Source organism: Chenopodium album, chromosome 27 (genome assembly GCF_948465745.1).
Source record: "Chenopodium album chromosome 27, dcCheAlbu1.1, whole genome shotgun sequence".
NCBI lineage: Eukaryota > Viridiplantae > Streptophyta > Magnoliopsida > Caryophyllales > Amaranthaceae > Chenopodium > Chenopodium album.
In genome coordinates this window covers 11,516,687-11,588,775 of record NC_137860.1, presented here as the reverse complement: position 1 = coordinate 11,588,775, position 72,089 = coordinate 11,516,687, and the positions used below count along the sequence as shown (strand labels likewise).

Sequence of the window (72,089 nt, the reverse complement as noted above, 5' to 3'; positions counted from 1 at the left end):
GAAACTATCTATACTAAAATAGAGTGTAGGTCTTCTAATGGTTGTCTCCTAGCAAAGGTTATGGATCAAGAGGAAGAGAATGAAGACACAAATTGGAAGAGAATCAAGAAAGAGAAAAAAGAATAGAGCATTACTTTTCCTTTGATTTATTAGACAAAGTTAATTTGTTTTAGTTAATTTTTCAGCTTTTATTTCATCAATAATGTAATTTCTTTATTAATTAATAAAATTTCAGCTTTTATTTTAATTAACTTTTCAATTAAAGCAATGAAAACAATTACAATATTTATTTTTCGGAGAATTAATTCGAGTACGGAAGTCGAATAAATTTCCAGAATATGCGAAACTGGCCCAGACACTCGCAGAAACCTGGCGCTGCTATCTGATTCACTGTCGCTGACAATTTGGCTCTGTCGCCTGGCGACAGAATCTATCTTCTGGCGCCAGTCTTAAAATTTTGCAGACGTGTATTTTTTTACTTCGAGGATACAGAATTTGAAGAGATTAAAGTGGCAGCACCCCGTCTGGGTTGCCTACGTATCCTTTATTTAAGGAATCAGGCCAAACGTAGCTCTCTTGAGTATTTCACTCAAGTACTTATGGGTAGTATTTCTTAAGTTGGTCAAGGTTTGTCATGTTTGCAAATTCATTGCCATCCATGTCAGTTAATTTAGCCGCGCCTCCTGACAGGATTGTTTTGACAATATATGGTCCGGACCAATTAGGCCTAAATTTGCCTCTTGGATCTAAACATTTTTTCTTAATGCTTTTAATACCAAGTCCTCAACCTTGATATTTCTAGTCTTGACCTTTTTATTGAAATGTCTAGCCATGCGGGTTTGATAACATTGAGTATGATGTAGAGCCTCTAGTCGCTTTTCATCGAGTGGGATTAGCTCTTCATATCGTGCTCTAGTCCATTCGACTTCATCGAGTTTACTTTCTAACGCAATGAGTAGAGAAGGTATTTCTAACTCTACAGGTTGTAGGGCATCCATTCCATATACTAAGTTGAATGGCGTATTTCATGTTGATGTTCGGATTGACGTGCGATAACCCCACAGTGCGAAGTGAAGTTTGTCAGGCCTGTCCTTATAATTTTCAGTCATTTTTTCAATGATTGTTTCTAAATTTTTATTAGCGGCCTCAACTGCTCCATTTGCTTGAGGTCTATAAGGGGAAGAATGGTGATGTTGAATACCATATTTTTGTAGTAATTCTTCACATTCGGCTTGAAAGTGAGTTCCATTGTCACTTATCATTTCATGTGGGACTCCGTATCGACAAATTATGTTCCTTTCGATAAAGAGTGCTACATGTTTGGCGGTGAGTTTGGCATATGATTGTGCTTCCGCCCACTTTGTGAAGTAATCTATTGCAACTAAGATGTATTCGTGACCTCCTGTTCCGGGAGGTGTGATCTTTCCAATTATGTCTATTCCCCATGTAGAGAAAGGCCATGGTGAAGTGTAGGTGTAGAGAAGAGAAGGTGGGATATGTTGCAAATTTGCGTAAATTTGACATTTTGGGCATCTTTTTACATATTGATGACAATCTTTATTCATGGTAGTCCAGTAATATCCTTCTCGCATTATTTTTTGGACTAGCATTTTGCCATTAACATGTGTTCCACATATACCTTCATGGATTACTCTCATGGCTCTTTGAGCATCCTTTTTGCCTACACACAATAGAGCTCGACCCTTAGGCACCCTTTTGTGTAGTTCATTTCCTATGAGTACAAACTGGGAAGTTAAAAGTCTTAATGCTCTTTTCGCTCTTTTGTCAGCATGAGGAGGATATTCTCCTTTGGTGACGTAATTTAATATATCTGTGAACCATGGTTCTTCTTCTTGAATCACTTCATCATCTTCTATAGCTTGAGTATATGCTGGTTTATGCCTTTTTTTTATGGTTAAAGGCATTTGCTCAATTTCCTTAGGTATTCTAACCATTGAGGCTAGTCTTGCCAAGGCATCGGCGAATTGGTTTTCCTCTCTAGGTAGGTAAGTGTATTCCACTTTTTCCAGTTGATCGGTGAGAGTTTCCAAATATGTTTGGTAAGGAGCTAAGCTTTCACTCCTAACCTTCCATCTTTTGGAAATTTGATTAATGATTAGGGAGGAATCTCCAAATATCCGGAGTTTCTTTACGCCTAAGGCTAAAGCGGTTTCGAGGCCTACCACACATGGTTCATATTCGGCTGCGTTGTTGGTGACGTCGAAATCTAATTTAATGGATAGAGGGACATGTTCTTCTTTAGGTGATACTAGTAAGACTCCTACGCTGCATCCCTTTTGGTTTGAGGCTCCATCAAAATATAGAGTCCATGTATCGTCCTCCGTCATCATTAAACTTTCATCTACGAATTCATTCTCTTCTAAGGGTGTCGAATCTTCTATTGGGAAATCTGCTAGAAAATCCGAGACCACTGATCCTTTAATCGCCTTTTGAGGCATAAACCTTATACCAAACTGGGCCAAATTTACTATCCATCTTGAGATACGCCCGTTAAGTGTAGATCTTTCGAATATGTATTTAAGGGGGTCCATTCGTGAGACTACGTAAACGGTATGCACGAGCATGTAATGTCTTAATTTAGTTGTGGCCCACACCAACGCGAGGCACAGCTTTTCCAATGGTGTGTAGCGTGTCTCATACTCGAGCATTTTCTTACTTAGGTAGTAAATGCATTTTCTTTACTTTCTACCTCTTGTGCAAGCATAGCTCCCATTGTTTCCTTTGTGACGGTTAGGTATAATCTTAAGGGTATTCCAGGGAGTGCTGGAGCTAATACAAGAGGATTCGAGAGATAGGCTTTGATCTTTTCAAAGGCTTTTTGACACTCATCGTCCCATATAATTGGTATATTTTTCTTAAGCTTCTTGAATATTGGTTCGCATATCGTGGTTAACTTGGATATGAACCTACTTATATATTGCAACCGGCCAATAAATCCTCGAATTTGCTTTTCGGTTTTGGGCGGTGGCATGGACATGATTGCTTTGATTTTGGTGGGATCTATCTCTATTCCTCTAGAGCTTATGACATATCCCAAGAGTTTCCCTGAGGTAACTCCAAAAGCACATTTGGAGGGGTTTAATCTCATGTTGTATTTTCTTAGTCTTTCAAAGAACTTTTTTAAGGCTATTGGGTGTCCTTGGCAGTCTTTTGATTTTACAATCATGTCATCCACATAGACCTCCACTTCTTTATGCATCATATCATGGAGTAGGGCAGTTGCTGCTCGTTGGTAAGTGGCACCCGCGTTTTTTAACCCGAATGGCATTACCGTGTAGCAATAAGTACCCCAAGGTGTTATGAATGTTGTCTTTTCCATATCTTCTTCAGCCATGAGGATTTGATTGTATCCTGCGTACCCATCCATAAACGAGAGAAGTGCATGATTTTCTGTGTTATCTACCAAAATATTGATGTGTGGTAAAGGGAAGTCGTCCTTTGGACTTGCCTTATTTAGATCTCTATAGTCGACACACATTCGAACTCTACCATCTTTTTTCGGAACCGGGACAACATTGGCGACCCATTCGGGGTATTTGGATACCCTGATAAAACCTGCAGTTATTTGTTTTTGTACTTCTTCTTTTATCTTAAGAGCCACGTCGGGTTTCATTCGACGTAACTTTTGTTTTACAGGTTTCATTCCTGGAATTAATGGTATTGTGTGTTGAGCTATCTCTCTATTAATGCCTGGCATATCTTCGTATGACCAAGCAAATACATCGATAAATTCTTTAAGTAGATTAATTAAATTGGTTCTTTCTTCTTTATTTAGTGTTAGTCCGATTTTAACTTCTCTTTTAATGGTTGGATCTTTTGAGATATCAACCGTTTCTGTATCCTCAATTATTGGTGTGTTATTTTCAAGCGTTTCCATTGCTTTAATTATTTCTTTATCATTTTCATCATTAGTTAAGCAATGCTCATCATCTTTAGATAAAGAAAAACAAGAAGAATACGGGGAAGAAGACATATTATTAAATTCAGAAAACATTACATCAAATAAAGAAATGTCCGTTGGGACTTGATTGCTAACTATCCTAGGAGTAGAAATGGAAGATGAGGGTGCTACAACTAAAGACTTAGAAGACTTGATAGGGGAAGACTCTAACTCAGACTCTGACTCAGACGATTCTTCGAACATTGGTCCTTGTCCTGTAGTTACTGAAATCTTCTTTCCATTTGTAGTGGTTATCTTTACCGTCTTGCGCCATCCACGCTCTTGATCTTCTATTGGAGTGATAAATTCGGAAAGGATCAAAGCCTTCACTTTGGAGAACCGTTTGGATAAGTGAAGAATCATCCTCCGTATATCTTGATTCATTCTTTTCTCTTCCAAAGAGGAGTCCCATGACATTAAAGTCGAAACAGGAAGGTACCTTCTCCTTATAAATTGGAGCTGGGATCTCGTCTAGGAAGCAACAATCCAGAAAGATTTCGAACCCAGGTTGTCTTATACCGTTTACGACGAAGGGTTCAGGAAATTCATGACAAGGGTAATCCTCTCCTTCTCTTATAAATTGTCCATTTAAAGTGAGAGGATATTGGTCCATGGGTATCTCCTTTTTTTGTGTGCGGGCATTTCTTCGTGCTCTTGATTTTTCCTGGGCCCACTTAAGGTCTTCGCGAGTTGGTTCAAAACCAAGTCCGAAAGTATCCAATTTAGGGAGGCCAGGTAAGCCCATATGTTTAGCTATTCCTTTCTTCTTTCCTAGAGTCATTCCAGGAAAATTTCCTTGCTTTCTTAGGATAGCATTCGCTGTCATGTTTGAGTGGAGGTCGTAATGAAGAGGGGTCCTTTCATCTTCCTCTATTAAGGAGACCTCTTCGCTAAAGCCCCACAAATCCTCATAATTTTCATCATGTTCCACATTAATTAGTGGATTTTATACTGTTTTAATCCTCATAAATGAAGCATCAATGGTAATTGGAATTCCTCCAACTATGGCCTTTACTTGTTGATGAAGAGATGAAGGGACGGCCTTTAAATCATGAAGCCAAGGGCGTCCCAATAGCAAGTTAAAAGATGCCTTGATATCCACTACTTGAAATGTGGTGGAATGCTCAATTGCACCCGCCGTTATATTCATGGTAATTGTCCCTAGTGCTTGACGGCGTGAGTTATCATAAGCTCTTATGCCTTGGGTTGATGGGGATAAATCCTCATCTCTTATTCCCAACATTCTTGCGGTTCTAAGTGGGCACACATTAATTGCTGAACTATTATCCACAAGAGTCATGGGAACGTTCATTCTTTTGCATATGACTGTGAGGTTTAGAGCTTTATTGTGTTTGTCACCTTCCGGTGGTAGATCTTTATCCGAAAAGGTGACTAAATTGATTGCACTTGGAAGGTCACTCGTGAGGAAGTTAGCAAGTCCCTCGGGAGTAGTGTCCGAATCTATGCCTACTTTAGCCAACGCATCCATGACTGCAACTCTATGTTCTCGAGATGTGGCTAAAAGTTTCCATACGTTCATTTCCACTTTAGTCTTTTTTAACTGTTTGACAACATCATTGTCTTCTATAATAGGCACGGGAGTTTGCTGAATAGAAGGTATAGGTTGTGTTGAAATGGGAGGTTGTACTCTCCCGGACCTAGTGAGGACATTTATGGGTGAGTCCTCCTCGTCCCAAATGTCACTTACTGGGTATATTGTCGATAGAGGAGTTTCTTCAATGTCTTTAAGGTAAACATCCTCATCATCACTGTCCCATACTCCGTTAATCGTGGCATCTTGTGGAAGTTGAACTAGTTTCTTTTCATCAATCAAACGTTGAACCAAGTCCTTAAACTTGAAGCAGTGCTCTATTGTATGTCCCCCTGATTGATGATATGAACAATAGTATTTTTCTATTCTTTTCAGTGATTCAATGGTCTTGGTTCGAAAGGTTGAATTTTTCCATTCTCAGAGAGCATTTTGAACATGTTTGTATATGACGTCCCAATTGGAGTATATTTTCTATTATTCTTTTTGGGAGTGTCAATTACTTGGAGAGAAAAAGGTTTCTTTTGTTTAGGTGGAGGTCTACTTTTAAGTAACTCATTTTTCTCTTTTATAGCCTCAAAGGTTTGTGAGATCAACTTTTTCAATTCTGTCAATATTGATGTCAACGCCAATACTTCTTGCTTAGTTGCAGGTTCCTGGCCATGGAATTCTAGAGCATCTTCGAAGATTTCTTCTTCAATGGTCTCGATAGGCTCTATGAGGCTAGATGGATCCACTTGATTTTCTTCATCGGAAATAGCCAAAGAATCTGATAGCGGTGCGGTATTGATACTTGGTTTCTTACTTGCAGGAGGCAATGGGAGCTTGTTACTATCGATCAAGTCTTGAATGGCTTCCTTTAGCCTCCAACAATTTTCTGTAGGATGACCCCTACTTGGTGATATTTGCAATGTGCATTTGGGTTCCAGCTAGCCGTTCTCCTTTCGACAGGTGGGTCCCCAAATGGTCCAATAGTAGTTATAAGACCTTTTGCGTGTAAACGGTCAAATGCGGTGTCATAACTCATACCAATAGGAGTATAATTATTCCTAAATGGTTTCTTTTGTCCTTGATTATTATTCATTGCCAAAACTTCGTTTAGATTAAAGGCGCTAACATTATTTGAGTGGGTGGATTTGGATGAAGAAGGATTGTCGTTCTTCTTATTTTTCCAGCCACTACTTGAGTTATTATTAGCAGCTTTTTTTTAGCAAGGTCATCTTCAATATTAATTCCAATATCATATACAGCTTTGAAGGTGTTTAAGTTGCTTTGGTACCTAAGGTGCTTAGAGTATTTTTCTTGGAGGTTCTTAATGAACATCCTAACAGATTCTTTCTCACTAGGTACTTCAACCATTTTCGCAGTAGTTTCCCTCCATTTATTAAAGAAGGAGGTGAAACCTTCATTTTCTTTTTGTTTTAGCATTTCTAGTTCTCTATGATCGGTTTCAACTTGTATATTGCATTTATACCTTTCAATGAAAGCGCTCACAATAGATTCCCAACTAGAGGTCTTTTCTTTATCAAGTGAAAAGTACCACTGTTGACATACAGCTTCTAAGGATAATGAAAATACAGAATGAAATGCTTTTCTATCTATCCCCTTAATACTCATTACAGTTTCAAAAGCTCTTAAATGAAAATAAGGATTGTCCATAGCCTTAAACTTAGGGATGTCATTGGGATTGAACTTTTGTGGGAGAAGGTCCTTATCCACCGAGACCCCTTGGGAGCTAATCTCTTGAAATCTAAAGTCGTTGGACAGTTTGCCCAAACTTTCCTGGATTAGGTCCATTTGTTTCTGTTTTTCAGGGTTACTTATTTGCAACAATAGGTTTTGCAACATTTCAGCCAAGTTGGCTACCTGTCCCTTGACTTCATTAAGTTCTTCTTGACTAGCCATTGCCTTCTTAGCTTTCCTTTTCCTACCGATTGGTTTGTCAAAAAGTAAGACTTGAACAAAAGTGTTATCCTTGATTAAACGCCCTTCCTTTCTTGACCACGTGCTGTAATTTAAACCATATTTGTTTTAATACTCGACTCTAATTGACTTGACTTTATGGTTCAAAAATTAAAAAAGAGAAGAAAAAGAAAAAAGTGGGGTATATATTTTAAGGAAATTCTTTAAAAATTGGAGGATTAATATCCGACTTACCCCCCTAAAAAAAAGACGGAAAACACGCATTCAAGACTCTCTAGACATGGTCATAATGTGACAAACATGTTATGTGTGTGTTTTATGTGTATGTGAGTGACATGCTTTGACTGCTAGTGTATGACCATTGGCCTTTAAGTGCCTAAACTCAATTTAAGACTTAAACATGGTTTGTACCATTAATAAACTGATTAATCCGATTAGTAGACTGCTAATTAGACTCGTCGTGATGACTCGAGCAAGAAAACTGGACTGTCGCTAAAACAACAGGACTGTCGCCACTGTTTAGAGCCTGTCGCCAGACGACAAAATTGTCACCAGGCGACAGACACTAAACTGCAGCGCCACAGTCCAAATTCCTGTGCCATTGCTGGAACATTAATCTGGACTGTTTCTAGTAATTTTACTCTAAATGGACATGCCTAAAGTCGTACTAAGTCGAATTGATTAATTTATTAGCCTTTAATTAATTAATTAATTAATTAGACAAAGTCCTTTTAGTCATTAGTCAATTTTATTTAGTCTTTAACACAAGTCAAACAAACGGTTAACACACATATAATATATACAAACAAGGGTGCAAGTAGTTCACATAGTCACAATATGATGAGTTTGCAACCTAACTATGGCTCTAGTTCTCTAAAATTCGAGAATATGGGTTAAGTCAAAAAGGTCCATGGTTAAGAATCCATATGCATTGCACACAAGCCTACCGTGAGGGTTGGAGCGAATGGACAGGATTCCGCGAGTTCGTGATGAAATCGAACTCGACTCCATGGTTTGGTGGATTCACAAACATTACAAGTACCCAAATCTGAACTTTGCACATGATAGTGGAATATTCCATTGGGCAGGTGAAGTAGGAACCCCCAGAGGGTTATTTCCATATGTAGAACACATATGGGTTCAGATTAGTGAGAAAAGGACTCAATCAATAAGCAAAATCGAGCCAACAATGCTAGAAATGGTCAAAGCAAGAAGGCAGACCCCTAGCTCGGTATTGGAAGAACTTGGTGCCAGACTACAGGGACTGTCGCCACAAAAAAGCTCCTGTCGCCAAGCGACAGAACTGTCGCCAAGCGACAGGAACTTTTTACGGGCGACAAACCCTGTTTTCTAGACGCTAGTTCCTATATGCCTTGGCAAGTTTCTGTGTTCTTCGAATTTTCCAGATTTCGCATCATCTTTTCGATTCTAGTCATGAAAGATATTTCTCAAATTTCCTACGTATAAAATTCCTATGGATTGACTCATGGGGTGCTCCCATGAGGACCTTTTAATGCATATGACAATAATGATAATCAAATCACGCACATGAAATACTTAGAATTTTTCGAGTCTCATCCGCTCATTCTAAATAATTGCCAAAATTAAATAAATTTCAGGAATATAAATAGAAATCCTCCCCAGTGGAGTCGCCAAAAACTGTAAGGAATATTTCAAGCATTATGACCCCAAACTTGAACCCCACTGTGATCATACACTAAAGTACGGTGGCGTTCCAAAGGGAAAGACAAAGAGGAAAAAGAGTCGCCAACAAGCTTTAGGAACTTGTAAACCCAAAAGACAATCCAAAAGGACCATCAACTACTCCATAAGGTCTTGAACCAAACAGGGTTCGGGGATGAGGGTACGAATCCAATCTACAAAAGAAAGGACCCGCCCTATAAAATAGGCCTCTACTTTGTTCTGCTCGTATTCATGTGCGTTTTTCGAATAACATACAAACATTATATTAAACCTACCCTGTTTATCTATGTTGGTTGAAATTTAATGCACAAATAAGACTATTATTGGCGATCACTTGAATTAAAATCACATTAACCTAACAAAATTATTAATTATCTTATTAAGCGTGATTTCAAGTACAAATTCCCTTTAAACCTGCATAAAAGGCGTGATCAAGCAATAACAATAAAATATATCAAGCAACATAGTAATAAACAATAATAACAATGATGATAGCATGATAAGGCATAATAAAGCTTGATAATGATAGCAAGATCCTAGGCATGATACTAACAAGATTAATAACCAATCCTAGCATGTCACTAAACAATAAAGATCAAAGCTTTAAACCAAACATGGTACTAACATGATATTAGAAAGGATTAAAGGCATCCTAAACATGATACTAGAAAGCATAAAATAACATCCTAACATGATACTAGGAATTAAACAATAATAAGCATGCAATCTACATTGTGAAAGAAATAGAGAGTAAGCTAATCTACTTACTTTGAAGCCTCGTACCTCTTTCTAATAACAAAATACACAAGTTAGTAAACTTCAATGAAAATAATAAACAATAACTAAAGAATCAAATTGAAATCAAATTAAATAAAGTTTTGACTAGTTTTGGACCAAACCCTCAGAAAATATCAACCTTGCACGTCTAGGGCGAAGGCAACTTCGAACTTGGCTAAGAGATTCTAAGTCTTGTGAATCCGGAATATTGTATGTAAAAAGCTAGTTTAGAAAGAGAGAGAAAGAAAGCATATATTGCTCAAGAGAGAAAAGAGAGAATTAAGAAAGAATGAATGAGAATTGATGATTCTGAAAACAGGGATTCGGACTCTATTTATAATGAAAATAGTCCGGAAAAATCATAGAATTTGATAAGGAATAAAACTACACGCTGTCGCCAGGAATCAACTCTGTCGCGCGGCGACAGACTTGTCGTTTGGCGACAACCTGTATTAGCGCGTTTTTCTTCACGCGGAATCCGATCTTTAATCAACTTGATCTACGGAATCCGTACAGAAGATAAAAAATATATATTTAAGATTATAAAACGATATTTTACTCCAAATAAAAATCTATTTTAAAATAATTAATTATTAAATCTAATAATATTAGAATTAAAAAGAACTTTCTAGAAACTTCTAGAAAACTATAATTAATCCTAATAATTTTAGGAATAATAATTAACATTGGGCCCTCCTCTAGATCATTGGGCCGTATTTAAATAATTAACCGGGCCCAGTTTAGTATTTTGGCCATAACTTCCTCAATATTCATCGGAATTGGGCTTATAATATATCGTTGGAAAGGTCTTTTCGAGCCCCATCCATCTACACTATTATTGGACCTTAATTATGGACCAAACTAAACTAGTTCGGCTATTTTCAAATAAATAAAGTCATTTTCAAAAAAACAGAGAGAAGAGAACTTTAATTAAAACTAAACCGCAACACTTGACTTTCAACCACTTTCACCTAATCCGATAATGGTGCAACGTGAAAGGCATTCATCACTGGGTTTGGTTTTGGGGAGACACAAATGGGTGTCTACAATTTGTTATTAGAAAAAGGTACGAGGCATCAAAGTATGTAATCTTAGTGCTCTATTCTTGTAGAAAGCATGTTTATTATTTATTAATTACTAGTATCATGTTAGGATGTTATTAATGCTTTCTAGTATCATGTTTAGGGTGCTTCCTATGCTTTCTAATATCATATCAATAGCATTTTAGTACTTTGTTAGGTTTAAAGCTTTGATCTTTATTGTTTAGTAACATGCTAGGATTTGTTATTAATCTGGTTAGTGTCATGCCTATGATCTTGCTATTGTTATCAAGCTTTATTATGCTTTATTATGATTATGATTATGTTATGATGATTATTGTTATTATTATGTTGCTAAAGATTTATATTATTGTTATTGAATTGCTTGATCATGCCTTTTATGCATGTTTAAAGGGAATTTGTACTTGATCAAAATCACGCCTAATAAGATAATTAATAATTTGGTTTTAGGCTAATATGATTTTAATTCAAGTGATCGCCAATAATAGATTTTTATGTGCATTGATATTCAACCAACATAGATAAACAGGTTTAAGGTTAACCTAATGATTGCATGTTAGTAAGAAAGCGCACGTGAATACGAGTAGAATAAAGTAGAGGCCTATTATAGGGCGGGTTTCTTCTATTTTAGATTGGATTCGTACCCTCATCCCCGAACACCAGTCTTGGTCCTAGACCTATTGGAGTCGATGATCTCCTGGATCGTTAAGGGGTGTAACTTTCACCTCGTGAATGGTATACAAGTTCCTATAACTTTTTGGCGACTCTTTTGCTCTTGCTTCCTCCCCTTTGGACGCCACCATACTTAAGTGTATGATCACAATGAGGTTCAAGTTTGGTGTAATGCTTGAAATATTTCTTACACCCTATAAATAGGGGTTTAATATGAAGCTTAACCACACAGAAATTAACCCGAAAAACAGGCAGAAACTTTGTGAACTTGTGTACTACCAACCCTCTTGTCCTAAATACTCACCCCTCTTATTACTTGTCCTTATGATGGAGGTTCCCGACAAGGAGTCCATAAGTGTTCTAAACGAAGATCTAGCAAAGAAAAGTGGTTAGTTTCCTGAGCACTTACATAAATCACCTTCTTTTTATTGTTTAAATAACTTTAATCAATTATTTAGTGTTGTTTGATCACTTTAAATAAACTTCTAATTAATTAATTTCACATAGTATCTTTTGTTAATTAAAGACTAGAATTGAATAATAAATTATTGTTTTATCACCTAGTCAGTCTTTGGTAGGCTACATAGATCTTTAGGATTTGTTGAAGTCTAGAATTACTCGTAGAGTCGTAGTAACGATAAATACATACTCCTTACTATATACATAGTATGAAGTTAGACAAACTAAATAATGTGGGGAAGATGAAGAAAAAATAGTTTGAGTTTGAATACTTTTTTTTATCCCTCCAAAATTGCGGGAAATGATTTTGGCACATCATAAGTTGATTTTTGCACACCGCTATGTGAGAGCACAGTTTTTAATGCTCCTCTCATGTAAAGTGTGCCAATATCACTAAAGGGTGTGCCAAAATCAATTTCCCAAAATTGCGTGTATTATAAAAGTTGGTAAGTTGGTGAGAAAGACAGTGAGGTGAAGTGTAATTAGTACTCGTATTTTAATTGCATATTGTACAATTTCTCTTCTACCAGTACTGTAGTAATTATAATTCAGAGGAAAAATTAGAAATAATAATCCTAACTTTGTCCGATTTTTGTAGAATAATCCCAACTTTCGTTAATACTGGAATAATCCGAACTTTGGAGGGTCTTCTTTTTCTTCAATCCCAAATACCGGTATTTGGTTGAACGGGTTAATTTTTTATTTTTGTTAAAGTGACACGTGTCACAAATTTATTGGCTAAAAATATTTATATAAAAAAAAAGCACCAGCCAACTCGGCAACCCGCCCAGCCACCTAGCCACCTCCCTCTCCGGACCTCCAGCCTTACCCCACCCCTAAAGTCGCAGCTCCGAGCCAAACCACCATCCCAGGCCACCAGTCAAACCCCTAGAACCACCAGCCCCTATATTCGAAACTCGCAAAAGCCACCAACTTCACTCTCGAAAATCCCTCAAAGCCACCAGTCCACTCCCGAAAACTACCAAAACACTCCTCCTCCACCATTGAAAACCGTAGATGCTAGGGTTTCGGGGTGGGAGAGGAGTGTTTTGCGGTTTCGTGGTTGCAAATTGGGGTTACGGTGGTTTTTGGGGTTGGTAATTTCGGTGGTTGCGTGGGGTTTCGGGGAGAGGGGAAAACGGCTACTAAAAGGGCAAGGAACATGCGGTGGCCTGGCCGTGGTTGTGGAGGTTTGGGTGGATCGGTGGGGCGGCGGGCTAGGCTTTCGTGGTGGTCAGGTGCATGCTTCGGTGGTGGAAGGGGATGCTGGGTGGTTTTTTTATTTTTTGTTTTTGTTTTTTTTTTTAAATTTTTTTTAAAAAAATTTAGACTAATCAGGACTTGACACATGTCAAGTGACCTGATATAATAGGTCATTGACTTTGGTTGACCGGTTTGGGATTGAGGAATAAGAAGACCCGCAAAATTTGGATTATTCTAGTATTAACGAAATTTGGGATTATTCTAAATAAATCAGACAAAATTGGGATTATTTTTTCTAATTTTTTTCATAATTCAGACTACTCGAGCAATGAAAAGACAATCTATCTTCTGCTCTTCTTCCCACAATCCCACCATCCTTTATCAGTCTCTTTAGTCTTTACTATGCCGAGACTAGACATGTTCATGAACTCTCTCGATAAGAAGATTATGGACACTAATCTTGGTTTACTGGCTTACTGCCATATAATTTGTTTGTTAAGTTTCGGATATTGTACTCAATATTTACATATTGGCTTTGGTTTATAAATAAGACATATTTCTTTAGATTTTATCCTTTTGGCTATTTTTATACTCCATATTTCTTTGTTGTACTTTATACTAGCTTTTATCTTTGTGGTGGTTTTTCTTTAAGTCTCTGTTTTTAGGATAATTTTACATGCTTCTTGCACATTATTGCATATGAAGTTCTCTTTGATCAGTTTATTTAAGATGTCAAATCTTATGGTTGTATCTAGTAATCTTATTATAGTGCTATTCTTGCATTCTACTCAGAAATTATTTATCTTTCATATGAATTGTGTATTAATGGTATACCTTTGTCACATATATATTTATACTACTAATGTCATCATAAAAAGTGAGTATTACGCTAATCCTACTCTACTGGGAATAGCAATATGCTTTGCCCGCATCATTCGATGCTTGCTCGGACAATTATTGTCCCCGAAAATCTTTCTAAATTTGATGCTCAATTATTGTCCTATTATTATGAGAATTATTTTGCGTACAAGCTTCTGTACAATTATTTTTTCCAGAATATTTGGTTTGTATGTATGGCCTTCTTTTACAAAATTGATAGAATGAAGATTATAAGTTGGAATATAAGGGGCGCTAAAAGATCCCAAGCCATCAGTGAATTGATTTATTTGCGGAAAAAAATAAATCCTGACATTTTATTTGTAATTGAAACAATGGTCTCACCTTCTACTAGCAATCGATTGTCTAAAACTTTAGGCTATGAAAATGTCAAATTTGTAGATCCTATTGGCCATTGCGGTGGTATGTGGATTTGTTGGAATCAATCTCACATTGATGTTCAAATTGTATCTCTTCAACACAGGATTGTACATTTGTTTGTGACAGATAAAAAGACTAATACATGCTTTTCTCTTATTGGTCTTTATGCCCCTGCTCAAGAAGGGGAAAAATTGGAATTTTGGAACAATTTTAGCTCACTAATTCGTAATAATTGTTCTTTCCCTTGGTGTATTATCGGAGATTTTAATGAATTATTATGTATGGCTGATAAAAGAGGAGGTACTTTTCCTACCTTAAATCGATGTTTGAAATTACAACGTTTTGCTCACTTACATAATGCAATAGATATTCCTCCTAGAGGAATAGCCTTCTCATGGAAAAAACAAATAAATAATCATATTGTCTATGAACGTTTAGATAGATGTTTAGTAAGTACTTCGTGGTTACAAAATTACCCGTATGCAACTTTATCTTACGAATATTTCTCTTGTTCAGATCATAGCCCTATTTGCCTATATGTGGACAATTCTAGTACACATCAGCTATCTTCTTTTCGTTTCCAAAATGCTTGGACATTGGACCCTGAGGCCAAGAATTTGACTATTAAGAATTGGAAACAAAAATATTCAGGATCTGGTTTTTACTGTATCATGCAGAAATTATCACGGCTAAAAATTGATTTAAAACATTGGAATTTCCGTAAGTATGGGAACATTCAAAATAAATTGACTATTAACCAAGAAAAATTACAAAATGTGGAACTACAACTTCAACAATTTCCCGAAAATCATCATATTGAACAACATCTAAATCGTCTAATTAAACAACGTGAAAAACTACTCCTTTTTGGCCAAAAATACTGGGGTAAATATGCTAGAAAAAATTGGTTAACACAAGGTGATCGAAATACAAGATTTTTTCACGAAACAATGAAAATAAGAAAAAGAAAAACTTAAATTTTTAGGCTATGTAATGAACTTGATCAATGGGTTGAGAACCCAACAGATATTACTCGTTTATTTTTTAAGGAATTTTCAAATAAATTCAACTCAGATCATACATGCTCTCGTAATATTTCCATTCCTTGGATACAACCATGTATTACTAGTGAAGACAATCTAACCTTGACACAACCTTTTTTAGATGAAGAAATCAAACAAGTCTTCTTCGATATGTCTCCGTATAAAGCTCCAGGTTCAGATGGTTTTGGGCCTTAATTTTTCCAATATTATTGGCCTATCATTGGAATGGATATTTGTAAAGCAATAAAAGGTTTTTTTCATAATGGTATTTTATTAAGACAACTTAATCATACGATTATTACACTAATTCCAAAAACCGACAATCCAAATAAGGCACATCAATTTCGCCCTATTAGTCTTTGTACTACAATTTATAAAGCAATAGCTAAACTTCTAGTAAATAGAATTAAACCATTCTTAAAGAAAGTTATAGGACCATATCAAAATGCTTTTTCCCCGGAAAGAGCAATCCAAGATAAAGTTTTGTTAGTCCAAGAAATCTTAAATATGTTTAATAAGTCCAAAAATAAGTCAGGATGGTTAGCCTTGAAATTAGATATGGAAAAAGCCTATGATCGGGTTGAATGGGATTTCCTATAGGCTACTTTAAAAGCTTATGGTTTTAATGAAACTTTGATTACAATGGATTAAGTCTTATGTTACTATGGTTTCTTACTCGATTTCTGTAAATAACAACTCTACAGAATTAATCACTCCTACTCGAGGTCTACGTCAGGGGATCCTTTGTCCCCAGTTCTCTTTGTTATTTGTATGGAAGTTATTGCTCGAAAATTACTTCATCAATCATTAGATAAATCTTTTGGCATTGGTCTCAAAGTTACCCCATCTTCTCCGATCATCCCTTGTTTACTGTTTGCAGACGATAGTTTATTATTTTGTCAGGCCAAATCTAGAGTATGTGCTAATCTTAGGGATATCCTTAATGAATTTTCTTTAATGTCCGGCCAATTGATCAATTTCCATAAGTCCTCTATCGTCTTTTCAAAGCTAGTAAATAACTCTAGAAAAGTTAATTTAGCACGTTATTTCAATATGACTCCTAAATCATTCCTTGGCCGTTATTTAGGGGTCCTTTTTAATTCCTCGTCTTTTACTAAGCAGAATTTTTATCACCTTTTAGCAAAAGCAGAAAACAAATTGAATAACTGGTCTGTCAACTCAGTTTCTAAGGCAGGTAAAACTGTTTTAATTCAAAGTCATTTGGAAGCTCTTCCTTCTTATGCTATGACTACTACGCGTCTTCCTAAAACAATCACTAAATCTTTGGATCAAATTAACCGTAATTTTTTTGGAAACAATCTCCGGATAAGAATGGCCTCCCCATGATTTCTTGGGACAAAATTTGTCAACCCAAAAGTCAAGGAGGTTTAGGTTTAAGGAAAACAGAAGCAATCAACTATGCTCTCCTTGCCAAATTAGGTTGGAAATTAATCTTGGATCATAATAATTTATGGGTTCGTAGTATTCGGGCTAAATATTTAAAACATAGCTCTTTTTTTGAATGTAAACCCCACGCTAAGGACTCCTGGATTTGGAGAAAAATTTTACAAGTTCGCCCTCTTCTTCTTAAGGGACTGAGATGGAAAGTTGGTTCGGGCTCTAATATTCTTTTTTGGCTAGATAATTGGTGTTCTTCTACAAATTTAATTACTTTATTAGATTTAAATATTTCTGATATTCAAAATCTAGACCTTACAGTTGATCAATTTATTACTGAAGATCATTCTTGGGATATTGCAGCTTTATCTTTAGTGGTACCTCCTCACATAGTTCAGACCATTAAAGGTATTCCTTTGCCAGTTAATGATACTTTTGATGAACCCTGTTGGGGTTTTTCTTGTAATGGAGAGTTTACGGTAAAGTCAGCAACCTGGTTAGCTCATAACTTTAATTCTCCTGCAAAATGGGAATTTTCTTGGATTTGGAAACTTGATGTTGCTCCAAAACTAAAGATATTTATTTGGCAACTGCTACTTAATGGTCTTCCAACTAGAAATAATTTGATTTACCGTAATATTAATGTCCCTCATATTTGCCCCTTTTGTAATTCACATGCTGAAACACAGGATCATCTGTTTCTAAATTGTCCATTTATTAGACAGTATTGGGATGCAGATATCGTTAGTCATTGGATGGGAACTCAAGTTAATACCCCGAATCTCCTTACTCTTTTTCGGGACATTCGTCATAATGTTAACCTTCCTGTAAAAAAGATTATTGTTTCTTTATGGAGTATATGGAAAGGTCGTAATGCTCTTATTTTTAGTCATATCCCCTCTACTAATATGAGTATTTATTCTAGAGCTTTCAAAATATTTACAAAATGGAATATTCGTTCTCATCTTGATTCTTTTAATGACATTGTTCCCAAGACCCACTCTCCTCTTTACCATAAAACCATCCAAGTAGCTTGGTCCCCTCCTGCCCCTGGTGTTTTCAAAATTAATTTTGATGGTTCTGTTTGTAATAACTTTGGGTCAGCCGGAGTTGTTATTAGAGATTATACAGGAAATAATGTTGTTAGTCGTGCTTATAATCTTGGTACCTCGACTCCTATAATTGCAGAAGCTACAGCCCTGCGTAACAGTCTTCTCTTAGCTATTGAACATAATATACGAAAACTTTTTATTGAAGGTGATAACCTTTTAATTATAAATATTTTGCAGGATAAAACACGCTGTCCTTGGAAAATTCAATTGCTAATGAATGACATTAAGAAGTTGTTGGCTCACCTTGAGGTTGTTTCTTCTTGCCATGTGTATCGAGAAGCTAATCGTGCAACAGATTATGTTGCAACTATAGGTCATCAAATTTCAGACTATGTAAACATTGACCCTAATGTAGATGCTAATTTTTCTTATTTTATTTCTTTAGATAAGTTAGGGTATAGTATTTTTTTTTTTTTTTGAAGGGAAGCTCCAAAGGAGCAACTAGCTTTCATTCATAGGGATATCGTTGTTTAAAAGTGAAACAATACAAGACGGGAAATCCGTCAACCAAACACTACTACCCACCTCCCACGGCAAGCAATGAGCTAAACCATGAGCGACCTTATTACCTTCCCTACGAACGAACTTCCAAACCACACTATCTAAAAAAGAGCATAAATGATGAATATCATCAAATATCAAATGGAGACAGCTTCTCCCTCTTTCGCGAGACACAATTGCGTTGATGACGGCTAAGCAATCCCCCTCCACCTCGACCCGAGTATACCCAGCATCAATAGCAGCCCGAAGCCCCAAGTAAACTGCCTTCGCTTCAGCAATACAAGGCACCTACCTCTCCTCTGTCCTCCAGGCAGCGGCGAGTAGAGGAACGCCACACGAATCCCTCACAACAGCACCAGCACTCACACCCAATCCTTCACACACACCCCCGTCAACGTTCAACTTCACCCAGCCAACACGTGGAGCATGCCAGCGCTGCTTCACCCCTCTTCCCACCTGCACCCCCGGCTGCTCCTCCCCTTGAACTTCTTGTAAAATTTTCTTAACATACTCCATAGAACGCTTCGGTTCACAGGGCTCTCTGTCAAAAATCCATTTATTCCTGGCAGTCCAAATTGCCCAACAAACTGACATAAAAAGGGCATACTCCCTCGCAGGCAAGAACTCAAAACACGACCTTACCCATTCCCCAAAATCATTGAAGCAACCTTCAACAACCTCCCCAATTCCACTCTCCTCCTACATGAGTTTAGCAGTGATACAATCCCTTAGAGCGTGCAGTTCAGTTTCATCAGCACTCCCACACAACGAGCAAGTGATCACTCTTCCAGGAATACGTTTCCCATATCCCACCAGAGTAGGCAGAGCCCCTCTAGACGCCCTCCAGAAGAAGGTTTTCACCCTTGGGATAGTATCTACACTCCAAATTTTTGACCAGAAATGAGCAGCAGCATTAGACGAGGAAGCCTCATGCACCAAACCATCACCATGAATAGCCCTATACGCTGACCGAACTGAATACTCCCCACTCTTCTCCAAATCCCAACAAATAGAATCATCTGGTAAACGTTGGCTAATTGGAATACTCAAGATACGATCCCACTCAAACGGAAGAAACACTTCCTTCACCCTAGCAACATTCCAAGAAGCTGTTGGAAGGTGGATTAAGTCACACACTCTCAAGTCTGCAGCAGCATCACCTCTAGGAGATAACACCTTTCGAGATTGTGTACCCGGGATCCATAAACTGTCCCAAACTGAAATTCTCAATCCATCTCCAATCCTCCACCTTAACCCACGCTGAACCACCCATTTCACACCCCATATCCCTCGCCAAGAATAACTCGGACAGTTGCCAAGATCAGCGCTTAAAAACTCTCCATTTGGGTAATATCGAGCCTTTAAAACCTGTGCCACCAAAGAGTCCGGAAACTGAACTAATCGCCAAGCCTGTTTCCCTAAGAGGGCCGAATTAAAGGCCTTAAAATCACGAAAACCCAACCCTCCTGCAGCCTTAGGTTCGCAAAATTTCTTCCAAGCTATCCAATGTATTTTACGCTCACCCTTCCTTTGACCCCACCAAAAATTAGCCACCAACGAACGCAACTCATCACAAAAAGAAGAGGGAAATTTAAATACACTCATCGCGTAGGTTGGGATTGATTGAGCCACAGCTTTTATCAAAACTTCCCGACCCGCCTTAGATAAAAAAAACTCCCCTTCCATCCTTGAAGTCTACTCCAAAGTTTCTCTCGAATGCCCTTAGTAAGCACCCGCTTTGACCTCCCTATCACCGTAGGTAAGCCAAGATACTTGTCATGCACTTCGACAATATTCACCCTAAATAAATTTGCCAACTCTTCTCTCCTATCCACCGGAACACCCTTACTAAACGTCACCGTAGTCTTCCCAAAATTCACCATTTGCCCTGAAGCTACCTCATACTTATGCAAAATATCACGAATAGTATTAACTTCCTCCACCTTGGCCTTAGAAAAAATAATACTGTCATCAGCAAAGAACAAATGTGATATGGACGGAGCCGACGGTGCAACCCGAACCCCATGAAGGTGACCATCTTCAACCGCCTTAGTAAGCAAACCAGACAAAGCCTCCGCACACAAGATAAACAAATATGGGGAAAGAGGATCACCTTGACGTAAACCCCTAGATGAAGTGAACTCCCCCGAAGGTGCCCCATTTATAAGAACCGAAAATGAGACCGTCGAAACACAATGCATTACCCGATCAACCCAGCTCTCTACAAACCCCAACTTGTGCATTACCGCTCTAAGAAAACCCCATTCCACCTTGTCATATGCCTTAGCCATATCAAGCTTAAGTGCTAGCGAACCACTCTCACTTCCTGAATTTTTCATATGGTGAAACAGTTCAAACGCAACCAGAATATTGTCCGTGATCAGTCTACCCGGAACAAAAGCACTCTGATTAATCGACGTAATATCAGAAAGGAAAGTTTTCAGACGATTTGCTAACACTTTGGTAACCAATTTATACACCACATTGCACAGGCTTATAGGTCTAAATTCGGTCATTTTGTCCGGCTCCTTCTTCTTCGGATAAGCACAATAAAAGTTTTATTAATTAAATCCAATGTCATCTCACCCTTAAGCACCCCAATGACCAAATTAGAAACAGCAGGACCCACAATATGCCAATATGTCTGAAAAAATAAAGGGCACATACCATCCGGACCCGGAGCTTTCAAAGGATGCATCTGTTTCAAGGCTTGAAAAATCTCCTCCCCAGAATACGGAGCCTCTAATCTTGCATTCATCTCATCAGTTACTCGTCGCTCAATCCCCGCCAAGGCATCATCAAAATGTAGGGGGTTAGAAGACGTGAAGAGGGTCTTAAAATAATCGGTGGCAACAACTTCTATCTCCTCCCCTCCCACGTGTTCCACACCATCATCGGTCACAAGAGAAGTGATGTGATTTTTACTTCGTCGCTGGGAAGCTTTCCTGTGAAAAAAGTTGGAATTACGATCACCCTCCTTGAGCCATAGAGCTCTCGATCTCTGTCTCCAATAAACCTCCTCTTGGTGAAGTAAATTATTTATGTCCTTTACTACCTTCCTTCTCTCATTCACTTGAGCCTCCGAACGCCCTCCCCTATTCAACACTCCTAGCCTTTTTCTTTTCCTCCGTATCTCCTTAAAAATTTTACCAAACTCTCTATCACTCCAAAATCGCAGCTCCTCCGCACACACCGCAAGTTTGTGCTCCACCGAACCTCCCCCAAGCTGCCACGCACTCTCCACCACTCCCTCGCACCCCTCATGCTCGGTCCAAAGCTATTCAAACCTGAAAATTTTCGCTCCCAGCTTATTTGCCGCTTCCCCTTCCTCATCCACACTACAAGAAAAATGGGTTTGGGCGACGAGTCATATTAACATGGGCGACTAAATTTTTTTTCGAAGCCCAATATTGATGAAATGGGCTTCTAGTTCAGTTTCGTTGTCCAAATCTGTGTTTTGGGCGACGGCATATACACTCGTAGCCTAAAATAGGTTTTGTGCAACGAGTTGAATTATATGGGCTACTAATTAGTTTTTCCTTGCCCCAGACCTGATAAGGCGACGAAATATTAAAATTTTATCGTTGCCCAAAATCTAAAAAAAAGGCGGAAATTTTGTTTTTATTTTGCAAAATTCCCACGTTTAGATTAGTACTAGTAGGGTTATCTCGCGGTTTCTTTTTAAAAAAAGAACTCTAATTCAGTTTTCTACTCCCACCCCACCTCATATTCCTTCTTCCCCTCAAATACTCAATTATTAAAATCAATTTTTTTAATCTATTAAACCTTCTCACGAATCTTACCCCTTACATCTGCCATCAAAGGCCCCCTGTACTTTTGCGATGACGGTGATCACTCCGACTGGGTTCTTTCCGGAAGCCTCAAGCGTCTTATACTAGTAGTAGCGACGGCAGCGTCACCTTCTTTTTCCTAGGTAATTCGACCCTTTTATCTTTTATTTTATTTTTTAATTTTTTTTTTTGTTAAATTTGGTCTTACTGCTTCACAAATTCAATTGATGGTAGTTTGGAACATATTATTTTGTTTGAATTGAATTGATTGATCCCAATTCAATTGTTGGTTGATAATTTAATTGGAGTTTGATTTTATGTTAATCGATACTTACTAATTTGAGGCATTTGATTTATATTAAATCAATTACTGATTGGTATTTTGGAGCAATTAAAGGTAGTATATGATTTTATTTGTTGGTAATTTAGAGTGTTTGGCCTGTTTTAATTGGGAAATTGAGAATCAGAGTGTCGTAGAACCATTTAATTATATGGTCTCACTGTTAATGTACGAAGTATATGTTTTTCAGAAAGAATTTTTCAATACATCTTTGCATGCATGTATGATATCTTGCAATGTAATATGATATAGAAGGCTATTTTTTCATGTCAGTCATTGTGCCAACAAAAAATACAATACAGAGTAGCAGTTGTATATTGTCGTTGTCAGGGATAATCATAAATAAGAGCTTAGATTTAAGGATATGCATAACCTTTATTTAAAATAAGTAACTTTTTGTTAGCTTAGTTTTGATCTAGATTCTTAACTGATGACAAGTAACTTTTTGTTTTGTTTGATAAAAGAGCTTAATCAAATAATGTCAGCTACAACATCCCACGAGATTAGTACCAAGGAATCTACATCTTATTATTGACAATTTAGTTTTAAAATATTGAAGCATAGCAATTAAGTGGTAAAAATTTCTTTCTAGTACCAATTCCATCCTTCTTTTTATCTTATACAATATATCTATATTGTTATTTAATTAGTTTACCCATCTAAATTTATTCCTTAAATTAGAAAATCTAGAATTGAAATCACGTTAATCTGCTTACTTTCTTTTAAACTAATTCTACATGTATAGGATACCATGTAACTGTAGTTTATACAGAAATAACATAATTTTGTTATATGTAAAATAGTTCATTCTCCTCCGTACTTTTTTCATTTTCCCGCTTTCAATTCTTTTTTAATTTAATACATCATATATAAATTCATATTTACACATAAATCTGCTAAATAAATCATTATAATTTTCTTATTTGTAACATTTTCTTTTATTGTGTTTAAGAATGAATATGGATCGAAGTTGGATGAATCATAATGGTGTAAAGGATAGACAAAAACCGGAGTACATAGCTGGTGTTAATGAATTTCTACAATATGCTTTTAGGGGGAAAAATAGCGAAATAATGCTGAAATGTCCTTGACTTAACTGTCGGTTGGTTTTGTCTCAAAATCGTAAAAATATGCAATGTCACTTACTAGTATATGGCATCGATCATACTTACAACCCATGGGTGAGTCACGGAGAGAGTGTAGAGCAAATTGATAATAATGAAGAACAATATACAGGGCAGGTTTCAGATAATGAGAATGATGAAATGCCTTTTGATGACATGGCCCCGTTTGTTTTTGATGCAACAAATGCGTGGAATTCTATAAACTCTACATCTATTAATGAAAATGAGAGAACTACAAATTTAGAATCAAATAATGGCACTAGTGAAACACCTATGTTGCTCCAAAAATTAATGGAGGATATGGAGGCTGATTTGTATCCGGGGTGTAAAACATATAAGAGATTGGAGTTTATTATATCATTGTTGCACATTAAAGTTAGTAACAATTGGAGTGACAAGTCTTTTTCAATGTTATTGAATGCGTTACATAGGGCATTTAATTATGATAATAATTTGCCTTCAAGCTCCTATGAAGCAAAAAAATATACAAAAGTGCTAGGCTTAGACTATGTTAAGATTGATGCATGTGTCAACCATTGTGTTTTATTTCGAAAAGAGTATGCAAATGAAGTTAATTGTCCTAAGTGCTCAGCACCTAGATGGAAGCAGGATGTATGTGAAGATGATGAGAATTCAGATGAGGTTGAGGGTGTCAAGAGAAAAACACGAGTACCTCAATTAGTATTACGTCATTTTCCACTTATTCCAAGGCTCCAAAGGATGTTCATGTGCTCCAAGCTAGCAATGCATATGAAGTGGCATAAGAAAGAACATCCGGGTGATGATGACGACGACATTATGAGACACCCTAGAGATTCGAAATCGTGGAAGTCTTTAGATGAGCTATATCCTGAATTTTCTGTTGATGCACGTAATGTACGCTTGGCTTTAGCTAGTGATGGGTTTAATCCAGGGGCAAACATGAGTAGTAGATATAGCATATGGCCTGTGATGTTAGTACCTTATAATTTACCTCCCTGGATGTGCATGAAAAGTGACAACATGATCTTGTCATTATTAATTCCTGGTCCTAAATCTCCTGGTATGACATAGATGTATTTCTACAACCTTTAATAGATGAGTTGAAGGAATTATGGGAGAGTGGGGTAAAAACTTTTGATGCACACACTAAGGAAACATTTAATATGCGAGCTGTGTTAATGTGGACAATTAGTGATTTTCCGGCATATGCTAATCTGTCTGGCTAGAGCACTAAAGGGGCCATGGCTTGCCCTAATTTCCACAAAGACACGAATTCTGAATGGTTGAAAAATGGCCACAAATGGTGTTATATGTGTCATCGTGTGTTTTTAGAACCAGATCATAAATGGAGACTTAATAAGAGGCTTTTTGGTAAAAAATTTGAAAGGCGTCCACCACCTAATCCATTATCGGGGAACGATGCTTTGGAGCAGCTACATGGATACCCTAATGTGGAGTTTGGGAAAGACGATAAAGGAAAACGTAAAAGAGGCGAAAGATATATTGTTCACCAGTGGAAAAAAATAAGTGTTTTTTTTCCAATTGCCATATTGGAGACATCTGCTAGTTCGTCATAACTTGGATGTAATGCATGTGGAAAAAAAATGTTTGTGAAAATATATTAGGCACATTGCTTAACTTACCTGGAAAGAACAAAGACTCCTTAAATGCTTGGTTGGATTTAGAAGCCATAAAAATGCATGATGATCTTCGACCAAAGAGTGTAGGGGACAAATATAAAATTCCACGAGCCCCTTTCAACCTGACCTTAAATGAAAGGAGGAAAATAGTCACATTTTTATCAAAATTGGCATTCCCGGATGGTTATTCATCTAATATTTCTCGATGTGCTTCTTTGCATGATGGAAAAATCATAGGAATGAAAACTCATGATTTTCACGTTTTCATGCAAGATTTGCTTACCCCGGCCTTTCAAGGTGTCTTAGATGAAAAGGTTTTAGAACCTTTAAGAGAGCTTAGTTTGTTTTTCAAGCAACTATGTGCCAAGACCTTAAAAGTAGTCGACTTAGAACGAATGGAAGCAAACATAGCAATCACATTATGCAAGTTGGAACGTATCTTTGTTCTAGCTTTCTTTGATGTCATGATTCATCTTCCCATACATTTAGCTACAGAAGCAAAATTGGCTGGGCCTGTGCATTATCGTTGGATGTATAGATTTGAAAGGTAAAGTATACTTTTTTTTTTCTCAATATGTAAATGTAAAAGTGATTGTTATTAAACTAATTATAATCTTCATTTTTAGAGCAATGCGGACATTTAAGTCATTTGTAAGAAACAAAGCTCACCCAGAAGGATCAATTGCTGAAGGGTATGTTCAGAAAGAATTCTTGGCATTTTGTGCTAGATATCTTTCTAAGATTGAGACACAATTCAATCGTTTGGATCGAAATGAGGACATAAACTATCCACGACTTCATAGTCTTTCAGTGTTTTATACCACTGGCAAGCCACTAGGAAAGCCAAATTTAAAGCAATTAAGTATTGAAGACCAGAGAAAAGCTCAATTATATGTTTTGCAGAACTGTGATGAAGCACAACCTTTCTTTGAGTAAGTTTGTGAAATTATAAATGTATAATTAAGCAAACAAAATGTTTCTAAACAACTTTTGTTTTTTTTATAGTGAATATGAGAACAGTGTAGGTCATCAAGACGTTGAATTCTGCCAGTGGTTTGAGAATAGAGTAAGATAGTGTGTTATTCATATATTTATGATGTGTAATACATCAAATTTTAGCATGCACATTTATTTTTTCTTTCTTATTTACATTGAAAAATAGATTACACAACTTTGGGATGTTAAGGATGATAGAGTTACAGAAGAATTGTTGTGCCTAGCACGAGGACCAATGAAGAGTATTGTGACTTTTGATGGATATGTTATTAATGGGTTTAGATTTCACACTAAAAAGCGGCAAAGACATCGTAAAACTCAAAATAGTGGCGTTATTGTGAAAGGGGATGCAGAGAGTGGAGGGAAGGACTTTTACGGGAATTTGGAAGAGGTTATTGTGCTAGAGTATGATGCCTTAGAAAACCGAACAAGTCCTAAAGTGGTATTGTTCAAGTGTAAGTGGTTTGATGTATTTAGTGAAGGAAGGGGGATTAAAAAGGACAAATTTGGGTCTATACTTGTCAATGTTTCTCGTACATTGCAAACAAATGAGCCTTTTGCATTAGCTTCTCAGATTGAACAAGTTTTCTATGTCTCTTCTCATGATGAAAGACATTGGAAATTTGTAATTAAAGCTAATCCTCGTAACTTTTTTGATTTCCCAAATGATGAAGACACTGAACAAGATGAATCTCTATGGAATATTGTTGAAGAAGGAGCAACTAACCTTGAAGAGTTCGCTGCATTGAGTGATGAGGAAATCAATATGGTTAGAGATGATTTTGAACCAGAGTTGGTTGACGCAGAGGTCATCTTAGAAGCTACTAATAATGCTGACATGGATAATGACGATGAGCAGGATGAAGAAAGTGAAGAGGATGATGAAGATGATCTGGACACAAGCTATAGTATACATGAGTTAGATGAGGATCTTGATGATGTAGAATATGACAGCGATAGTTCTACAGATTTTCCCTCTTAGTTCTTGGTAATTGGTGTTATCTAAACTAAAAGGAGTAAATGTGGCACTTGACCTTATGTTTGTCTATTTTAATAAATTTATTGTTTTAATATCATTGTAGGCATCAAGCAGCCGCGGAGATAGTGGCATTTTTAGGCGCTATTTTGATGTATTTATAAAATAAGGGTTATCACATATATTAGTTTCTTGATTGATTTTATTTTATATATAGATTGTTGATTATTATTGTATTCATAAAGTGTTAATGCTAATAAGCAAACTGCTGTTATTTTATCAGCAATTCTCTAATGCTTATTTCAATTTACTAATATCATGGAAAAGAAATTATTACAGTGAAATGGCAATTCAGCAAGTACAACAGCATGCATCGCAGTTGCGTAAGACAAGGCAATTGTCAAATGCAGGGAAACAACTGAATGAGCAGCAGGTGGATGATGTGAAACAACAACATCAGAATACAGAGCGACAACATCAACCGAATGTGCAACAGCAACAAGAACAAAGTGAACAACAACAACAGATTGTGGGGCAGCAACAACAATAAAATGTGCAGTATCAACAACAAACAAATGAGGAGCAGCATCATGATGCAGAAGCAACAACTAGTGAGCAAACTAGAGAGACTAGGTTGACATATCGAGAGAAACGAAGGCTTGAACAAGCTGAACATCGACTAAAATTTCCTGATCGTAAGAGGCGTGGGCCAACTAGGGGTAAGAAATATGTTACTAGAATGTGGAATCCTAAGTCTGAAGAAAAGATTAAAATAAATTTCATGGATGAGCTTCGACGCGTGGTTGGTGAAAAGGCAGATGAATTCATATGTGATTGTAGCAATTGGGTGAAAGAATTTTGTCCCCTCAAGTCATTGTATGTGCTATAACTTATAAGTTTTTCTAATATATGCTGCAAAAGTTATGTTTATGACTTTGACTTTACTTCATTCTTGACAGGAATTGGGCTAAGATGGATTCAGATTCAAAAGAGAGGTTGTATAAAAAGATTCGGGTAAGTTTTTATGTATTTGAGACCATTTAAAATGTCTGAATGTGTTTAGCATGGATGGATATTTATTATGATTTACGTTGGCAGGGTAAATATGATTTACCTGATAAAGTTGTTGGTGTTGATGTTAAAGAAGAGTTGAGCTTTCAGTGCTCTATGTTGTATAAACATTGGAGATTCAGGCTTAAAGAGCAATACTTTAGAAAAAAGTCCATTGCAGATGCAATAAACAGCAAACCAGATAATATTGATGCTAACCAATGGACATGGCTAGTATGTGAGTATTGGAATGATGAAAAGCAAAAGGTAAAATTCCCTCTAACTCTTTTCTTTTTTTTACCTGACCATTAATTGAAGTTATATTTCGATAATCTGCTATGGCCTTGTTTATTATTGCTTGTAGCGTATTAGTAAAGTTAACACGGAAAATAAGCTTAAGCAAATTGAAACTCCTGCAAATGGTGCAAGGTCTACCACAAGAATTTTCCATGAACTGGTACGACCTCTATATTTTTGCAATGATCTACATTATAATTTGTTTCAAGTGGTGCATGTCTGCTTTAGGAGAATCTTAAAAAATGTTTATAAACTAATTTATGCTTAAAGGCGAATGAATTATTTCATGGTAGATCAGTTCTGCTAGCTTTTGAACTGTTACTATTATGTTAGCACTGATCACATTTCATTGTATAATTTGGCATTGCTTATCATGAATGCAGATGAATGTGCAACAAACTCAAGGAAGTCAAGAACATGAAGGATCATAAGATAATCCTCTTGAAACTCAACAGGATCCTCTGTACATCACCTTATTTGAAAGAACTAAAAAGTACTCAATGTTCCCTTGGTGGATTTTTTTTATTATCTTTTTATATAAGTTTTTTTTTTTAAAAAATTTTAAAAATTATTGAACTAAGTTGTTTATTGTTGTGCTTGATTTAATATGCTAGGCATAAAGACAGGGGATTTGAACCTAATGCTGAAAAAGACTATGAAGCGCTTAGAAACCTTCATGAAAAAGAAGTGGAGGAGCATGGTGAGGATACACTAAGTGTCAAAGCAGCATACATGGAGGTTTTCAAACCAAAGTCTGGATATGTCAAGGGACTTGGTCCTGGAGCTCGTCCACCAAAGAAAAGAAGAGTTGAAGGAGAAACTAATGAAGTTAGAGTGGAATTATCGGCTGAGATTCAACAATTAAAAGAGGATGCCGCAACATGTGAGGGTGTACTTGTATCTCAAATTGAAACCCTGAAGGAATCTAATGAAGAGCTTAGAACCTCAAATGAAGAGCTTATAGCATCAAATGATGAACTTAAAGCGGTCGTATCTAGAATCAACATAGAAGCTCAAAAACGTGAAAAGAAGCTCAGAGATGATATGATGAAAATGTTTGAACAACTTAGGTATGACACTTTCTCATCTTCAAAATGAGATATATATTTTAGCTATTATCAAAACAATATGTTGCTGCGTGTTGTTGCTGTCATGGTTCCTTTTAGTGTCTATTAGCTATTTCTTTTCAACCAGTTGCACTAAAGATTAGAATTGACAATGACAAGTCACTATTGAACATCAGAATTAAATTAGGACTGGAATTTAGAAATAAATGAATATTTGAATAGAATATCAAAATTATATATGGATGAGGTTAGGTGACCTTAACTATTGAACTTAATAAGCTTAAGCAAACTGAATGCTTGGATGGAGTATGCAGTCAAATAGAATTGATATACACTGATGATAACATATACTCTATTGGTCATGTAAAGCTATAGTATATTGTTCTAAAACTCCCCACTATGGCTTCTTCGTATTCACCCAGGAAGCTTATAGGATCAGTCCATCAGAAGCAACTACCACCTGAGAATATGAGAATATACTTGAGGCATTAAATCATCCTTTTGTTTTATATAAAGTGTGACTATGATTAGCTTGGTGTAAGGCTTCAAAATTAGGGGTTTGAATTGCTAGCATTTTATTTTATACTGTTATCATAGTCTTGTGACTACTGACTAGTGTGTGGTGACTTTTTTCCACCCCATTTTCTTAAGTTTAAAGATCCAAGTGATTTGTTTTTGCGTAGTAGTTCATGACTAATAACTTAATAAGACTCCTGTAAAAAAAAAAAAAAAAACAAAAAAAACAAAAAAACCGTAATAAGACAAGATAAGGTAATTGAAATTCTGTCGAGAACACTACCTGCTAGTACGCTATTATTCTAAAACTCCCCACTATGGCTTATATATATACTCTTTTCTCTTCTAACACATTTTTTTTATTTCACTCTATAAATTGTTCATAGTACAGAAATTGAAATGGTTCATAGTACATAAACTGAAATTGTTTCTGATGGGTTTTTTCGTATTATGAATGTACTTAGTTTTGTCAAATTGTTAGTTGTTTTCAAACAAAAATTTGCAGTAGTATGAGGGAAAATGACCAGTATATATTTTTGGATGCATCAGTTTTAATACTTTTGTGTAATAAAGTCTATATGAAGTTTGTATTTGTGAAAATTTAGGATGCTCTCAATAATTATTTTGATGTTACTAACTTATGTTTCACTTACATAGGAATAACATGGGCTAGCAATGAAAGATGGATGAACGCAACTATTGAAGGTGAAATATATGAGCAGCATTGAGAAGGGGCCGATTGAATTAAGTCTGTAAATAGTGTTATGTTTCTGTTATTTAATTTTTAAAGGATCATGTACCTTGTTGAAAGTTGACAAAGTGGGATTATCTTATAATTTGCACATTTCTTAGTATGTTATTTATAAAATAAACTATTTCATTTAGTCATTATTCAGATATGACTTCCTTTGCATTTACATACGTTTTTTTTTAAATTTTATTTTATTATTATTATTATTCTACTAACTACTCGTACATTATACTAGAAAATAAATTAACTATTGAATGCCTGATTAATCGAAGCTGATTTAGAATACTAACTATATCGAGTGTTATAGCTAACAATTAGCTAAATAGCCGTAAAATAACTAACAAACAACTCAATGACGGTAATAATTAGTTACATAACTGAAAAATTTCAAACTAACTATCAGCTATAAATCCAACTGTCATAACAGTACGTATTAGATAACTAACAATTTATTTCAATTTTTCTCCAACTAGAGATCACAACCTGACTGAATTTGTTGAATACATCCGAGTGTACAGTTCACCAAATAACCCATGGTTATTGTTTATTGTGAATGGCGGTAATGCGATCGAAACCTGACTGACTGGAATTGGTTTTTCAAAATTAAAACTTACTCTGTTTCACGATTCAAGAACGAAAAAACCCTTGATATTCTCTCTCCTCTTTTCCTTCCTTCCTCCCGTCTATTAAGCGTGAATTTTACCTTCAAATTCTCAATTTTTTCTCTCTCTTTCTTTGGCTTTCTCTCTCCTCCTTTTGGCGGGACCTTTTGAATTCCTTCCCCTAAATTTGTTTCTATATTTACACTAAATTTTTTAACAATGTTCTCTCTTTGTCTCTCATCAATATACGTTCATGAACCCTAATTCCTAACCCCTTTATATTTTCTAAAAATCGAAATTGAATTAGTTTCGTAGTAATGGGAGATAAAGGTGAGAATGGGGTTGTTGCTGAACCTAAATTAGAAGAAAATTTAGAGGGAGAAGATGTTGCTGAACCTAAATTGGAAGTAAATTTAAAGAAAAAAGATGGTGATAATAATTATAAAGAGGAAGAAATTCCGATTAAAGAAAGATGTGAGAGAAGTGACGGAAAAAAATGGCGGTGTAAGAGTCGCAAATTGGATGAACACAACTTGTGTCAGAAACACTTTGATCAGAAGAATAAGGGTAAAAAGGGTTCTTCTAAAAAGGGTTGTTCTAAAAAGGGTTCTTCAAAAATCAATGTGAAAGTTGACCCAGATGAAGGTGAAGAGAAAAGCGTCGAGAAAGTTGCTGAAAAAGTAATGGAAGAAGTGGAAGCAGAAACTAAAGTTCCTAAGAAAAGGGGTCGTAAGAGGATTATAAAAGTTGCAGAAGAAATTCCTGAGACAACCCCAGAAAAATCGGAGGAAAGCCCAGATAATTCAGAGAAAAACCAAGTAAAATTGGAGCAAGATAGAAAAGGGGATAGAGAAGCTGAAGTTTTGAAGAAAAGGGTTCGAGATGATGCGGAGAAAGGCCATTACAGTGAAGTAATTGTTAGTGATGACAATGGTTTGGCTAGGAGGAGTACGCGTAAGAGTAATTATGTAGAAGATGATGCAATGCGCGTGTATAAACGGCGAAAGGGTGGGAGGAAACCGATGGGCAATGAGGCTGTTGTTAAGGATGTTGAAGAAGAAGAAGAGGAGAATAATGGTACAGAGGTTGACACTAAGCCAATTAATGGGAAGAGGAAAAGGGCAGAGAAGAGCACACCAGGTGTTTGTGAAAATGGTGATGAGAAGCATGGAGACGGGGATGATGGCGAGGCGGTTGTAAGTAAGCAAAGCCATGGAAAGAAGGGAAAGAAGAAAGTGATGGAGAAAGGCACTCCAAGTGTTTGTAAAAATGTCGTTGAAGAAAAAGAGGTGGAGAAAGACACAACTAGAGCGGGAAGGCAAACTAGGGCTTGTAGGAACAAGCCTCTTGTTTCAATTCCGGAGAAAAAATCCAAGCCAGAGGCTTATGATAAGAATGTAACATAATTTTACTACCAAGTTCCTTTTTTTATTTTCGAGTGGTCGATTCTTATTGATACTATTTTGATTTGTTTGTGTGTTTTGTTTGTCAGGGAATCAAGATCGATTCGGATATGTGTCATCAGTGCCAGAGGAATGACAAGGGAAGAGTTGTGAGGTGCACCAACTGCAAGACCAAACGGTTTTGCATTCCCTGCATAGGAAATTGGTTTGTGCTCTTTGTTTCGATGTTGTGCTTTTCTGATTGCTGCTCTGCAGCTTATGCATATATGTCTTCCTAATGAGCATTGCTTAACGAGTCATCTTGAAAGCCATTCTTAGTGTTTATGTTGTGACTAATGATTTTTTTTTTTTTTTTTTTCTGTAAAACCCTTAGTTTTCTATTACAACATTTACGAGTATGTAATATCCATCTCCTTTTCTGTAACATGGATAAATGTGGTGTTTTTACTAATTTTAAAGTTCTAGTTCTTGCCTGTTTTTGTTGTCTACCATCTGCTGTAGTTTGTTTATGTTACTAAAAGGTAATTTCTTTACCAAGGACTCAATGAGAGGGATACACTCTTCTACAGACTATCAATTTTGCGATTATTTTGTTATTATTTTTATTGCCATGCTTCCACTTCAGTGATTTGTTGTTTAGGCTGTTTTCATTACGACTGCTTTGACCTGTTGTTCCTAGTTAGACAAGTTGATATCACCCAGCAAGATTATGGAATAGTCTGCTTATTATTTCTGTGATAATGTCCAATAAGAATCATAAAACTAAATTCTGCCGTTTAAGTTTTTTCATGAATTCCTGAGGCCTTGGGTTCCTCAACAACATTCATGCTATGCTTGTTGGTTCTTTGACAAACATTTACAAAATGTCCAGCATGAATAGAGGATATTGGAACAATTCTGATGCTGGTTATGTGAACCAGGTATCCACGAATGACAGAGGAGCAAATTGCTCAGTCTTGCCCAGTCTGCCTTCATAACTGCAACTGCAAAACGTGCTTGCGGATGGAGGGACCTATTAAGGTGTCTTTTCTATCATTAACTCTGTGAAAGGTTGCTTTCCTGTTAATAATACATATTTTAAATTTACATCTTGATTACTTTGCAGAATCAAATGCAAGATACCTTTGGAGTTGGAGATAAAGAAATGTTTGATCATTCCATGAACACATTGATAACTATACTTCCATATCTGAAGGAAATAAACCATGAACAGATGACAGAAAAGGAAATAGAGGCCAAAATTCAGGGTATCACATCTTTTTGTCTCGTAAAACTGGTTGGCATAGTTGCCTCCATAACTCCAATTTTTTTGTTAGTAATTTGTCATTTTCGTGTGATTATATGAACAATATTTCTGAGCAGTTATTAGAAGCAACTTTGTGAGTATTTAACTCCAGGGTTACTTTATTAGCTGACAGATTATTGTTTCAGGAGTTTTTTATTTTTTATTTTTTATTTATTTAGTTTTATTTTTTTTTGCTTTTTCATTTGATATATTTTTTATGTGCCTTTAATTTCTGGAAGTTTCTTATTTAGGTCTTACCCTTACTGCATTGTATCACTCATTGTCTTGTTTATACAGTAACTAGCAAACTCTAAAGCTCTGGCTCATGTCCTGATTCTTGGGTGGAGATAAATTTTAATATTAAAAAATTTTACTCTGTATTTGGTCCTAGCTACTTTGGTTGTCGGTGATTTTGGGTTGGTACAATTTCCCTGAGAATGTATTTAATCAGTACTTCAAAGATGGGTGATGTTCAAATTCTTCAATAATGTGTTTCATATTTGGCTCTTTCCACCTAAAATTTTGTGTTGAAAGGGAAGAATGGAAGTCATATTGATTGAATTCATGGCTTTTGGCTTTGAAGGCTTCTGTCTCCTTGACAATTTACGTAGATTTTACTAGCTTGAATTTTCAAAACTATGTTATGTAAAGTATTATTTATTTGTCAGGCCTTATTCGGAAGAGCAATGTTTGGCTTTTATCTTTTATTTTTTGAAGGACCAGTGGTCTGTAGGGTTGCTCAGTATTGTATGCTTGTTTTAGGTGTATCAGTGTCTGAAGTTGTCGTACAAATGGCGTCTGTTGCTAAAAACGAGCGTGTATACTGGTAAGGTATTTGCATTAAGTATTTTATTTGTCCAAGATGGATGTTACTGCTCTTCGATGAATGAGTTTGTTGTATTTTACAGTGACAACTGCAAAACCTCAATTGCTGATTTCCTCAGAAGCTGTCCAGAGTGTGAATATGATTTGTGTCTCACTTGCTGCCGGGAAATTCGTGCTGGACAGCTGCAGGGTCGTGAAGAGGTGGTAATGGATTTTGTTTTCCGGGGTTTTGATTATTTGCATGGTGGTGAAGAGTCTAAAGGAACTAGTGGAAGGGTAGGTGCTCCTGTCCAAAAAAGAACTAGAAGTCAAAAATCTGATCTAGAATCAGAGAAAACTACTTCAGGCACCAATGGTCCTGTTCAATTAGAGAAAACTAATGGAAGCAATTCTCTGGGAGCACAACCTGTAAAAAATAAGGGAAAACTTGAATGGAAAGCGGATGAAAATGGCAGCATAAGCTGTCCCCCATCAGATCATGGGGGTTGTGGTTCACTGCTTGAATTAAACTCTATCCTGTCAGATGGTTTTGTTTCCAAAATGGTAAGGGAAGCGGAGGAGGCAGTAGCAAAGTGGGGTCATAAGTATTCATCCCAAATTATAAGTGGGTGCTCATGTTCTGATTCTGCATATGATGGTGACTGTGGAAGTATTATGCGGAAATGTGCTTCCAGGGAAGATTCCAGTGACAATTATTTGTATTGTCCAGATGCCAGAGATATTCAACATGGAGACTTGAAACACTTTCAGTGCCACTGGGTCCGTGGAGAACCAATAATCGTCAGGAGTGTTCTTGAAACCACCCCTGGCTTAAGTTGGGAACCTATGGTCATGTGGCGTGCTGTTCGACAAATTAAGAATACAAAGCATTCTACGTTATTGGATGTGAAAGCTATTGATTGTTTGGATTGGTGTGAGGTGAATTTTCTGTCAGGATAAATTAATTTGTTTGATTGATATAAATGGTTGTTGTTCTCCCTTTACTTGTCTTGAGTTTTTAACTTACAGAATATGTAAGTCTTATTTGGTTTGATGATGGGTTTATGTCTTAGATTTTTTTCTTTTCCTTTTTTTTTCTTTTTTTATTTTTAATATTGTTATTATTTTAGCCTGGATGCTAAAACTACAAATCAACCTGTTATATCAATAAGTGATACTACGTAGTATTAAATTATGAAAGCACCAAGTTGTTTAGTTGAGATGTCTTTTTTGTCCAGAAAAAATTCTGATGCTTTATCCTTAAGCTCACTAGGGGAAGTAAATGATATCTGTCTTTTTTGATTTTTTTTTTGCTGTCCAAATACCAGGTTATTATATGCCTGATACTGATAGTATTTATAATCAGTCAGTTTTAATATAGAATGTACTGTTGAAGGTATTCTGTTTATAAATAGGCCACAGTATTTTGATGTTGTTTATAAGATTGTCTTCATAATTTTGGTTTCATTTTCAGGCTGTTGTCTCTTAATATTTTTTCCCTGTTATTAATTGCAGGTTGATGTTAATGTGCATCAATTCTTTAAAGGGTATTCCGATTGTCAATTTGATCGCTCTGCATGGCCTGTAATATTGAAGTTGAAAGACTGGCCACATACGAGTAAATTTGAGAAGCATTTGCCACGTCATGGTGCTGAATTTATTCGTGCGTTGCCATTCAAGGAGTACACACATCCGCGGAAAGGAGTACTGAATCTAGCTACCAAATTACCTAAAGGAACTTTGATGCCAGACATGGGACCAAAGACCTACATTGCTTATGGACTTTTTGAAGAATTGGGTCGTGGGGACTCTGTAACGAAGCTTCATTGTGATATGTCTGACGCGGTATGATGGTCTTTCTATATTTGTGGGTGTTTTATGTCCTTGTCTTTGTCATTGTCTCCTAGCTTTGTTAGACTTGCTTTTTGGTTGCTTTTGTTTGGAATTTCAATTTTGTATTTTTAAGTCGAAAGGTTGAGACTCCATAATGGCTGTCTTTTGAATCTTCACCCCCCCCCCCCCCCCCCCCCTCTTTCTGTTGGTGTTTGCCCTAGGGGGTGTTATTAAATTCTGATGCACTATTGTAGGGTGTGTTAGTTTTTTTTTTCCTCAAAAATCTTACTTCCTCTGTACTATGAACTAAGATTTGGTGTTACTTCCTCTATTAAATTCTTTTTACTTGCAACACTATGAACTATACAATATTTGCATGCTCTACTTTGGCTGGATTTGGTGATTAATTGTTAAAAGGAATTATATAGTCGTGTCGGATCTTGATCTATTCACCTTATTTTATAATTTCTTAATATCTATAGATTTTGCACTGTGTAAGTTCTTCCTTCTGTTGGCGCAATTAACTCGATTGTGTTATTCAGCTATAGCATTTTTCTATTGAGATTGGTGCCTTTTGAAAGGGAACTTGTTTAATATCGAGGGTATAGCTAATTAAGCCGTATAGGATTTTATTTAGTGCTGATTGTGTCCTGTTCGAAATGCCTTGGCTTTGTACTTAATGTCTATTATGTTTTATAGGTCAATATCTTGGCACATACTACAGAAGTTGTTGTGCCTGCAGTGAATCGCAAAGCCATTTCCAAATTAAAAAAGCAACATTGTGCCCAGGACCAAAAGGAAATATTTGGTGTTGAACCCAAAAACTCTAAGGGGAGCGAAGGTTCTGAGTTGAACAAACATCATGATGTTGCCCATGTTGGTAAGGTGGTAGAAGAAGATATTGAATGTACAGATACAATGGTTAATGTTGAAGCAGGAATAAAGGTGAACGTAATTCCACAGAACCTGAGTGGCAAAGAAGGTTTAGTATGTCATAGCATTGAAATGGATCACGAAATGCCTACAATTGCACAAAAGAGTAATAATGTTGCTGCTGAACATAAGAAGACTCTGAAGAGTGGGGGTCACAATAAAAGAAAGAAGAGGAGAACCAATAGTCCTGGAGACAATGAAAAAGAAACAGAGCTGTCCAAGCTCTCTGCTGAAGGCAAAAACCTTGGTAATGATCAAGTTAAGATGAATTTTGTAATTAGTCATTAAGCAATCATTATTTGAGTGATTGCACTATTGTTTTTAAAGCTGAGATTGTTGATAATGGAAACGTAACTAACATTGACAAAATTTGGATTCAGATCTAGATGTTCGAGAAGGTGTTCCTGATAAAGGCAGGGAGACTAAGGATAAAAAACCTTCAGCTCCTTTGTCTGAGGACTTAGAAGTTTCAGAACCTCATAGTGGAGGTGCTCTTTGGGATATATTCCGTAGAGAAGATGTCCCTAAGCTACAGGAATATTTGAGGAGACACTATCAAGAATTCAGGCATATTCATTGTAACCCGCTGAAGCAGGTACTGTTTGTATTCTTTAAACGTTAGAAGCTTGGTTGCCTTTTATCTAGCATATTGGCAAAAGTTACAAAGATTTTCCTGTCAGGAGTAGTAAAACAATCGTTTTTCTCTATATTTTATTCTTGTTCTTTTTGGCTTTTTATTGTATGCTTCGTATTACATTTCAAAATCAAATGTTACCTTGAGTTGTCTGACAATATTGTGTCATCTGTGGTTTTGTCTTGATGTTTCATGCTTAAGCTTCTCCTTTTGCCCTTTTTTTGGTCAATAAATAGGTCATTCATCCTATTTATGATCAGACATTTTACCTTACTGAGGAGCACAAAAGGAAACTGAAGGAAGAATATGGTAAGGTTCACAATATTTAATGACATCTCTCGGTCTCTTCTAGTGCATCTCATTGGTCTGGATTTTTTTCCATCACTTGTGGGTAGATATCTCAGTGGTTGCATGTTTTAGTTTGATTTTTATGCAATTTTGTAGGAATTGAGGCTTGGACATTTGTTCAAAATCTTGGAGAGGCAGTCTTTATTCCAGCTGGATGTCCTCATCAAGTTAGAAACTTAAAGGTGGTGTATTTTGTTGTATGCTATTTTTTTTTTCTTTTTCAAATTGATTTGTGTTCATAATTTATACAGCCTCTAAATGATTTTTTATTTTATTTTATTTTTTTTTATTTATTTATTTATTTTTTTTGACAAGTAAATGATTTTAGTTTGCTAATCTCTAAATATGTAAAATAATTTGCAAACATATAAATGACTATGAGCAATCTAGAATTTATTACATGTATTGAACTCTTGGATGTCCTCATCAAGTTAGAACTCTTGGTAATGACTATTCGTCTGAAAGAGAAGGCGAAGAAAAAAGTTAGACAAGAAGAACCAAGGATAAGATGGTGGACCCTAAGGGATGCAAAAGCTAAGGTTTTTACAGAAAAGGTAATTGAAGAAGCGGATTGGGATGGAGAGGTGGATCCGGACATGACTTGGTTACGAATGAAGAACTGTTTCCTAAGAGTGGCCAAAGAGGTCTTAGGGGAAGTAAGGGGAAGAACTTCGGTACAGAGAGATACTTCGTGGTGGAATGAAGAGGTGAAAGCAGTAATTAAGCAAAAAAGGGAATGCTATCAAGCCTTAGGAAAATGTAGGAGTGATGAAACCTTTGCAGCGTATAAGGAGGCTAAGAGTAAGGCAAAGGCAGCTGTTCGCCAAGCAAAAGAAAAGGCATATCAGGAGGTTTATGAAAAGCTTGATTCCAAGGAGGGAGAAAGGATCATTTATAAGATGGCAAAGAGAAGACAAGAGGCAAGGAAGGATATTGGCATGGTGAAGTGTGTCAAAGATAAGAACCAAATGGTCCTAGTGCAAGAGGAGGGCATCAAGGACAGGTGGAAGGGGTACTTCGATGAATTATTTAATGGAAGTAATGGAGTTGGGATAGGAGATACCTCTATGAGTGATGAAGAAATCAACATGGAGTATGTGCGAAGGATTAGGAGAGTAGAGGTGGAGATTGCACTGAGGAAGATGAAACCTAAGAAGGCGGTTGGCCCTGATGGGGTACCGATAGAGGTGTGGAGGTGTTTGGGTAAGATTGGTATTGATTGGTTAACAAACCTTTTCAACAAGATATGGACGGCTACAAGGATCCCACAAGATTGGAGGAAGAGCACCTTGGTCCCGGTTTATAAAAACAAAGGAGACGCTCAAGATTGTTCTAACTATCGAGGAATTAAGCTTATGAGCCATACTATGAAGTTGTGGGAAAGGGTGATTGAACAAAGGTTGAGGGCATGCACAAGCATTTCAGATAACCAATTTGGTTTTATGCCTGGGAGATCTACTATGGAGGCAATCCATTTGATAAGACAAATGATGGAGTTTTATAGGGTAAAGAAGAAAGATCTTCATATGGTCTTTATTGATTTAGAGAAGGCATATGACAAGGTGCCAAGAGAGATACTTTGGTGGGCAATGTTGAAGAAAGGTATCCCACGAAGGTATGTAGACCTAGTTAAGGATATGTATCGGGATGTGTCAACAAATGTGAGGACATGCGGAGGGTTGACAAAAGATTTCCCTATTACAATCGGATTGCATCAAGGGTCTGCATTAAGCCCTTTTCTTTTTGCAACGGTTCTAGATGAAGTAACTAGACCAATTCAAGATGAGGTTCCATGGTGTATGTTGTTCGCAGATGATATCGTTTTGGTGGATGAGACTAAGGATGGGGTTAATGTCAAGTTGGAGCAATGGAGGCAAAGGTTGGAATCTAGAGGGTTTAAGCTAAGTCGGAGTAAGACTGAATATTTGGTTTGTCGTTTTGGCACTCAGAGGGGGACAAGCAATGAAGTGGTGAGTTTGGATGGAAAGGATTTGACCATGAGTGAATGTTTTAAGTACCTAGGGTCGATCATCCAGAAGAATGGTGACATTGATCAAGACGTGACCCACAGGATTAAGTCAGGGTGGCTTAAATGGAGAGCGGCCACGGGAGTGTTATGCGACCGCAGCATTCCCTTAAAGTTGAAGGGAAAATTCTACAGGACTGCCATAAGACCAGTGTTGCTCTATGGTACAGAATGTTGGGCTTCTAAGAAAGAGCATATTAAAAAGATGGAGGTTACGGAAATGCGCATGTTAAGGTGGATGTGTGGAAACACTTTAAGAGATAGAATCAGAAATGAGGTTATTCGCAAGAAAGTAGGTGTGGCGGGCATTGTAGATAAATTAAGGGAAAATCGTCTGCGTTGGTTTGGACATGTAAGACGGAGACCCGAGGGTGCACCGGTGCGAAGAGTGGAAGAGTGGGACCATGGAGGGATTAAACGAGGAAGAGGGAGACCAAAGATGACTTGGTTGGAAGGAGTGAGGAAGGATATGAAGTGCATGGATTTACGTGAGGATGAAGTTTTGGATCGTAAGGGATGGAGGAGAAAGATTTATGTTGATGACTACACGGAATAATCAAATTTGGTTCATGTTAGCCGACCCCACTTTTGGGATTAAGGCTTTGATTGATTGATTGATTGAACTCTTGGATAGGAACTTGGGGGGTTTGGTTTTGATGAGTCTGTCCTTGATGTTGCTCAACTGATTTGTTGAAACTCTGTTGGTCAGTCATGCATAAAAGTTGCGCTTGATTTTGTATCCCCTGAGAATGTTGGCGAGTGTATCCGCCTGGCGGGGGAGTTCCGGGCTCTGCCTCAAAACCACAAGGCCAAGGAGGATAAGTTGGAGGTATGTCAGTTGCTGTTTGTGTTATTATTGCTATTGTAACCTCAGGTTGCACCAGTACCAATTATCAAGGATGCTATTCAATATTTAGTTAATAAATTATCTTCTTGATGCAGGTGAAGAAAATGACTCTTTATGCTGTGAAGATGGCTTTAAAAAATTTAGGGTAGGTTACTTGTAGAAAACTGGATCTTTGTTTCTTAATAATTACTCCCTTCCTCCCTATTTGTTTGTCACATACAGAGTATTCCACTTTAAAATGTCCCACAAAAATTGCCCCATTTTCTTATATGGTATCATGTCATTACCATTAACTCCACTTGCATACACTCACAAAAGTAAAAAAGACAAAGATAAACCCACTCACTTGCAGTATTTTGTTCAATCCCTAATGAAGCACATTTCGCTTTAGGGGAAAAAAAAAGAAAAAAGTCGGACCAGCTGAATGTATCATAGAATATCTAAATTTATTGTAAGATGCCAGTTCTGTCTTGTCAGGACCATTCCTGATTAGGCATTGTCAAATTAGATTTTGAGAAAACAAAAGGGGGGTTTTTTTTTGGAAGAGAAATTAAGTGATTAAATTGAGAAGAAATAATAAACAGAGATAAGTGAGCTGTGACTGATATACATAAGCTAGTGTGTGAAGAGCAAGTTAAGGGCAAACTTGCCATTCATAATTCATAATCACACAAAACTGATCTCATGTATCGCTAAAGTAATGAGAATATGCTAATTGCATCGCATGGGTTTTATGTTCTTTCCCTCTCTTTTGTGATTATAGACAGAATAATGTTACTTTCTGCCATTGTTTAAACTGACCTAAGAAACTTTGCCATGTAATATACAATCACACATAGTACAAAACTATGTTTTTTCATAGATCTAGTTTGAACTTCTGTAAGCAATTTGTAAGAATGGTTTTTTGCTATTTCAATTTTTGACATGATGTGCTGTGTGATAAGAGTAGTTTCTACAGGTACTTTTATTTTTTCCCCCTTCCCTTAGCCTTTTATTGATTTACTGAACTGCAGTTGGAGAGTTGATGTATTTGTTGGTGTTGTGGTTCTTCAGGTTTCAGGAGAATGATGACTCAGATGCTGATGAAATTATTGAATCTGAGCCTGAACCTGAGCTAAAGTCTGGGTCAGAGTCAGATGCCGAGTAATGTAAGATATTAAACAGGTCTGCAGTTAAAGGGTTTTTGATCCTAATATTCACCAGAGAAGGCTTATATTTTGTAGTACCACTATAGTCTGCTGGTAACTATTTGAGAGGTAGTCTGATTGTGTCAATTAGGCTTGACGGAAGATTTAGGGCATTTTGTGAAGTTGATTGTACAGATCTAATCTCAAAGGTGGGGAAAACTTTATTTTGTTCTTTTGTTCACTTTTGACTTTTGTATTGGGAATGGAAGCTCTGCTCTATCTGATGTAATCCTTCTGGCTTGGATTCCCTCCTCTTTAGTATACAAGTATTTTACATGCTCACTACTCATTACTCTTAGTATGTATCCTTAAGCAGTTTTGAAGGATGTTAGCCTATTCGAAGGGAATTCGCTATCTACTTGTGTTGCAAGTGAATCTTCTTCCAACCTGAGTGATAGTATTGGTGGTGGTGGAGAGAAGAAAAGGTGGTACATAAAATACAAGTTATTAGGAGATTAGATCATTTAATATAAAGCCTTATTAAAGTTCTAAAAGTTGCCTCAACTATATTAGAAAAAAAATATATGGATAAAAAGGTTCAAACGCTTGATCTCTTTAAATATTGTTTAACCATCTAGGCAAATAGTCGATTATGCTATAATATTGCACACTGAATAATAATTCCTTCGTTTTTTAATAGTTATAACACACTTTTTCACGCTATAAAAAGAGATTCATATGATGTAATACACTTTAAGATGGGGTGAGGTTTTTTGCAGTATAATTTAGTGGGTCATGTGCTTTAAATAAGAGAAATAGTATAACTTACAAAGGAAGTATAATACTATAAAAGTATTGAAATACATACTACATATACACTATTAAATGCTCTTAAAAATTAGCACTTGCACGACTACAGAAGTAGTATCCCGAGGCTACTCACTAGTATATTTTTTAACACAACACAAAGCATGGATTACTTGGGCCAAGCCCTAAATATATTACAACCTATTGTCCATTGATTTGAATAACCCAAAATGCAAACCAAGGACCATGTTCAAACTACTAAAGCAACATGAAACATAAAAATAGTTTTTACATCGATGAATATGACAAAAGGCTAAGCTAGGGCTTTACATGGAGCTATATAATACCCTGTAGAGTAGCAAGATCAGCTTCATAAGCAACATGTACACTAGTGGAACAGTATAATGTGGCACATGGGCACATGGCCTATGCCAACTGACTCAAGTAGTGAGCAACTGAATTCCTTTCTCTAGGTATATGACTTAGAGTGATAGTTATTTCATGATTCCTCAGACATTTGCTAATGTAATTAACTACAGTTGCCAATTCCTGGTGCATAGGCTCTCTATCAATCATAGAACGAACAACCTCATCATCTGTTTCCACCTCAAGATATGTGACTGGAAAGGCTCGTGCAAAATTAAGACCTTCTCTCAAAACGTACTGTTTTGGGTGTTTTTGTCCCTCGGGAGAGTTACGACTCGAAGAATGGTTGAACGCGGCCTGTACCTGCAAAACAACGGAGACTCCGGGTGGTTGGAGCTCCGCCTCCGATGATCAAGTTGTACTGGAAGGAGAATAAGAAAGTGCGGAAATTTAGGTGGGATCTTCTCGGATTCCGAGATCAGGTGTTCTCAATATAAGAGAATGTGGGGTAGTAATAAATGATCAAATGTTCCCCCAAATTGGGGGAATCTCCCTATTTATAGGGTTATTGGGAAGCGTGCCCTTGATTAGGCACTCTTACCTAACTTTTGGTGCGCTGCGCCGCATTGCGGCTTTCTCGGGATTTGGGCCCTTGAAGGCCGCCATTTCTCCCATTTTCCCGGAGTGCCACGTGTCAGGCTGGGATTGGTCCCTAACTCTTGGGTGACACGTGTCACCCTCTTATTGGACCACGTGACGGGATAAAATTACCCTAAACATTTGCCCCTCATAGACGTGACGTGGCACATGACGTGGCATCTGTGACAAGCGTTACACGGCCATTGGTGATAATTTTACCGCCATTTTTCGACTGATCATTTACGGGAATGCCCCCGTATTTACCCCTCTATATATAGGCTTTACCCCCTTTCATTTTGCACGTTTGCAAAACACTTTAGATAGATAAACTTTTTAGAGAGAGAGACTCTGCCATCCGTCTGTGTTAAGCACAAGCATCTGAGCTCGAACCCGCTTGTAACAACCAGACATTGCCTGATACCTTCAGATCTCAAATCTTAAGGTACCATCTCTGCCCCTCTCAGCTCTTTCTTGTTTTTACCATTTGTACATATTTCTTGCAATAAATGGATGCATCACCACCACACACGGCACGACCTACGTTAGAATCCGGCCGGTCTGAGTCTAGGACTGAGACTGCTACCTCTAGGTGTTGGGACCACCCTCATGCTTCTCCGAATCCGACCGTCTCTATGTTTGTGCAGGGCATAATGGCTCGGACAAAGCAAATGGCTCAGGGGAAGAGTTGTCAGAAAGAACAAACCCGGCTGCTGTGGAGAAGAAATCTCCCCCGGGTGCACCCCGAACCCTTAACAGCTCCATCTTAGAGGAATCCAAACATGGAGATGACGAAGAGGCCGCCTCTATGTCTTGCTTGCAGAATGGGGATTCTTCTGAGACAGACGGAGATGGCTCCGCCTCTAGCTCAGAGAGCAGTGATGAACCAATGTCCCCGCTTGAGGATAGCGAAGCGGAAGAGAGGAAGAAGTGGAGTGAGAAATATGACCTCTTCAAGATTCACGTCTCTGCCAAAGAGCGGGAAAACATAGAGAAGGATCTGGATAATTTCAAGCTCATGCAGCCCCTTAGGGAGGGATACAGCATCAGGATGCCGCCTGAGCTGGGTACAGTTGCTTGGAAAGACGACCAAGAGAATGCCAACGCCTATTTTGGTTGTTATGAGGCGGCATTCTTAGCCTGACTCTGGTTTCCCCTTCACGAGGCTGTGAAGGCTATTTTGTGAGGCTATGGCCTCGATGTGTGGCAACTATCCCTAAACCCCTAGGCCAACATCTTGGGGTATGTTGCTGCCTATGAGATGCAAGGGCTACATCCCGGCTGGGAAGCATATGCTCAAATGCACTATCTCAGTCGCAACGCAGGCAAGGGCATGGTACACCTTGACCACTTACCCCAAATATATGATGACTTTGGACAAGGTGTCCAAATATGATGACTGGAAGCACCGCTTCTATCTGTTGTCTGCGCCCAGCAGGCGTGAGAATTACGAGCTCCGCCGTTACAATAAAAAACCTAAGTACATGGGTCAGATTTTTGCCCTCCCCCGAATTCCGGATAAGGACTTTGAAAAAATAATTGAGTCTGACTTTTTCGGACTCGAAACAACCCTCTCAAGAATTGGATTCCCAAGGTCGCCTAGTTTAGAGATGAATGCTTCTTGTCCGCCTGTGGGCTTAGTACGATGTTTACCAGACGTATGTGCATTATTATTCATCCAACGTTTTTGCAATTGTACTGTTGTATCGAATTACATGCCCCAATAAACTAACCATTGGTTTGCTCTCTTTGCTGAAGAAGCTTTGGATATGTTGCCTGAAGATAAGACACCCTAGCGATCCACTTCCTAGATCAGGTGGGACCTTGTAGAGAAGAAAGCTGCCTAGATAAAGGCTAAGGTAAACCGTCTTGCTCTTTGCCTTGTAAAACTTGCTAAGTTATTTTACTAGATGCCTTCCTAACAAGCAACTGCTTTGCAGGGCGGGGAGGTTCCCAAATCGTTTGAGAAGATACTCAAACGGGATAGGGATGACAACGCATCTACCCCAAACAAGTCCAAGAAGAGTGCATCCGCTCAAACGGCTCCAGATACTTTTGGGAAGAGCCGGATGCACCTCGGGGGGAAGAGCTTGAAGATTGGCGACAACCTCTGCTTGGATTTGGCCAATCCTCTATCTGTTGTGGGCCCTGGCGTGTCTGTAGGTGGCTTTTGCACTCAGGCTGCTTAAGGTAAGGCTAACCCTTTTGAAACACCGCCTGAGATGGGGTGGCCTCTGCGAGTGAATCACACTCTCAACAGACATCTTCCTCGGACAGCCGAGAACAATTTGGTGCCGCCTATGTAGCTCACTCACCCTCTATTGAATATGATGCCGATCAATCCCCCCGATGGCCGGACGTGTAGGCGCATGCGAAGGTTATGCTTGCGGCTATCCCCAGGAGGGAAAAGGATGCCATTCCGAGGATAGAGATGTTCAACTTAGAGCATCTTGGCCTTCCTGTCTGAGATAAAGCATTTTCTTTAAAAACTTTCAAGTATTGTTCCGCCTGCTTGTCTAATACCATTTGCATTTACAGGCTCTATTGAGGGTTGATGGGCTCAAGCGGCCTTACACCCGCAAGCGGGAAGAGGTGAAAAGAGCATATGAGTCAGCCAGAGACGCTGACAACGTTGCACAATATCAATGTACAATAAATGAACTTGAGACTAATTAAAGCCGTGGTGATGACACAGGTGGAGCAGATCAAGACGCTGGAGGCTGACTTGAAGACCGCTGAACAGAAGGCCAGTGATGTTGACACTAAGCTAAAAAAGGCTCGGGCGGACCTTCAGAAACTCCAAGGCGTTGCCAAGGAGAACAAATATCTCAAGCCTAACATCAAGCGTCTGCAGGATGAGGCGGGCCAGGCGCAACTGAACTTCGCGACCACCCTTGAGGCGGAACAGAACCGCCTGGTGGCTGAGAATGAGACCGACTCGGACACCCGGATGAGGATTGCATGGGAAGCCGTGCATCAGGGGAAAGAGTACGACATTTGGGCTTTGGCTTACCAGTATGCAAAAGAGCTTGTATACTTGAGAGATTAAGGTAAGCCAGAGCCTGAGTCGATCGACGCCTGGGCTAGGTTCGAGCATGATGAGCCTCAACAGCCCGTCCTTGGTTAAGAAATTGATATTTCCTCTGACAGAGAGGATGAGGAGAAGAATGACGATCAGGAGGGACCTACGCCAATAGAGCCGGTGCCTCCCCCTCAGCCATGATAATTTCTGCGGCAGTATGCCAACTTAGTTTCTTTCCGGCATGCATGCCAAGTAGTTATGTTGTTTTATCGACAATGGAGTCGTGTAATTTGACAATTTTTTTTCTTCCCAGACGGGGTCCGGTTAACATTACTCTACCCAGCCGTTTGGTTGGGTTAATTAATGAATGTGCTGACTGAGTCGGTTTTGCTTATTTTGCGTTTGAATTTTGCATTTTCAATTTTGCATATATACTTGCATAACTTATTAATAGCATGAGACAAATAATAATCCGGCTGTAATTGCCCCTGGGCGGCTGTGTGGTTGGTTTCAAGTTAGATTGATTAATTGGCTTGGAAACGTTTAATACTTTAAGGAGTATGAGATCTTTTTAAGCCAATCAATCACAATAGTAATTGCCCCAAACCAAGTATACAGCCGTCCATTAAAGCAGGTTTTCAAGTCTCTTACCCAGGCGCTAAAAGACAGTCTGGGGTTATTGGAGTAGCCATTACATAGTGTTCCTTTGCCCCATTGGGGGAACCCAAGTAATTTTGGAACAAATAACCTAAGTAAGAACTTCAGTCGGCTATCGGCTGATGTCTTAGGACATCTGGTTTTTTGAAAACTTAGTCGTTATTTAGATTATTCTGGTCAGACGGGTATGAGTTAACCAATTGGGTCGTTCAATTTTTGCCGTCTGTATGCGTTCGTAGAGCAAAGGATAGAATGCCCTATGCGACGATAACACCCGGAGGGCCGTCGCCGGACGCCATATTACACATTGGAGCAGGAGAATTTATAAAATGTACAACCATTCGGCCATTGGCCTCACGTCTCTATCCAGATCGGTTGAGTAGCCAGTAAGCCTTTTTGTGCTTAGTTTAATATTCTGGCCATTGGCTGATGTGTGTCATAAATGGCACACATTTGATGGGAATTTAGGTCCTTTTTATCCTCTTTTCATAGCTTTCTTGCTCAATAAATGTTCGGATTTATGTTTTCTCTCTCTATTCTATCTTTCTTCTCTTATTTTACGGCTTTTGAGCATTTCTATGGTTTGCTAGTATTTTCTCTTTTATTTCTTTTATTTTCGTTATTTTAGTTGTTTTCTCTTTATTCTAGATTTTATAGATTTAGTTTTATTTTACTTTAGTTTATTTGATTTTATTTTCATTTCATTTTCTTTACTTTATTTTATTTTCATTTTATTATATTTTCCTTCCTTTATTATTTTCATTTTCATTTTATTTCTTTTACTTTTATTTGTCGGTTTTAGTTTTATTTTACTTTATTCTATCTCTCGGTTTTATGTGTGTTTTGTAGGTGTTTGTTCCAAAGTCCAAATTGGTGTAGCTACTGCACACTTTGGTCCTTGTCACCATCATGGTGATGATAATGATGGTGATGAAAGTAGGCAGGAACTTCTCCTTCTCTTCCCCTGCTTTCCCCTGCTTCATAACAGCTTCAATTTCCCCTGTTCCCCGACTCCACGTAGCAGCAACATCAAGTCCCGCAACAACTCCAACTGCAGCAACGCAACACCAACAACTCCACCACGCAAACCACCTTTCTTCCCTCAATTAACCGCCACCGCAACGCCACCAGTTAACCACCTGCTGCCCATTAATTGCGCCACCAATCAGCCACCAACCTCCTCCAATTCTCACCACCAATACCCCTTTATTTCCGCCACCAATCGAACCCCCAAATCATCATAGCCTCCCACGCAACACCGCAGCTCCCGCATCAATCAACAGCCACCAATTCCACCTTCTACCTCACACAACAACAACAATTGAAGCAGCTCCAAGCAGCGGCGCAGCTCCAGCAAGCTTCCGCAACAATTGCGCCACCTATCACCTCCGGCAACAGCACTACAGCTCCGACTTCATTTGTACCTCAACAGGTGCCGGCGCACATTCAAAGAATACGGCCGCACATAGCTGGGTTCGAGTTGAAGCATTGATTGATGATGAAGCGTTCAGTTGGGTTCGATTTGGGTGCGAAACATGGGATTAATTCCCATCCTTGAAGCTCAGTTTCGAGCCCTGCTTGAGGGGAATTTTCATTTCTTAATTTCCCTTTTATTTTCTATTTTTCTTTTTCCCTTCCTTTTCTTTTCTTATTTTTATTTCTATTTCTTTTCTTTTCTTTTCCTTTCCTTTTATTTTTATTTCCTTTTCTCTTTTATTTTATTTTATTTTCTTTTCTCTTTTATTTTCTTTTAATCCTTGTATTTATAAATACCCATCTTTGGGTAGAGAGAAAAACAATTAGACAATTAGAGAATTAGATTAGATTAGATTTTAGAGAGAGAAAGTGTGGGTTTGATGATTGATGATTGAAGATTGTTTCATTTGATTTGATTTCTATCAAGTTTGTAAGGATTCTTTACTCTTTAATGCAATTCAATGTTTGATTTCATTAGTATTGTTGTTTGATTTGGTTAATTGTTAGTTTGATTGATTTTGATTGAATTTGTTGGTTTCAATTTGATTTCAATTGATGAAGTTGGGAATGATGATTAGTTTAGCTTTGATTTTGATGTTCTTTATGGATTGTGAGTAGTTTATTTGCTAGGGTAGTGGTGAAGCATGTATTGATGATGAATTGTGATTAATTTGGGGGAACTTGATTGAGTTGATAATGTGATTAAATTGGTTGATTGATTTTGTGCATGTGTGTGCTTGATTAGGCTTGATCACCCTTGTTATTCACACTAGATTGCATTGTGAGTTCACATTGATACGGACCATTGATTTGTGGCTTACATTTACTCGATTGAGATATTTTGTGATGTTTCCTAGCTAGTGTTTGATGTAGTTGACGCTAATTAGACCTCTAGGAGAATAGCTTGATGTACTCTCTTGGTTGCAATTTCGGTTTTCCCTCACATTGCTTGACTTGATTGGTTAATTCCCCAAGTTGATTGAACTTCATCGTTGATTCATGTGGATCCATTCCCCTAGTGCCTTAGCATTCAATTAGAACTAGCCTTTTGCATTGCCTAGCTTAGCTCTAGTTTCTACCATAAACCCCTACTAGATTTTGGAGTAGCTTAACTTAGGCATCGTGCATTCGACCTCCATTCCTTTGGGTTCGACCTTGACTTACCACTACACTTTATAGGGGTTAGTTGAGTTACAAATTTTGTTTGATTGGGTGGGGTGGTAGCCCAACGACCTACCGTTCTCCTTCCCATCATTGGCCGCTTGTTAATTGGACGTTGGTTTAAGCTACTAAGTTTTTAACTTAGCTTAATCATTTATTAAGTAGGAGTAGGCCGTCTGTGCATTGCCCAGACGATGTGAGGTAAGCAATAAGAAGAGGAAATAATATAATTGAAAACAAAAAGCAACTTTTTCATTGATATACTTCTTATTTACAAAAAACTTACAACTCTCAGAAGTTGTACTTTTTTAAGTTGTCTACATTCCAAGTTTTAGGCAGTCGCCTGCCGTCTAGGGTCTCCAGGCGGTAGGTGCCATCTCTCACTTCATCGTACATCTGATAGGGGGCCTTCCCAATTAGGAGTTAGCTTTCCAAGCTCAATGGCCCTACCGGTTGCCTCCAATTTGCGTAACACAAAGTCCCCAACTTTCAAAGGACGCTTGTGTACTTTCTTGTTGTAGGCTCTTGTCATTCTCAGACGGTATATCTCATGACGCAAGGCGGCATTTCCCTGCGTTCCGGGAGTGAGTCCAATGCCAGCCGCATGACCTCCTAGTTTGCCTCTTCATCGTAAAGCATGACTCGTAGAGTCGGCTCATAATGCTCGATGGGCAAGACGGCTTCACCACCGAATACCATGAGAAATGGGGTTTTGCCAAATGCCTCTTTAGCAGTTGTCGGAATGGCCCATAGAACATGAATTAATTCCTCTACCCATAAGCCACTGGCTCTTTCAATTTTCTTTTTAATGCTGTCTGAGATGAGTTTGTTGAAGGCTTCAACTTGGTCGTTTGCTTGGGGACGACCGACTGATGCAAAAAAATTTGTGATAGACATAGGTACCCCAAACCGGGTGATGTTGTTCTCCAAATAAAAGAGATGTCATCCTTTGTCTTGATATTCTTTACTTCCTCTGCCTCCACCCACTTGGTGAAGTAATCCACAGCCACTAAGATATATCGTTTTCTGCCTGGCGTAAGTGTGTAAGGACCTAGAATGTCCATGGCCCATTTAGCAAATGGGATTGGGTTGTGGATTGCCATCAGATCAGTAGCCGGACGATTAATCAGGTTGCCAAAATTTTGGCACTTGTCACATTTTTTCACCATCTCCTTGGTGTCTGACTCAAGAGTGATCCAAACCTTGCCGCCTGGCTCTGACGGCTAAGACTTTGCCGCCTATATGAGAGACGCAATATTCCGCATGCAATTCTTCGAGAACTTCCTTAGGCCTTAATCCAGAAAAAGATTTTCAATTAACAACACAAAGCATTAGGGCCTATGACAATTCGAGAACACTAGACGAAAATATCATTTGGCCACCGGTTCAAAACCCCCCTATGCCACCGGTTTTGAACCGGTGGTCATTTGGGGGGTGGCAATCACCACAAGAAAGGCCACCGTTTCAAAACCGGTGGCAAAAAGAGGTATTGCCACCGGTTAACCGGTGGTAATATTATTTATTGCCACCGGTTAACCGGTGGCAATTTTCGGTTCGCGCTTTTTTTTTTTGGTATTAATTATTTTTGCCACCGGTTAACCGGTGGCAATAACATGTACACATAATTGTTTTTTTTTTTTGTCTTTTTTCAAAGAGAAATGTAATAGGACAATTAAGTCAAAAAAAAAATTATAAACATCAAAATATAAACCGAATAATATCAATCCATATAATCGAAAAATGACAACATATAATTAAAAAAAATTTGCAATATAAATCAATATTGTTGAACAATTACAACATATAAATTAAAAAATAAAATTACAATATAAATAAAAAAAATGGCCATTGATGCAGATGATGCGCTCCTTAAGAAGACTGTGATGAGCGCAGTGAAAGGCCCTTGGTTATGGCGCTCTGCAGCATCTTTGTCGCTTAGATTTGAGGAGAGAAGAAAGGTTTCTGGAATTGGACGAAGAAATTAGGGGAAAAAAAACAGATTACATAGAAATTACATGAATTCCCACAAAAATTCACATTCATTTCTGCAATTAAACCAAATGAACTGCTAAAATTACCAAACTTGATAAAAATCAACAAACACGCACATCATAAAAAACAACAAAATTTCAGAAAACCAAAGAAAAATGAGATTTTGAGTGAAAAACCCAGAAAAAATTCGATTTAAAAGCCCAAAAAAAAACCCAGAACACTATGCATGTAAGAAAAACCCATAAAAAAGCAAACCCAGAACAAGATCGAATTAAAAATCGAATTAAAACCAATTTTAAAACTTAGAAAATTCGATTTAAAAACCCAGAAAAATTCGATTGAAAAACTAGAAAAAACCCAGAAGAAATCGAATAGCATCAATTAAAAACACATATAAAATCAGAAAATAAGCCCAAAAACAAACCCAAAAGAAATCGAATAAAATCGAATTAAAATTGATTAAAATCAAACCCTAACCTCGAATAAAGTTGGTATTGCTCATGCATGTGTTCGTGGTATTATAGTTGCGGTGGTGGTAAAATCGGTGGTGCTCATGCATGTCTTCGTGGTGGTTTTGATGCGGCGGTGGTCGATCTTGGTGGTGGTGGAAATGAAAGAGAAGTTGGAGGCGAGAAGGAGATCGATGAGATCAAATGAGATGAGAAAGAGGAGGAGAACTGATGGAGACAAACAGATGGAGGGGATCGGAGTGCATGAGATCAGAGAACGAGAAGGAAGGAGGAGTAGGAGAGAGAAAGGAGGAAGGAGGAGGAGAGAGAAAGGAGGAAGGAGGAAGGAGGAGAGGAAACGGTTGAGGGGCTAGGGTTTGGGAAAAGGGGGTGGGTTTTATAAGAAAAGGCCGGGTTTTTTTTTTATTTTTTTTTTAAATCGAAAAACCACCGGTTTGAACCGGTGGGATTAATATTTTTCCCACCGGTTCGAACCGAACCGGTGGCAATACTAAACCCTCAAAATCCCGCCCATTTTTCCCCTATTTTTGCCACCGGTTTTTGAAAATCGGTGGCCATTAGGCGATGTTTTTTTGCTTTTTTCTACTAGTGGAAGATCGGTGTGTGGAACTGTTAAGTTACCAAATTACCACAGGTCCAATTCAAAAGATGGTTGAATTCCATGTTATGGACATAAAACCTACATTCAACCTTCTACTTGGAAGTCCTTGGATACATAAGCTTGGTGCAATACCATCCTCACTTCATCAAATGATTAGGTTGAACTATCAAGGGCTTCCTATGACTATACATGCTTCTCCACTCAAAATAGCAATAAATGATCAATCACTCTGAAAAATAAACCATGATAATGATGAAGAGGACATGTGGGGATTTTCCGCGGAGCCAATCTGCACAATAGATTTGGAAGAAGACTTGGAAGAACCATTCAAGCTTGATCTATATTCCACCCGGATAGTAAACAACATCTTACTCAAGAGTAGTTACTTTCCTGGGATGCCTTTGGGAATAGGAATGAAGAAATCTCTTTTACTTCCTATCCCAAAGAAAAGCTTATCCTTTGGATTGGGATATAAACCAACCAAAGAAGAATTGGAGTCTCACGATGCGAAAAACAAAGCGCCTAGAGACGATAATAAGAAAGGGATAATCACTTTATTCCCATCCTACCAACAAACCCTTAATGGACAATTCGTTAGTGGGGGAGAAGATTACCCATGCTATGATTTTCCAAATTCATTAGTTCTGGAAGGAATCAAGAAGCTTGAATTCAAAATATTTCATGATTGCTACTTCTTGGATGACGATCTTAGTTTGGTTAAATCAAAACACCCAACTCCAGGGTGCTATGATAGGCAAGCATTTAACTTGCTATTTGGACTAGAGCAAAATCATGTCGCTACAATGACCAATCAAAATGCCATTCAAGATGAAGCTTTTGACCTAACTTCGTTTCTTCGGCTAAGATGATTTAAATGTCTTAAATCATTTACACAGGTATTGGTTTAGAACCATACTGAATCGACCTATGAGAATACTTTAAGAGATTCAAAATCGTCATAAGTATTATTCTCATTATAGCTATCGAAACTCTTTTCCTCGACCATGAGTAATGTGAGGTCTCTTGTTTGAGTAACTAGTCTGCTTTGATGTCGCTCAAACGTCTGCCGTAATTGGGGATCATAACGACGACTATCGGGCGGATAAGTTCTCTTAGTAAGAGAAGCTACATTACAAGACTGGGAATGTCCCCCTATTAACAATAAGGAACATGTCTTGTTGTTTACAAGGCCTCTCGAAGAGCGAGATTGCGAAAATACATAGATGTGCTAAGATGGATTTTAGAAATCATCTGCTTATTGGCAGTCGAACACGGATTTTGAGAAACAGTTCTGGACGTAACAGGGATGACAAATAATCTTACCCTGTAGTTCATGAAGAGACATGAAGAGACATAGGAAAGAGGCTATACACTAAATGCTCACTTATCTGGAAGGACAAGTAGGAGATTAAAAAAATGGTGTCCTTCGGACAAGTGTATTATTCTGATAGTGGGTTCAGATTTATTAGAAAGCTAATATATTAAGTAAGGACAAGTGATCGAAATGCCTGAGTGGAGGCCGCTTCCGATCAGTAATATTAATGTATAATTAATATTACAGCTTCATCTTGACTGAATCCTTCGGGTCACACTCAAGCAACTAACAAACCGAAGCGACGAATTAATTAGGAAGTAATTAATGAGTCGATCGAGTAATTAATATTTAGACGTCGGAAATTTGAGCTTGGAGCGTCAAAACCGAGCGTCGCAAGTCGAGTTGAAAGACGAGACGGTAAGATCAATAATTAATCAACAAGATTACCGAAATACCCCTAGCATCGGAATGCCCCGAGCAAACCGAATGCTATGGGCGTATTGTCTAGCTAGGTGGCTAGCATGCGCACCAAACCGACCCAAGGCTGGCTGGTGCATGGTGCGGCATGCTAGCGCACCATTGTGTTGAGGTTTGATGAGTCCGACTCACCGTGAAAACGACCCCGAACCAAGGAACCACTCGTAATTAATAAAATTATAAAGCATAACTAACAAACACGAGAAAAGGAAGAACGAATCATACCCTTGAAGTGAGCTTCGCGCTCACAAACGGGGTCTTACTTGAAAGCCTTAAGCACCACAAATGCCGCGCCTCCAACGGTATCCACCCACAAAGGACGAACACGACTTTTTAGGTCCGTTACCTTGGAGTAGCAAGGTCCGACCAAAACCCAAGTGTTAATGGAGTTTAAGAGTTTTTGCCAAAATGCAATGCTCTTTCGAACTCCCACTCAAGCACTTTACTCCAAATCCCAAGGTTGGTATTTATAGAGGAAAGTATGAGTGGGAATTTCTATCCCATCAATGTGGGATCATGAAATTCCACACATTAATTTAAGGAAATTTTGATTTTTACCACCTTCAAATAACGACTTTATTGAATTTACCACCTCCAAAAAAAAAAAGATTTACTTTACCACCTCATAAAAAAATAAAACATCAGTATTACCACCAATCACCTCCAACTAACGGATTCCGTCCATAAGTCCGTTAGTGGGGCCTACCTTGCACACGTGTCGCCATATTATTGGGTAAGTTTTAAAAAAAAACAAAAAAAAAATTAAAAAAATCCCCATTAATCAATCGGTGTTGCTGCCACCGTCGGGACCCCCACCGGCGACCGGCCATGACCAGCTCCACCACCTAACGGCTACGACCAGCCCCCACCACCTAACCGCTACGACCAGCCCCACTACCGCACCGCACAGCCATAACCACCTTTCCACCAATTTTTACTTATTTATTTGCTCTGTTTTCTCGAAAGGCACAACAATGGCGTGTCTTCAAATGGAGTTAATCACCTCCATTCTTACCCGATTACCCACTAAATCACTACTTTGCTTCAAATGCGTTTCCAAGGCTTGGCATTCCTTAATCAATCAGCATCACCCATTTAATCAGACTTCATCTCGTTCATTCTCTCTCCTCTGACCGTCGTCTTTTTATCCTCAACCATGGAAGTCACCTGGAATCGACTCCATTGAAGTGGGGTTCTGAGCTTGATGCTAAAAACGATTGACAAGGTTTGATTTACCCAATTCTTTTTCTGGTTTTGAGGTTTCGATTTGTGGGTGTTGTAATGGATTAATTGCTTTGGTTTGTAGAAATGTTGATGATAATCGATTTGTATCCCTGTTGTTGGTGATTTGGCTTCTTAGTTTTTGGCAGCCACCAAATCCCGACCACCCACTCTAAAAACCCTAGCCACCACCAAATTTCGCACTCCTAAAACCCTAACCACCACCTAATTCCGACCACCTCCCTAACCCACACACCAAATTCCGGCCCCTCCTTAGTCACACACGAAAGTTTGACCAACTGAGGTAGTTGATTTCGTTGCTGGTTGGTTTACACGGAAGATCGGGTAAGATGAAGAAGAAAAGTCAAAAAGGTGGGCCCTACTAACGGATTCGTGGATGGAATCCGTTAGTTGGTGGTAAATTTGAATTTTTGGAAATTTTGTTGGTGGTAAAGTAAATCTTTTTTTTTTATGGAGATGGTAAATTCAATTAAATGGTTATTTGAAGGTGGTAAAAGTCAAAATTTCCTTAATTTAATGCTACATTAAATTAAAATTGCAAACTAATAATAAATCTACAAGTGGCACTACCATGTGAAAAGGGTGGTGAGGACCACATGAAGAGTAGGGGACCATATATACTTGCTCCCCACTCAATACTCTCCTTGTGCCACATGTCCCTCACCCACTTGCTTCCATATTCCACATGCTTCCCCTAAGTGACCGGCCCTATGGCCCAGCCACGAGCCCAGCCCCGCACCAATTTGCGGGCTGCTGTTATGCATGCAAGCCTCGCACACTTGGTGTAGGATGCTGCTCTGCGTGCGCTCCTAGCATGCCTAGCTTGCGGCAGCTAGCTACTGCACGTATGCACGCGGTTGCTAGCTGCTGCTAGCTTGTGGCTGCTAGCATTGGTGCGCTAGCACGCACCAGCCATCCATGCTAGGCTCTGCTTGGTGCGCTTGCTAGCCACCTATGCTTGGACATTTTTGCCCCTAGCATTCGGGTGCTCAGGGCACACCAATGATAGGGGTATTCTGGGAATATGGTCGATTTATTATTATTTTGCGTGCTCATCTTTTATTATTTTGACTCGACTTCCGACGCTCGGTTTCGATGCTCTAAGCTCGAATTACCGACGTCTAAATATTTAACACTCGGGCGACGAATGAATTTCTTCCGAATTAATTCATCGAGTCAGTTTGTATATTTTGCTTGGGTTAGACCCGAAGGGTTCAGTCAAGATTAAGCTGTAATATTAATTATATTATTATTACTGATCGGAAGCGGCCTCCACCCAGGTATTTCGATCACTTGACCTGACTGAACAGATTAGCTTTCTAATAATTCTGAATCCGCTATTAGAATAATACACTTGTCCTTCCGGACACCATTCCTTTCAATTGTGCATTTATTGTATATTCCCTTTCCTATGTCTCTTCATGAACTACAGAGTAAGATTACTCGTCATCCCTGTTACGTCCAAAAGTGTTTCTCGAAATCCGAGTTCGACTGTCAATAAGCAGATGATTTCTAACATCCATTGAGCACGGCCATGCATTTTCACAGTCTCGCTCTTCGAGAGGCCTTGTAAACAACAAGACATGTTTCCTATTATTAGTAGGAGACATTCCCAGCCTTGTAATATAGCTTCTCTTACTAAGAGGACCTAGCCGCCTGATATCTATCGTTATAATCTCCAATTACGGAAGATGTTTGACGGATACCAAAAACAGACTAGTACTCAAACAAGAGACCTCCCACTACTCATCGTCGAGGAAAAGAGTTCCGATAGTAATAATGAGAAAAATACTTATGACAATTTTTAAATCTCTTAAAGTATTCTCATAGGTCGATCCAGTATGGTTCTAAACAAATCCCTGTGCAAATAATTTATATCTTCATAGAACAAGAAACGGTGCTATAAATAATACTACACACTAATCTCTAATGGTCATTAATCGTCCACAAATAAATGACCTTGATTAGGGACAATTTTCGATTAAAATATTCAACGTTCTCTTAATAGGTGTTTCTTTATCCAAGCCATTAACTTGATACCCTATTTTGAATATTTATTAAAATTGAATGGACTCATTAATTAATTCTAAACCACAATTAAATAAAGTCGGAGTTATTGAAATTGCATGAAAAATTTAATTACTCCGAAAACTAAATGGTTCATCATAGTGCTTTACATTAACATTTTCAAAAATATAATTAAAACACTATAATATGGAAATCAAAGCCAGTTCGCGACATGGTTGATTCCTATTGCCTCAATGTGTTTGTTGTGCTTCACTTGAGACAAAGGTTTAGTGAGTGGATCGGCTACATTATCATCCGTTCCCACTTTGCAAATTCTGATTTCACCCTCTGACTTCCATTCTCGAATCATGTGAAATCGCCTCTGGACATGTTTGACTTTCTGATGTTCTCGTGGATCTCTAGCATGAGCAATAGCTCCATTATTGTCACACTAGAGGTCTATTGGACCCTTGATAGAGGGTACAACACCAAGTTCCCCAATGAACTTGCGAATCCAAACTGCCTCCTTGGCTGCCTCAGATGCTGCCAAGTACTCGGCTTCAGTTGTAGAATCAGCAGTTGTGCTTTGCTTTGAACTCTTCCAACTAAACGCTCCTCCATTGAGATAGAATATGTATCTAGATTGTGACTTGAAGTCGTCTCTGTCTGTCTGGAAGCTTGCGTCGGTATATCCCTCAACAACCAATTTATCTTTACCGCCATAGACTAGGAATTTATCCTTGTTCCTTTTCAAGTACTTCAGAATATTCTTGGCTGCAGTCCAATGCGACTCTCCAGGGTCTGATTGGTATCGGCTCGTAGCACTCAAGGCATACGATACATCCGGCCTAGTACATATCATGGCATACATGATTGATCCAATAAGCAAAGCATATGGAATACGACTCATCCTTTCTCGCTTATCAGGTGTCTTTGGACACTGCTTCTTGCTTAAGGTCATGCCATGTAACATGGGTAGGTGCCCTCTCTTGGCTGCTTCCATTTGGAATCAAGCTAGTACCTTATCCATGTAAGTACTTTGACTCAATCCTATCATCCTCTTTAACCTATCCCTATAGCTGGATGCCTAGTATGTACTGAGCCTCTCCCAAGTCTTTCATTGAAAAACATTTCCCGAGCCAAGTCTTTACAGACTCTAACAACGGAATGCTATTTACAATGAGCAAAATGTCATCGACATATAAGACTACGAAGGCGATGTCAATCCCACTAACCTTCTTGTAAACACAAGACTCATCTGGATTCTCGATAAAACCAAACTTACTGATGGCTTCATCAAATCGCAGATTCCAACTTCTGTTTGCTTGCTTTAATCCATAAATGGACTTCTTAAGCTTGCATACCTTCTTAGGATTGTTTTGGTTGACAAAACCTTCAGGCTGTGTCATGTACACAGTTTCTTCCAAAATTCCATTGAGGAAGGCGGTTTTGACGTCCATCTGCCATATTTCATTATTGTAATATATATCAATCGCTAGAAAAATCGGAACGGACTTAAGCATTGCAACTGGAGAAAAGGTTTCATCATAATCAACGCCGTGAATTTGTCTGTAACCTTTTGCCACCAGCCTAGCTTAGTAAATGAATACATTTCCATCTTTGTCGGTTTTCAACTTGAAAATCCATTTACATTCGATAGGTGTGTAACCTTCGGGTAAATCAACCAAGTCCCATACTTGATTTTCAAACATGGAGTCCATTTTGGTTTTCATGGCCTCTTGCCATTTTGCAGAGTCAGGGCTTGTCATAGCTTGCTTGTAGGTTGCCGGCTCATCACCATCCACTACTAGGATGTCCTAATCTTTGGTTAATACAACACTGAGATATCTGTCAGGTTGAGATCTTGGTCGAGTTGACCTACGGAGGGTAATGGACTGAGCATTTGCATTGTCGGTTTGACTTTGCATATTTTTACTTTGACCAATGTCAACAGATGCTTCATGAGCACTTTGATTGTCAACTTGCCCTTTTTGCTCGTCCTCTCGAACTTTGTCGAGTTCGATTTTCCTCCCACTTATCATTTTGGAAAGATGCTCCTTCTCCAAAAAGACACCATCACGAGCAACAACACTTTGTTCTCGGATTTGTTGTAGAAGTAAACCCTTTGGTTTCTTTTGGATAACCCACAAAGTAAACCTTGTTAGATTTTGGATGAAGTTTGTCAGAAATAAGTTTCTTGACATATGCTTCGCATCCCCAAATCTTGAGAAAAGACAACCTTGGAGGTGTATTTGTGCATAATTCATATGGAGTCTTTTCCACTACTTTTGACGGAGCACGATTCAGTGAAAGTGCCGCAGTTAAAAGTGCATGTCCTCAGAAGAGATTGGAAGTTCACTAAGACCCATAGTCGATGACCATGTCTAACAGGGTTCGATTTCTCCTTTCAGATACTCCATTCCATTGAGGAGTTCCCGGAGGTGTCAACTCTGAAATTATCCCATGTTCTTTCAAATGGTCATCGAATTCTTGGCTCAAATATTCGCCACCTCGATCCGATCGAAGCGCTTTGATATTCTTGCCAAGTTGGTTTTCAACTTCTTTCTGAAATTCTTTGAATTTATTAAATGATTCAGATTTGTGCGACATTAGATAGACATAACCATATCTACTATAGTTGTCCGTGAAGGTTATGAAATACCGATAACCATTCCTTGCGGGTGTACTCATTGGCCCACATACATCGGTGTGTATTAGGCCCAACAAGTCACCAGCCTTTTCTCCCAACTTGAAGAATGGTTGCTTTATCATCTTGCCTAATAAACATCCTTCCCAATTCTCAAAGGATTCTAAATCAAATGAGTCAAGAATGCCTTCTTGTAGAAGCTTCTTGATGCGTTTGATGTTAATGTGGCCAAGAAGACAATGCCACAAGTAAGTTTGAATAGACTGTGTAGTCTTAGCTTTCTTTGCGGGATTATTAACGTTATAAATTTCTTTGTCTAGAGATAACACATAAAGACCATTTTCTGAATGTGCCGTACCATATAAAACATTATCGAGATAAAATGAACATGATTGGTTTTAACTCGAAATTCAAAACCTTTGGCATCCAACGCCGAAATTGAAATGATGTTTTTGGTAATGTTAGGAACACAATAAACATTGTCAAATTCCAAAACTAGCCCTGTGGGCAAAGATAAACTAAGAGATCCTACGGATATATCACCAATCCTCGCTCCATTTCCTACCCGGAGCTCGATCTCACCCTTCGCTAGCCTCCTAGTGTTCCTTAGTGCCTGAGAATTGGAACAAAGATGTGAGCCACATCCGGTATCTAATACCCATGAAGCTGAGCTAGTGAAGTTAAGGTCTACAACGTAAATACCTGATGTAGAAGCAACGGTTCCGTTCTTCTTATCTTCCTTCAACTTGAGGCAGTCTCTCTTCCAATGTCCCTTCTTCTTACAATAGAATCATTCGGAATCAGACTTAGAAGATGCTACCTTCTTCTCCTTGTTGTCTCTGGTAGCTTTCGGCTTAGGCGAAAAGTTCTTCTTTCCTTTCCCCTTGAAGCCTTTCTTCTTTTTGCCTGCCTTTTTGAATGGCTTGCCCTTCTTAATCGTTAGCATATCATGCTTTCCCTCATCCTTGAGCGTCTGCTCAGCTTGCTTCAACATCCCATGAAGCTTGTTGAGGGTTTTCATGTAATAGTTTATCTTGAACTGGTCATAGCCTTTGTGAAGGGAATGGAGAATGATGTCAATAGCCATTTGAATAGCCCTCATCAAGCCTTCCCATGCTCTCAAATAATCCGATCATTTTGAGCACATGTGGGCTGACTGGCTCTCCTTTCTTGAGCTTAGTCTCAAGGATCTACATGTGGGTTTCAAACCTTTCAGTTCGAGCCTGCTCTTGAAACATATTCTGTAACTAAAAAATGATCTCATAGGTCAATTCCTTCTCGAAGAAGGTTTTCTGAAGTTCAGGAGACATAGTGGCTAGCATTACGCACTTGACATCCCGATCGGCCACTTACCATCGGTTAAGGGCTGCCTGAGTTACCTCCTCATTGGGAGCCTCGGGCATTTACTCATCAAGGACATACTCTTTCTGTTCTTGCATAAGAACGATGCACAAATTCCTTTGCCAATCAAGGAAATTGGTACCACTCAACTTGTCCTTGTCGAGAATTGAGCGTAATGAAAACTGGTTGTTTAAGGTTGAAGACATGATTTTACAATTGAAAGAATTGTAATGATAAACCATTCAAGATTACTTTAAATAAGATTGAATTTTATTCATGCAAATTTTCAATACTTATTTAACGTCTTATTTACACGTAAAATTGTCCCTATTTGTGAAAATAAGGCGATTCCAAGATCCGAAGAAACAAAGAGTGATTAAGCATGCTTTCACTTGTCTTAACACTCAATCTTCTAAGGTAAGCATTGCCTTGCTAATGGTTCTATGCCACTCTTGGTTAGATTATCGTCGCATCTAACGCATCTTGACGATGTATCTCTTTTGCCACGGTATGTGAGGACTCCTCACTCATACCGATGAGTTCAACCAAAACCAACATGCACACCTGGTGTGCCTTATGCCCCTTGGAGTAGCGATGACACCTCGCTTTGGCGTAGCCTACCATCACCCTCTTTCGGTTAGTAAGTGTTGTTTTGGAAAGGAAAATTTGACTCGATATTATTAGGGACCTAGGATTTCTATGTTGGTTGATTTAAGTGAACTTAACTAATCATCGCAACATAAAAAAAACCTAAACATGCATCTAACGAATAATTCACATGCATATAAGCATAAAATATAAAGCGAAATTATAGATGCATATTGGCAACTAGCAATCCTAGCATGACCCCTTGAATTCTTCAAGTCTTCAAAAGGTCTTCACTTGCAATTCAAGGCTTCGTCTTCCAATAAACTCCGTCTTCAAGACTTAACCAAATTATGCAAATACTAGTGTCTAAAACTAGGAATAATCTAAATATTAAGGTACAAAAATACTCAACGGTGCAAAGACCGTATATAGATTTACAAAAATACATAACGGCACGAAGTCCGTATTTTCTATCCTAATTGGGACCAACTAGTTCCCATTTTATAAAACCTGTGAGAGAATATACATTCCATTCATCCATTCACTACTTGTGAATGGCCCATGCAATTTACAACATCAAACATGTAGAATGCATTCAAATAACACGAGCACTAGTAACTAATCTAGGTGGTTAATCCGATTAACACGCCTAATTAAAACTAGTCAAAGTTGTTTAACCGATTATGCAAGTGACGTCATTAATAATTGAAGCTCCCACTAAATTCCGCATTTCCTTTAATTAATCCGATTAATTAAGCCGGTAGCAGCCAAACTTGTCAAAATAAAATTTTGCCAATGCCGCTCAAAACCGAGGCCTAGCCTCCCAAAATTTTTTTATTAAAATAAACAAAATTAATTAAAATAAATAAAACGGAAAAGTAAGCAAATATTAAGCCCACCGCACTTCAAGTGGCTTATGCATTAAGCGCTTGCCATAGAAACTCGAATAATTGTGGATTATTGAATGTGCCTCCACCACCATCCGTAGCACTAGCTACGCATACACCTAGTAGCGTTTGCTATGCGTTGCCTAGTGCAAGGCACACACACACTACAACCATTTGCCTCACCACACCAAGCATACACAAAACGCCCCGCACACAAGCCCGCGGCAAGCAGCCTCGAGTTGCTGCCACTGCCGCACACACACGCAAGCACAGCCGTGGCTGCTGTGCTTGTGTGCTGCTGCCGCGCACATGGCCGCACGCAAGGCAAGGGCAGCCTCCTTGGCAGCCACCTGCGGGCTGCTATGCACCGGCTAGCCAAGTAAGGTTTTTCCCTCGTTTTTGCGTGCCATGGCCTCGGGATTTTGATCCCATTTTGCGTGACATTATTATTAATTCTAAATTAATTTTAGGACTAATTTAATGAGAAAAAATGAAAAATTTAAACAAGTCCAACTTAATAAAATTTCAAAGTGCAACTATCCAAAATAATTCCAAGAACCGTTCTTAATTAAATTGGTTTAGCTTGGTGCAATAACAAAATTGAGGCAATTACTCAATTTTAATTTAATCAATTTAAATTAAACTTGAGAATTTGACAAAGCAAGGGGAAGTTGGAAAAATATGAACTTTAATGTTCAAATGAAAATTCAAACATCTAAAATTTGTGAATCCTTGAAAATTATATCTTCCCACATGAAGATAACCAAATTTCTATCACAAAAATTGAAACTTTATGTTTCCAATCAACTCAAAATGATTAATACAACAAAGTTTAACACTAATAACATGGAATTTAGCGGTTTTTAAAGTTTCAATCGCTTATCACAAATAAAGATTGAATCTTTAACACTTAGGAAGCCTCAAAACAAAAATTTTCACACTAAAAGGCAATTAGTTTGCAATTATGTGAAAATAAATCAACCTTTAAGCATCAAATACTAACAAGTAAGTGTGCTTTAAGGGGACTAGAAAATGCAGAAAATAATGCAAATAATCAATTATATAATCACCAAGTTATGCCATTAATTTCAAGGTTAGAAAAGACTTAAAATTTTTCTTCAAAAACGAAAAATCCCTTGAAAAAGGCATTTCTGGTCAGAATTTGGCTAAAATCACAGTCCCAAGGGATACAAACATTTCCAAAACGCCTTTTCCACCCAAAATTCACTATTTTTGGGCGAAAATCTGGGTTTAGGGCCAAATTCGACATTAAAAACGGGATTAAAATTAATAAAACCGAGCTACTAATCTATTTAGCAAATTAAACCAGAAAAATAAGCCAAAATAAACCTTGAAAAATCATGATTATAAAAATAAACGAGCGGGGCTCCGATAACGCTGTTGGGGTTTGGTGAGTCCGACTCACTGCGGAAACGACCCCGACCCAAAGAACCACTCGTAATTAATAAAACCATAAAGCATAACTAACAAACACGAGAAAAACAAGAACGAATAATACCCTTGAAGCGAGCTTCACCCTCACAAACGGGCTTTTACTTGAAAGCCTTAAGCACCGCAAATGCCGCGCCTCCAACGGTATCCACCTACAAAGGACGAACACGGCTTTTTAGGTCCGTTACCTTTGAGTTAGCAAGGTCCGACCAAAACCCAAGTGTTAATGGAGTTTAAGAGTTTTTTCCAAAATGTAATGCTCTTTCTAACTCCCACTCAAGTAGGTTGGTATTTATAGAGGAAAGTATGAGTGGGAATTTCTATCCCATCAATGTGGGATCATGAAATTCCATAGATTAATTTAAAGCTAAATTAAATTAAAATTTCAAACTAATAATAAATCTACAAGTGGCACTACCAAGTGAAAAGGGTGGTGAGGACCACATGGAGAGTAGGGGACTCTACTTGCTCCCTACTCAATATTCTCCTTATGCTACATGTTCCTTACCCACTTGCTTCCATATTCCACATGCTTCCCCTAAGTGACCGGCCCTATGGCCCAGCCACGAGCCCAGCCCCGCACCAATTTGTGGGCTGCTGCTATGCGTGCAAGCCTCGCACACTTGGTGCGGGCTGCTGCTATGCGTACGCTGGTAGCATGCCTAGCTTGCGGCAGCTAGCTGCTGCACGTACGTACGCACGCGGCTGTTAGCTGCTGCTAACTTGTGGCTGCTAGCATTAATGCGCTAGCACGCACTAGCCAACCATTATAGGCTCGGCTTGGTGCGCTTGCTAGCCACCTATGCTTGGACATTTTTGCCCCTAGCATTCGGGTGCTCGAGACACACTGATGCTAGGGGTATTTTGGGAATATGGTCGATTTATTATTATTTTGCGCGTCTCGTCTTTTATTATTTTTGACTCGACTTCCGATGCTCGGTTTCGACGCTTTAAGCTCAAATTACCGACGTCTAAATATTTAACGCTCGGGCGACGACTTAATTTCTTCCGAATTAATTCGTCGAGTCAGTTCGTATATTTTTCCTGGGTTTGACCCGAAGGATTCAGTCAAGAATAAGCTGTAATATTAATTACATTAATATTACTGATCGGAAGCGGCCTCCACCCAGGCATTCCGATCACTTTACCTTACTGAATATATTAGCTTTCTAATAATTCTGAACCCGCTATCAGAATAATACACTTGTTCGAAGGACACCATTCCTTTCACATCGCCAGCATAGCTGATGGTGCATGGCTAGCAAGCATCGCTAGCATGCACGAGCAGCCAGCGGCGTAGAGCATTAGCAGCACTAGCCACACGCACGCATACGGCAGCCCGCATTGATGCGTGGCGTGCTGTGTGCATATGCGTGTTGGGCGTAGCGCCTAGCATCTAGCAGGGTGCTAGCATGCTAGCAAGCCAGGTGCGCTCTCCTCGGCCAGCAGCCCGCAAGCATGCGTGTGGCTTGCTGGGCCAAAGGGGGCAGCAACAGCACACACGAGCCAGCAGCCCAACCAAGCACAAGGCTTCCTGCTGGGCGCGCCTTGGTGCCCAAGGCTTGGGTACCACGTGGCGTGTGGATAGGGCAACCAAAATGGGATGCTTGGAGAGGAAGGCATGGTCCCCTTGCCCTTGTGGTCCTTACCTAACCTCTCCTCTTAGAATTCCACTTGTTGATTAATTAGTTGTTGCCTATTTTCTTTTGTTATTGATTTAAAAAAAAATAAGGGAATATTGATTTTACCAACTCTCCCACATTGATGGGAGAGAGGATTTCACTCATGAGTTTCCCTATAAATACCCAAGTTAGGGTATGGGAAAACGCACTTGAGTTAGTGTTGAAAAAGGCATCACCATTGTGAAAACCTTTGAACACGTAATTACTTGAGTATTTTATCGGGCCTTGCTAACCCCAAGGCATTATAACGGTTTCGGAGGTCGAGTTCTGGGTGGACTTCCGTTGGAGGACTTCGTAATTTCGAGACTTGCCTTCGAAGTAAGAGCCCCTTGGGATCGGGCGAAGCACGCATCGAAGGTATATTTACTATCCTAGGTTTGTCATAAAGTTAATTATGCATTGTGATTTTATTTATTGCGAGTGCGGTCTTGGCTCGGGGTTTGTTCCGCTGTGAGTCGAACTCACCAAACCCCAACAACGAAAACTTTAAATGCAAAGTTAAAGGCTATCTCAACGACTAGTTTGAACAATTAACAAATGAAATTAGCAAAGTCAAACAACTCCTAAATTGATGACTACAGATAATTTTGATGGTCGAATTAATAGTATTCATATAAACATTTAAGTGACGTATTTAAAAAATCGAAAAAAGTAACATTCATTTTTTTATTATTCAATCTGATTTCTTTTTTTTTTTTAATATAAAACGATCATCTAAAATGTTCGGGTTATATTATTACACGACTTCAGTATAAGTAGTACATTGTATTAAGCAAATATGAAAGAAACTTGATTTATATTTTTGGAATATTCTTGCGTAATTGGTATGTATAACAAGATTGGTTTATTAGATTTTTCAAACTAAAGTGTTTTCTCGATTTACGTGCGTTATAAGAAACATTGCAACTCTTCGAAACGACATTCGAAAATTTACATTGCATGCTATCATTTACATTCGAAACGACATGGGTAAAGGGACGACTTAAATTTTTATCGAAATTTTTTTAAGTTATTTATTTACACAACCACCAACATTTTCTCTGTAAACTTAAAGTCCCTTTTCCTCTCAACCTTTCTCCTTCCATTCAAAGGTGAAAACCAAAAGTTCGCCATGGCCGGAAATGATGATGAAACCCCATTCATAGCTTAGTACCGAATTTTTTAGAAAAAAGGAAAGAGAATCTCAAAGGTTAGTTTTTGGCAGCCGCTGAAGTCTGTTTGGATGCAACAAAAAAGCAAGACATGCTGATGGAAGAAATGAAAGACATTGATGAACAGATAGCAAAATGTGATGAGGTTGCCTAGAACAAAAACAAGGGTAATAGACCTAAATTGGGAGCAACTTTGATTCTCTATTCAAGTTAATAGTAATAGTGATGATGAACCGATTAGGAAGAGAATTGTACGCTTTTAAGGGATGACATCTTAAATGTAGCAAGGCTAATGAAGTTCAAGGTGTTGGCGTAGATGGCGGGGAAGCTGATATGAATATCAGTGATGAAGAGACTTAGGAAAAACAGGTCATCCTTCATCGGTTGTTGTTCACGTTGAAGAGGTGTAGGAGCAACCTGCAATTGGTGAAGCTAACGCTGATATGGTGCAGCAGGGACAACAGGAAGAGGCAGAAGACGACGAATAGGAAGATGAGGAGCAGCAAAATGAAGAGGACGAGGAAGATTCATGGTATGCTCGACCAGAATAGGGTACCATACCATTATCACTCTCCTGAAGTTTCTCATAATGATAATGATGCTTATGGTTTTGGCTCTAATTAGTTACTTTAATTAAATCATATAAAGTTTCAGATTTTCTAGAGTATATAAATATTTTGTTTTGAATGTTCAATAATATTGAAGATTATATAATTATTTTGGTATTTTGTTGTTTTGTTTGTAATGAAGTTATGATTTTGGGGCTAGTAAGTGACAAATGTATGTTTTATGAAATATAGGGTTTCAAAACAAATACAAATTGATAATAAAAATTCTAGCATAGTCGTCGACTACGGACGACTACGGACGACTATCTTCAACTACACTAAGAGATTAAATCTGGATCGTTTGATATTTATCTATCTAATCTTAACCATCCAATTTAACACCTATGATACACGGTCATCAAAAGCTTGTTTGGTTACTAGATTATTCGTTTTATACACATTAAATTATTTTTAACTATTCAAAAAAATAGCAAATTTAAATATATTATCTTCAACCTTAATTCATTTTTCACATTAAAATTGAATTTGATCTTAATCTTGAACCTATGTCATCTTCATTCTTAAACATTCCATCTTCAACCAAAAAATTATTATCCTTAAACATTTCATTTTCAACAAAAAAATTGCAGTATATAAACATTATTTAAATCAGTTGTAGAAATTTTAACTGCATCTTTTTCTTATGTCATCTTCATACTACAGAATATCGATCACTTTATATATATATTACTCGTACAATTTTATGTTAACTTATACATGCATTAAAGATTAATAAACCATCATTGAATGTTTATTATTTATTTCATGATTTTATATTATCAAATAATTCCGGAAATAGTAATATGAATTCGTGAATCATCATTCACCATTGTTGAATGTTGAAGCTATGAGCATGATTTTAGGTTGAAGATAAAGAAAAAATATATAAAATAAATAAAATAAAAACTAACTATAAACGGGTGTTTTGTTCCATGATTTTAGGTAATATTTACCTTAAATTTTAATTGGGAGAGCGTTAATTTGGGGAGTTTTTTTTTATTTTTTTTAAGGAAGCGTTAAATATTTTTTTTAAACAAAGGGACGTTAATTTTTTTCTTTTTTTGTTAGGAAAACAGAGAGGTCATTATTTACGCAAAGAATATATGATAAAATATTTTCACATATTTAATTGTTTCAATTATGTTAATAAATAACTATAAAATCAGAAAATAAAGGAATATTATTACTAAATTAGAGAGAAAACAATATCATCATTTATTATCTTCAAAAAAAAATATCATAGACTAATTGATATTATTTTACCATTATTTACCTTGGTTTATTCTCTCGGATGCATATATTGACTCCATTAAAAATACTATAGCATTTATTTTGTATATATATTCCTTGTTTAAATATTAAGTGGTATAATATGTGTTGCATTGGTGGACTGGTGGTTTGTATTGTGGTCAGGGTCGAGACCTCAAGACAATTTATAGTTTTTTTTTTCCTTCTTTTCTTTTTAAAAGAAAGCTTCCCATTTTAATATGAATTACTATGTAGAGTTAGCTTTCTAATCTACATCAGAACGCAAATTTCCTGTTCATCTCCGGGATAAACAAAATTTGTTCATCTTCAGGGTACTACGGTAAATTTGTGTTTCCCCTCGGCCACGTGTCCACTGCTGACTATTATTTGTCGCCACGTATGTCATCGAGTTAGCAGATTTACATAACGTCGTTTCCCATTCCCATTCGCGACGTTTCCCTTAATTTCTAAACGTTATGTTCTTGGTCTCTTGGATTTGTTGTCAAACCAGTCCACCTTCCATTTACATCTGGTATCGAAGAACTTGATTTTATTTTGGGTTTGACGGGACAAAATCCTTCAAAGTATATCGACTAGTGGAAGAAGGGTGTTACGTTTTTAATCGCCTTCTCCCTCTACCCTGACTGGTGCGCGGTAAATCCCATCCTTCAATGTACATCGTCTTCTGGAGGGAGGGTTTCAGAATTGTAATCGCCGCCTGCATCTACGACTTTTGGTGTCCGCTCAATTGGAGAATTCCTGTCGTTACTCAATGAGTATTTACAGATCGCTATTTATTTGCTACTATTTGAAATTCGGACTTGATTTAATTAAGTTTTTTTTAGGACTTGATATAATGAATTTTATTTTTTGTGACGGGAGAATTTAGGACATCCGTGTTTGTGTGTATTGGATGTTGTTAACATTGATCCCAATTTCAATTGCAATTTCCAATAATGATTTCAATTACCGAGTGTTTGACAATTACATAGTTATTTGGTAATGACACTGACATTTAGCTATTTAACATTGTTGGTGTCGTCCTATCCGATTAAATTAATGTTGTAATTAATTTATGGAAAAATTGTTTTGTAAAGGTGAGCAGAGGAGATATGCAATTCGCAGGGGAAGAGGTATGAATTTAATTATGTGCAGGATCTAGCATTGATCTTTGTTTCAGTTGTATTCCCACATAAACCCTTGTTGCAATTCGTAGGTATCATCTTTAGGAAATTCCACCAAAAAATTAGTAGACTTACACCCA

The 72,089-nt window shown here is 38.0% G+C and overlaps 3 protein-coding genes across 3 annotated transcripts; 2 read left to right on the top strand and 1 right to left on the bottom strand.

Annotated features, from left to right (window-relative positions):
* Positions 1 to 18,908: 18,908 nt before the first annotated feature.
* Positions 18,909 to 21,136, bottom strand: LOC145619682 (uncharacterized). The gene is made up of 3 exons (XM_081674384.1): positions 20,375 to 21,136; positions 19,404 to 19,988; positions 18,909 to 19,319 (listed from the first exon to the last, which is right to left on the bottom strand). Exons 1-3 carry the CDS (start codon positions 21,134 to 21,136, stop codon positions 18,909 to 18,911), a joined length of 1,758 nt encoding a protein of 585 aa, XP_081530510.1.
* Positions 21,137 to 27,815: 6,679 nt separating this feature from the next.
* LOC145621537 (uncharacterized) lies at positions 27,816 to 31,283 on the top strand. The gene is made up of 7 exons (XM_081676268.1): positions 27,816 to 28,345; positions 28,429 to 28,483; positions 28,568 to 28,786; positions 28,884 to 28,976; positions 29,200 to 29,309; positions 29,431 to 29,886; positions 31,057 to 31,283. Exons 1-5 carry the CDS (start codon positions 28,209 to 28,211, stop codon positions 29,245 to 29,247), a joined length of 552 nt encoding a protein of 183 aa, XP_081532394.1. The 5' UTR covers positions 27,816 to 28,208; the 3' UTR covers positions 29,248 to 29,309; positions 29,431 to 29,886; positions 31,057 to 31,283.
* Positions 31,284 to 31,767: 484 nt separating this feature from the next.
* On the top strand, positions 31,768 to 43,474 carry LOC145621516 (lysine-specific demethylase JMJ26-like). Its single transcript, XM_081676249.1, has 14 exons — positions 31,768 to 33,149; positions 33,245 to 33,360; positions 34,076 to 34,175; positions 34,261 to 34,402; positions 35,203 to 35,266; positions 35,349 to 36,183; positions 36,760 to 37,089; positions 37,777 to 38,257; positions 38,391 to 38,605; positions 38,881 to 38,953; positions 39,089 to 39,174; positions 41,728 to 41,847; positions 41,961 to 42,010; positions 42,919 to 43,474. Exons 1-14 carry the CDS (start codon positions 32,070 to 32,072, stop codon positions 43,010 to 43,012), a joined length of 3,786 nt encoding a protein of 1,261 aa, XP_081532375.1. The 5' UTR covers positions 31,768 to 32,069; the 3' UTR covers positions 43,013 to 43,474.
* The last annotated feature ends 28,615 nt before the right edge of the window (positions 43,475 to 72,089 follow it).

Bases quoted from the DNA above. Each gene is read 5' to 3' on its own strand.
- LOC145619682 (XM_081674384.1), bottom strand. From the start codon at position 21,136: ATGACCGAATTTAGACCTATAAGCCTGTGCAATGTGGTGTATAAATTG. The intron at 19,989-20,374 runs GTGATAGGGAGG...TTGGTGGCACAG, and splicing joins AGTATCTTGGCTTACCTACG to GTTTTAAAGGCTCGATATTA. The intron at 19,320-19,403 runs GTGATCACTTGC...AAACTCATGTAG, and splicing joins GGAAACGTATTCCTGGAAGA to GAGGAGAGTGGAATTGGGGA.
- LOC145621537 (XM_081676268.1), top strand. From the start codon at position 28,209: ATGTGGAATCCTAAGTCTGAAGAAAAGATTAAAATAAATTTCATGGAT. The intron at 28,346-28,428 runs GTATGTGCTATA...CATTCTTGACAG, and splicing joins TTTTGTCCCCTCAAGTCATT to GAATTGGGCTAAGATGGATT. The intron at 28,977-29,199 runs GTACGACCTCTA...TCATGAATGCAG, and splicing joins CAAGAATTTTCCATGAACTG to ATGAATGTGCAACAAACTCA.
- LOC145621516 (XM_081676249.1), top strand. From the start codon at position 32,070: ATGGGAGATAAAGGTGAGAATGGGGTTGTTGCTGAACCTAAATTAGAA. The intron at 38,954-39,088 runs GTAAGGTTCACA...GCAATTTTGTAG, and splicing joins GAAACTGAAGGAAGAATATG to GAATTGAGGCTTGGACATTT. The intron at 39,175-41,727 runs GTGGTGTATTTT...TCTGTTGGTCAG, and splicing joins ATCAAGTTAGAAACTTAAAG to TCATGCATAAAAGTTGCGCT.